The following is a 71,345-nucleotide window of genomic DNA, read 5'->3' on the forward strand; positions in this document are numbered from 1 at the left end:
CGAGGCATAATTCACACATAATATCTTATGGTTATACTTTCGCACAATGATTCATTTGTACCACACTGACATTATATCTTGATCCATGAACTATAAGATCAATAACATCACTTTTCTAGGTGAAATAAAATATATTTGAACAGTGTCAATCATTTATCTGTCTACACTATATTACAAAATTGAATTTAAGAACCTCATAACCATTTGTAGCATTGAGTGGTACTTCATATCAAAGATACCGTCAATGTTCATTTGGATCTATTCCAATACGACATAACTTATCGAGATCTCTTCATTGTTCATCGTCATATACTTGAATCTTTTTCAAGGTTTTAAAAAAGGTTATGTCATAGTGCTCTTCAAAGCACTTACCTCATTATCATGACAATTTTCATAATTTGCTCTTCTCCTTCCTCAAGGAGTTTTATGTTTGGAATCGATTGGTCTATCACGCTTTTGGCATATACCATAGACTTTGTCCTTAAAAGACTATTTAATGGAGCATTTGCATCTTAATTAAGATATTGGGTCATCAAAATACATTTGACAATTATTTGAAATATTTTGCAAATGAATTATCTCTTAAACTTCATGTTTATATTTGTTTTTTACCAGGATATAGATAATTCACTCCACACATAATTTTTAGCTGCTAAACATATCTCCCCTTAATGTTAGGAAATCTAACAGCTAGCCCAACCTAATTTGGAGATTCATATTTGTGCGTGGTGGATCAATAAAATCATACGTGCATACATCAATTTTTTAGATGAAAATAGTTTTGTTCCTGGCCCTGAACCAATTGTGATGGGAGAATCTTGTTGGCTTGATGCATACATGTAAAATAAACTCATCTCATTCCAAATTTTATTTGAAAGATTTACTCTCAAAATCAATGGTCTAGCTATAATTGGAGTCATACAATTTCTGCTAAACCATCTAGCATTATCAACATGATTTTATAGTTTGGAATTGTACTCTTAATTTAATAATTCGAGCAAATAACCTTACAAAATTCAATTTTTAAGTTGAGACAAATGTACATGTGACCATACCATAGATGCATTTATTAAATCATAATAGAAAGCAGTCCACATGGCAGGTGAGCAGACCCATATTCACCTTTTTATATGTTCCAAATAATTTCAAGGGATACAATCTCATTCTTACTTGGTACAATGATCATTTTATCATGAGAACAAACAACACAAAAGAATTCTTGAAGAACTTTTTATTTCTTCAGACATATAATAACATGAATTCTCAATTTCTTTTGCATAACATTTGAATCGAAATGGTCAACCGGTTATGTCAACTGATATTTATTCTAGTAAACTTCTAGTTTACTTTTGCATGTGATTCTATCATCATGCTCATATTTGTATACAACAAACAACGGAAAAAATGATAATCTTATACTTAAATATTCATAACCCACTTTGGTTGTAGTAATTTGAAGATATTAAATCTTCGCATAATTTATAATCTCAATATAATTTTTTTTCAATTCTTCTGAAACATAAAAAGTTATTTTTGAGACTTACTACAACCCCAATATTATGAACAATTTCGTTCACAGGATACTAAAAAATTAGCCCTTTCAAAACTATCAATTAATTTTGTGTACTACCACAAATTTCACAACGTCATTCTTATGGTGACCTTCTCCTTCAAGGAAAAAATTATTATTATTGTCATAGTTAAAATTATCACATGCAAGACTTATTACTTGACAAATTTGTTTGGTCACAGTCACAACCTTTATAGGAAAGAATATTTCTTTCTTTTGTCCTTCAATAGTTCATTATTTAACATACCATGAAATTTGTATAGTACTTAAAGTATATGACTAAATGATTATTTATGTCAAAATTATATCTTTTCAATCTCTCAAATCTCCCGTAAAGGTGAGATGTGACATTTATCCAACAATACATGAACATGTTCTTATTGATAAGAGCATATGTCACATTTTCTTTAAGAAATGGTCCATAACCATTCAAACACGCTCCATAAGTATTTATTAGGAACTCATTGTTATTCTTTCACATATATTAAATTTATGTGACCCATCTCAGCATCACTTTAAGAGGTCAAATGTACTACCACTTTGTATTCTTTCATTTGATGAAGAATTGGCAAAAATTTTCAAATATGGGTTGCACCAACAACAATGTGCCCAATAACTTCTCATTCCACTTTGATGGATAAAAAATACCTTCACATTTGAAGGAGTATCTTAAGAAACAATGTACAATAACTTTATATACCACCTTAATGGAAAAAATTACATTCACATTTGAAGGATCATCTTAAGAACCCATAATATTTTTCCTTTTTATCACCACAATGATAACCATTGACATTTTACCACACTCATATTCATACATTATTTTTCAGAAATATTATGCACTGCTGCGACATTCACATAAAAGAATGAAGAAAATTAATTAGGTAAATTTCATTACTTTCAGTCAAAAGTATAAACTTTCTGTTAGTTCTCATCATATCATCACTATAGTGAATTAGGACTTAAACGCAATATCTTACCCATATAAAGAAGTCTTTAGTCATAACTCAATGGAACTTGAACTCAACTTCTTATTATCATGGTGCACCAAGACTTTAACTCGATGTCTTACTCATTTAGTGCAGTGAAACCTGAATTCACCGTCTTACCCCCAACCATATACATTAAACAAAATATATTACCATAAAAATAAATATCAAATATCATAAATATAATCTGAATTTGACTTGGAATTGAATAAAATTGAAGAAAACTAATTAATTAGAACAACATGTTGGAATCATATAAAAGCCCCAAGTTAAAATAAATTAAAACATTTTAGTAGTCCCTCGAATATTTTTGTGAAGATTATCATAATTTACTAACCATTTTCAAATAACCACAAAACAAACTTTGTTAGTACAAATACTATATTAATAACTCAACAAAAAATATGTTTATATAAAAAAAAATAAGGAGGTACAAAAGTAACCAATAATGATAATCCAATCAATCTGTATGTGCCACATAACCCAATAACATATATTTTAATAAAACAAGATCGTGGAGAACAATCTTTTTACAAAATTAATTTTACTTTTTAGATATACAAGTGATCAAGTTGTTGGACTCGTATAATTTTGAGATGGTAAGAAAGCTAATGATGCATAATCAAAAGTAAAATATAAAATAGATTATATAGTAATTTACCTTGTCTGAGAGAAAAATAAACACAAATATTTTTACCTTCTTTATCTTTACTTTGCTTCAATCCTTCAATAGTAGAACAATCGTGTTGATAACGTGTTGTAAAACAAAGGTAAAATAAGATTAAAAAAATATAGAACATGAAATAAATAGAAATAGGGAGACAAGATGAGAGTGTCTTATTATTCCAACTCATCAGAGTATTGACTAAATCTTCAAGTGTGTACAATATGAACCCTTATGCCTCTATTTATAGTGTAACTGTTGTGCGGAATTTGAGATAATACGAGAAAATATAAACGCGAAAAACAAGACAACAGTTTACGTGATTCACCAATAAATTGGCTACGTCCACGGGAAGAGAGGGAGCAGTTTTATTATGGAGAGGCAAAAACAGAATTACAAAATAGGGTTTCCCATAGCGTCTATATATAGTGCTAAGCTACGCCCTAACAGGCTTGGGCCCAACATACAGAATCAACAGAAAATTAAGGGCCCAATACAACAACATTGTATACCGTCGGGCCGGGGGCGTCTCCGCCCCCCCCCCTCCCGGACCCCCAGGCCAGGGGGCGCGTCGCCCCCCTGGACCCCCCGACTCGCTGACCGGGCAGCGAGACCCCCGTCCTTTCTGTTTGTAGCGGGTCCAATTCAAGGCATTCAACAGTAACATAGAGGCACACAAAAGGTTAGTCATTAACATGACATTAACATTAATATAATGAAAGAGGTTATGAAAGTGAAAGGTCACAAAAATATTTAAATGCATGTATACAAGGAGAATATATTAGTGAAAATAATAGAGAAAAAGAATAGCAACAACTATAAATTTAGTTCGGATGTTAAATTAATTAGGTGTCATGCGAAATCTAGCAAATGAAATCTCTAAACACCATGCAAATTATATGTTAGACATTAAAACGTGGTTAAAAAAATGTATACTTGCACAAAGCTTGGGAATTAAGTTTAGTAAGAACGTGCACAGGTTTAGAAATGCGACGGACAAAATGGATCTTGTCTAGGGGCGAAAGCTAAAGCTTTACATGAAAACGTGGGAAGTAAAAAGGGCTTTGATCATAACTGGAATTTGTAATTAAATATATAAATACTAATTACATGCAATTCTATAATATATGTAGCATGTGCAGGAAACATGTAATTAAGTTACTAACTATAATAAGTATTAGTTAAATTAAATCCGAAATATTTTAAAAGTCATGCACTACCAATAGGAAACATTCAACTTGTATAAATAGCCGTCGTAACTAGCACATGAATTCAATCATCAATTAAACTGCGTAATTAATTAGGCCTAACCTTGGCTTATTGACATGGCTTCCAAAAATCAGGCCTCTATTACCCTTTTCTTATCACTTAATCTCCTCTTCTTTGCTCTTGTAAGTGCAGACTGTTCAACTGATATTTTGAAATTTGGGGCATGTGCTAATATACTAAATGATTTGGTGGGTGTAATTATCGGGACTACTCCAACTTCGTCATGCTGCAGTTTGATTGACGGACTGGTGGACCTAGATGTCGCGGTTTGCTTGTGCACAGCCATAAAAGCAGATGTGCTGGGAATTAATTTGGATATACTAATCTCTCTAAACATCCTTCTCAACGTCTGTGGAAAGAAATATCCTACTGGTTACACTTGTTGATTGAAAAATTATTATCTGCTCCATGGACCTCTTGGCTTTTTGGTTTGGTTTCGGATTTAGAAAAATAAAAACCAAAAAAATATCTCTCTCTCTCTCTATATATATATATAACTTTTTTGAAAATGAAATATAACTTTGTTATATTTCTAATTATTGACCTAACAGATTAACCAAACTGAAAAAAAAAGAAGAGAAAAACCAAACCAAGCCAAATTCATTTTGGTTTGGATTAGGTTATACTTCTTCAAAACAAAAAACCAAAAACCCAAACCAAATAGTATAAAATCGAACCGAAAAACCGAATGCACAACCTAACTCAACTATAGAATGGATCCATTACGAAAACAAGTAATGCCAATGGTTATAGATTTATAGTTAAGGTCTGAAGTAAAAAATAAATCGTTGATGTTGAAGAGTATCCATTTAATAATTTTGAAAAAAAAGATGATCTCATTCACTACAAAAAAAATCTCAAATTGCCAACAGATTTTACTAACAACTTAAGTTGGTTAATATTCTACTAACAAATTACCAACATATTTCTAACCGAATAATATTTTAAACCATAACAACAAAATTCTAACAGATTACCAACATAAATCTTACTAAGTATTTTAGTTGGCAAATACGGCGTGAAAAAATGGTGCCAAATTTAGCAACCTTCTATCAATGGATTACCAACAAAAACATTACTAACACACACCTTTTGTTGGTAATATTACCAACGAAGTATATATCGTTTTGTAATTATGACAAAATATTTATATAATTTATTAACATATTAACAATGAATTACTAACCAAACATTTACCAACGACTAGATTGTGTTGCTAAATTTACCAATCAAATATAAATGTGTTGGTAAATTAGTAACGAAATGTAATTTGTTGGTAAAATTGTCAACCAATATCAAATTAGTTGGAAATATTGCCGATGAAAAAAGATTGTAGTTAGTTAACATCATTAAAATAGTTGGTAATATACCAACCGATCACTAATCCATTGGTAAAATTCACCAACATATTAATTATTAGTTGGTAATATTACATATGAATGTTTAGTTGAATAGCAATTATTACCAACTCTAAGAAAATTTATTGACAAATTATTACTAACTTATATTTTAATAGTTTGTAAATTACCAATTGAGGTTAAATGTTTTGTAAATAAACGTCTAGTGTTGAGGTTTTCATATTTAGTTTGTGTCATTAGGCGTTTTAACTTTAAAATTTTAACCAAAACTTGACTTTGTTCAATATTGATAAACGTGCTAGGATTAGAACTCCGTCAGTGTCATTCACTTTGAAAAGCCATTTTTTATCTAACGGGAATGTTGATTCATGTTTTGAGGTTTTCATTTTTGTTTGTTCTGTTAGGTGTTTTAAATTTTATGTTTAGGCCAAAATTTGACTTTGGTCAATATTTTTATGAAAGTGCTGGATGAGAATTTTGTTAGCGTAATTAATTTCAAAGGTCATTTTTTATCTAGTAGCATGATTGATTTGAGTTTTTTTACTTTCATTTTTACTGTGTGTCGTTAGGTGTTTTAACATATAAGTTTTTGCAAAAATTTAACGTGGGTCATTATTTGACAACGTACCGAAATAAAAACAGTTAGATTGCAAAAGTCGTTTTTGATGTAATAAGATAGACGGTTCGGATTTTGAGGCTTCTGTTTTTAGTTTATGTTGTTAGACATTTTAGCTTTTAAGTTTTGGCCAAAATTTTACTTTAGTCAACATTTTTGATAATCGTGCTCGAATTGAAATTTAGTCACGCAGTTAGCCATATAAGTTAAGTTTTGATCTCATAGGATGGTTGGCTTTGGATTTGAGGCTTATTTTCAGTTTGTGTCATTAATCGTTTTAACTTATAACTTTTGGCTAAAATGTGAATTAGGTCAATTTTTTTGGGAAACATGCTCAAATTTGAATTTCGTCAGCGCGGTTAGCTGTGGCAGGTCATTTTTCCCTTTATAGGATGACTGATTTGATTTTGAAGTTTTCATATTCCGTTTGTACCGTTAGGCGATTTCACTTTTAAGTTTTGGCAAAATTTTGATTTTGCTTACTATTTTTGTAAATGAATTATGTCAATTCGATTAGCTCCAAAAGGTCATTTTTATATCTAACAAGATGCTTGTTTCAGGTTTTGAGATTTTCCTTTCCAGTTTGTGTTGTTAGGCGTTTTAACTTTTGGCCAAAATTTAGACTTGGTCAATATTTTTGGTAAACGTGCTCAAATTAAATTTTTTTGATATAATGATATATAAAGATTAATTTAACTTGCTATCATTGCTTTTGCATTGTTTCATTCAAATATGATTTATAAAATTGATTAATATTTTTGGATTGATATTGGTATTCTTAGAATTTTAAATGCAATAAATTAATAAATATTTTAATATTGAATAATCATTCAGTTAATAATATTTTGAACATATTGTCAATTAGTTACTAAGCTAGCATTGAACTTGAATGATATATTACCAATAAACTAACAATCAATTAGTAAATTTATTAGAAAATTAAATAATCATACTAAGGTATTTAAAATTTATTACAAACAAGGGTTGTGGTGTAGCAGTAAGTACTTCTGCATATTTGATCAAGAGGTCTCTGGTTCGATTTCCGTTGGGTACATAATAGCTTTGTAAGGGAGTGTTTTATCACCCAATGTGGGACTTTGCAGCGTAAAATCAGATTTAGTCGGGCTCCAGTGTGGGCACTGAACACCGGATGGAAAATTAAAAAAAATTAAATAAAGTATTTAAAATTTATTGGCAAATTATCAACACAATTATTTTTTTACTAAAATTACCAACCAATTACCAATGTATAAATCGAAAAATGAAAAAAAATTACTAACTCCTTTTCAATTCGTTAGTAAAGATGCTAACGATATATTAAAAATCAATTGGTTGGTAAATTATCAACGAAAATTTCAATTCCCTATTTTAAAATTTTGTAACAACATCTTTGGATGTTTATAAACTGATTTTCGGTTGGCAAGTTTAACAACAAATTAAAATCAGTTGGTAATATTTACCGAGTAGATTTTTAGCAGCGGACTAATATAAGTTGACATTTGGTTGGTAACTCAATTTGCCAACTGATTTGATCAATTTACCAACGATAATATTTTTTTTCTCTTTTTTACACACTCAACTAGAAGTGTGCACTATTTGGATTAAATTGAAAAACCAAACTGAATCAAACCAAATTCTAATTTGAATTGGTTGTTTGGATTCTTGATTTGGTTTTGGATTTATATTTAATTTTTTTCATTTTTTTATTTGGTTTTGGATTTAGAAAAATAAAAATAGAAAAAATCAATATATATATATATATATATATATATATATATTATATATATATATATACATATACATACATATACATAGATTCATAACGTGGTAATCCTAGCTATAACAATTCTTTTCTAGTGTCTTGCATGCAAAGTGGTAAGTTAGGTATCTCTAATTCCTTGGTCCGACAACTAGAGAATTTCACCCCGCACCTTGGTCCGGCTACGTGTGTCGAATTTACTAAATCTTACTTTTTACCTCATATTAAGCATCATATTCAATGTATGGCTAAGTTACTAATTCGCACTAATTGAAACTAGCCTATTAGATAGTGTCCACTAAATCTATGTAGATAAATCTTTTCCTATTAACTACCCTTTGGTCCGACAAATAGAAATAGGGCAAGTTCTAACGCGTGCACTCGTTAAAAAGACTTCTAAACGAAATAATTATCAATACATGCAAGAATATATTCTAGAATTGCTATTTAGCTAGTTTACTTTGTTATTCACCTATGGTTCCCACAACCCTAATCGTGAATTTAGTTACTCATGCTTAGAAGAACACAATTCATATTTGTTGAATAATAAATGATGAACTTACTTGAACAAGATTGAAGAAAATCTAGAAATTGCACTTGAAATAACAATATTCACTTGAGAATCGATTTCGGAAATTTGAATTAATTCCCAAAATCCAAAAATAAGTCTCCAATAACAAGAGTATGAAAAATAATAAAGAGTCTAACCCCAAAAATAAGGTATTTTACCCTATTTATAATAACAAAGTCCTAAATTAAAAGGAGTTCAAAATAAGGAAAGTTTGTCCCAAAATGCGTCTTCAGTCGACGACTCCACAGACGATCCGTCAATGGAACGAAGAACCGTCGACTGCCTCCATCGGTCCATACTTAGCATCTTCTTCAGCCTTCATTCTTGCATCTTCTCAGATCCAATCGACGGGCCAACAGCATGGTCCGTCGATGCCTTCGTCATTCCATATTTAGTTATTTCTTTAACACCGGGTGCAGGGACTAATCTTTGATCTGATCGACAGTTATCCAATACAGTCCGCCAATCAGTCGATGGACCGTCGATCCTTCCGTAGCCCCACACTTGGTCAGAATTCCCCAAGTTGCTTTCAGATGCTTGGACCTCCAGTCGACGATCACCACTACGGACCGTCGATGGGACAACGGGCCGTCGATGGCTTCATAGGTCACCTCTTCTGCACAATCTTCTGCATTTTCATTTGGACAACTTTCCTGCAAAACACAGATAAAAACACATTAAAATTACTACAAGAAGGACCTAGACACACACTAAACTTAAGGAAAAAGCATTGTAAGTACCGTGAAACCACAATACATCAATATTTCACCTCCCTTTCAAGTTATAAATATTTCCAGTTATAATATTACGTAAATAACCCAATACAATCCCTTAAATTACGATCACAATTATGTTAAGCAAGTTTGCAAATATCACAAAACTTTAACTTCCCAAAATGTGAATAAAACATATTGTAGCAATTAAGCTACGATAAATCGACATGTCACTCTTGCTTAATATTTAGGGGTGTTACATGAATGGAGTCCACATTCTTCCTTGAGGTTACATTCCTTGAGGTTGACACCAGAGCAATATAACAAATTAAATTATTGCGAGACTCAAATGGAACCAAATGGATCAACCATGGATTGAACCAATTGTAAAAATATTGTTCAATTGATATCAATTACTTTTTACTCATTCAATATAATGGAAACTCTCATTTCTGTGTGTTTATATTTGATTTAAGTACTTCTAAGATTGAATGTCTTTTTGGATCAAAGATATATAAGCGACGGACATCGTGTCTTAGTCTGTCGGTTTTCTAGGTTTTAATTTTTTTTAAAACCCAAAAAAGCGACGGACAACTTCAATTAGTCTGTCACTTTTCTGAATTTGTAAAAAATAAAATTTTCAGAAAAACGACAAAAAAAGTTCTTTTGTCCGTTGCTTTTTTGGGATTTTCAAAAATTAAATTTCACAAAAGGCAACAGACTGCGTTACATTATGAAAATTAAAAAATAAAGAAAATTAAAAATAAGCAAGGCAGTCCGTCCTTCTCCTTAATGTCGTAGTCTGTCGCTCCTTAGCAACACTGTCCATCGTTTTTAGAAAAGCGTCGAGCTAAAAAGCGACGGACGTGATTACGTCTCAGTCGCCGTTTCTTTTGGAAAAAAAGCGATGGACGGCGACACTTTTGTCCGTTTCTTTTTGGAATTTTTTAATAGTGATAAAGACCGGAAATTTCAAATTCAAAACGATAGGTCACTAAATTTCACTTAGACTCCTTAGTTGAGCTTTGTTAATTTTAGACAAGGTAGGGTCTTGTTGTTTTATTTTGACACTTTTAACTATCACCCACATATACAATTGTGTGCAATACACTCGTTGATTACGTATCAAAGTGACGAATCAAATAAAGACATGTGGTATATATAAAAAAAAATATATATCTCAAGTAATGACTTTTGAGTAGAAAAAAATGGACACAGATTTGATGAAATGTGGCATTCTAAACTTAAACAATTATTTTTTTCTAAAGAAAAACTCATGTCGCCATATTGCCCCACCCATTCGTCATCTTCACCCCACCCAACCTCGTTTTCTGTCCACCCTCACCCACCCCAACCCCAACTGCTCTCCATCCCCACCAACCACCAGATATTCCTCCACCCCTATCCACCCCAACCCCAACTGCTCTCCATCCCCACCAACCACCAGATATTCCTCCACCCCTATCCACCCCAACCCCAAACCCAAACCAAACCGCTCCTCCACCCCACCAGCCACAAGATCATCCTCTCCTCACCCACCCACTCCAAACCTCGACCCCTTTTTCACCCATATAAAATTTTCATGAAACACTTTTAAAAAAATTTAGTTACTTTGAAAAACTTATTTTACAAAAGTATGATTGTTTCTTCTTAGTTCTAAAAATTAGTTATTAAATAACAATGAACGTTTTTTTTTTTTGCAATTCTCGTTTGTGAAAATGATTCAATACACGCGCAGTAACTGTGTATCACACTCACTATCTCAATTCTCATGTAAGATAGAAGTATCAAAAGGGTATAGCGTGAACCGACATAAGGTGTCTAAAATAAACAAAGCTCAATTAAAGTGTACAAGTAAAAATTGGTAACAACTTTAAGGGGCCAGTAATGAAAATAAAACCAAATTATAAAAATAAAAACACATTAAACAAGGGATAACCCAACCTTAGATTTTGAGGACATGATTTTAGATGGAAGGATATGCAGGACACGTACTTAGATAGAGGTTAGAAGGTATAGTGTTGGTCTTGCTTTGGGTGGTTGTTGTTTGTTATTGTACTACTGATATATTGTTGTTTAGTGTGTTTCAATAATCACACTATTATATTGTTGTTTTGCATCTCTTCGGTACACTTGCACTACTTACATTTTAATTGCTATATAGTTTCTTCACTAATTCCTTCTTTGTACATGAATTTGTTGTCGAGTGTCTTATGGATATAACCTTTCTATCTGCACAAATTAGTGGACTAGTGTATGATCTGCGTATATGTATTTCACATAAGTACTTTTCATAAAATTATTTTTTCAACAACACACCTTTATCTATTTTTCTCTAAAAATCTTGGTCAAATACCTCACTCCTTAATTGTAAAATAAGGACTTTTGAAAGGGGAAATAAATATCGTTCCAATTTGTTTGGCCAACTTTCATATTTAATCCATTCAAAAAAGAATGCCTTCTTCCTCTTTTTTTTCAACAACTCATTAATCTTAATTTTTTACTGACATTTTAAATTCATAAAATTAAATGGCATTTTGATACATTTGACATATTGTTAATTTTTAACTAATAAATTCAAAAGATTTTTTTTCTTACTTTTATAAACTTCGTGTCAAGTAAAAATAAAGCTAAAAGAAATGAAATGAAAACCTCCCAAACCCTTATCAACATTGAAGTTAGATAGTTTGTTTCCATAAGACCCATGATTCAAGTAAAATATTTAAATGCATGTATACAAGGAGAATATATTAGTGAAGATAACAGAGAAAAAGAATAGCAACAACTATAAATATAGTTCGGATGGTAAATTAATTAGGTGTCGTACGGAAGCTAGCAAATCAAACCTTGAAATATCATGCAAATTATATGTTATTAAAACGTGGGTGGATGGCACCATTTTTTTTAATTTAAAAAAAATGTATACTTGCAGAAAGCTTGGGAATTAAGTTTAGTAAGAATGTGCACAGGTCTAGAAATGTGACGGACAAAAGGGATCTTGTCCATGGGCAGAAGCTAAAGCGTTAAAGGAAAACGTGAGTGGATGGCTTGAATTAAAAAAGAATGTATATGTATAACTGGAATTTGTAATTAAATATATAAACACTAATTACATGCAAGTCTTCTATAATAGATGTAGCATGTGCAGGAAATATGTAATTAAGACACCAAGTATTAATTAAATCAAATCCTAAATATTTTAAAAGCCATGCATTACAAATAGGCAATATTCAACTAGTATAAATAGCCATCGTTACTAGCACATGAATTCAATCATCAATTAAACTGCGTGATTAATTAGGCCTAACCTTATCTTGTTGACATGGCTTCCAAAAATCAGGCCTCTATTACCCTTTTCTTATCACTTAATCTCCTCTTCTTTGCTCTTGTAAGTGCAGACTGTTCAACTGATATTTTGAAATTTGGGGCATGTACTAATATACTTAATGATTTGGTGGGTGTAATTATCGGGACTACTCCAACTTCGTCATGCTGCAGTTTGATTGGGGGACTGGTGGACCTAGAGGCCGCGGTTTGCTTGTGCACAGCCATAAAAGCAGATATTCTGGGTATTCATTTGGATATACCAATCTCTCTAAACATCCTTCTCAACGTCTGTGGAAAGAATTATCCTACTGGTTACACTTGTTGATTGAAAAATTATTATCTGCTCCATGGACCTCTTGTTCAGAATAAGTAAGCTTTGCATATATATAAATGCAGCTTCATCACTTCACTTTACTTACTTACTAGTTCTGTCATGTTCATGTATCTTTACCTTTTTGGACATGTCAATTCAATAAATAGAATGTTGTTTTTATTCACTTTATTCTAACCACAAATTCATTTTATACTTTTTCCGTCTAAATTTACATAGAATGTTTTCATTTTTGTAGATTCATTTAATCGCAAACAAAAATTGATTTAAAGATATATGACACTTGGGCGTAACTCAACCCCAAAAGCTAGTTCATAACGAGAGACCATCTTTGATAGACGACTATGTACTTGATTATCACTCTAACTCCATTAACACTATTCACTGGAGAAACTTAAGCTATGAAGAGAAAAGAGAGATTGATACAATGCGTGATGATCTTGATTGTCATTATCGTTATGCATAATTTATATTCTACCGGATAAAATGAAAGTCTATCTCGATGTGTTTAGTACGGTCATGAAACACCAAATTGGTGCAACTTGTAGTGCACCATTCAATTCCTTCACTAAATCAGTCAACCGTACTACCTATGAAACTGCTTTGGCCATGCTGATGTATGTACACAACTTCTGCTAAGCTTCTTGATACTACACTTTGCTTCTTTGATTTCCAAGAAATCAATAAGCTTCCATGTTTAACTAAGAACTCTAAAACTGACTTTCTAGTATTAGGACAAGAGGACCGTCACAAGAAAGTGTTAATGAATTGGAGACTTGACAACTCAACAAAATCCTCAGAATTTGTTTTCTCTTGATATATTTCATGACCCTTACTAGGTAGTTCTAAGAACTGACAAGTGTTTGTACAACATAGGTTATATAAGACCTTGTTAATGTCAAATACAACATTTTCCTGATATTTAGTCTTATCTTCTAGCATATCATCATAATTTTTCTGCATTAATTCTTCAAGATCCTATGTAGTTACATTTGTATTAACTTGTTGATTGAAAAATTATTATCTGCTTGTGAACGATCGATAGACCTCTTGTTCGGGATGAGTAAGCTTTGCATATATATAAATGCCACTTCATCACGTTACTTTACTTACTTACTAGTTCTATCACGTTCATGTATCTTTACCTTTTTGGACATGTCAATTCAATAAATAGAATGTTGTTTTTATTCACTTTATTTGTAACCACAAATTCATTTTATACTTTTTCCGTCTAAATTTACATAGAACGTTTTCATTTTTGTAGATTCATTTAATCGTAAACAAAAATTGATTTAAAGATATATGACACTTGGACCTAACTCAACCCAAAAGCTAGTTAATAACGAGAGATTATCCTTGAAAGACGACTATGTACTTGATTTTCACTCAAACTCCATTAACAATACTCATTGGAGAAACTTAAGCTATGAAGAGAAAAGAGAGATTGATACAATGCGTGATGATTTTGATTTTCATTATCGTTATGCATAAATTATAGTAAACAGAATAATTAAGATTCCAGCACTAAAAGATAACAATTTCGTGATTGAAAAATTATTTTTTTAATATAATAGGTGGGTATTAATGATGATTTAATTTCTACTTAAAAATATAATTATTATTTTAATTATTTTTGTAACTAAATATAAACAATTCATGTTAAATAAAAATGCAGCGATATGATTACTTTTATTTTTTACCGAAAGAGAACTTTATGACCTAATATAATTCTTATAACAAATTTAATGCTATGTACTATTTAAATTTCTGCTTAAAACTGTTTGTTGCTAATTACATGTCAATTCCAATTCCTAAAAGTACACAATGTAAATAAAAAGATCATTTAAAAAATTGTTTGCTAATTACATTTATAATAATTTGGTGAAAACATTTTGATTACATGTTATACCAGTGATATAATATTATTTATTAAAAAAAAATTTTAAATCTACTAAAATGTTCAAGATAGTAAATAAAAATGGTTCGATAAAAAATAGTAACACAATTTCTTACATGTTTCCAATTGACTTCTAAAAAATTAATTTTTTAAGTCACTATCCTATTAAAGTAATACAACTTAATGATAAAAATGAAGTTATTTTAATGAATTTTATTTTTAGTATCACACTTAATTAGAAAAAGAAAATATTACTCAACAATAATACGAGGCGGATAGAAAATGAAAAATAATTATTATGCGGGGCAGATGAAAGTTCTGCGGGTTAAGCTCAACACGCCCAGCCCTATTATCATCCCTCTCTTTGTGGTTACATTGTTCTGGATTCACATGTTGTTGATGCGCAATGTTCTCATTCGAGTTTTTCCTCCTCTGAATGCCCTCATATTCAATTTTCCCATGAGAGGAGAATCCTCATATTCCTAATAAATCCACACACTTTCAGGAATTTAAATTTCTGATCTCAATAGAGAGGTGTATTCTCTCATCATCGCATTAGATGTTACTTTAAGTATGGGTCACATATCTATTTTTGAGTATCTTTTTAAAACTACAGCATTACTATATATGATCTTGGAAGAAGAGCATGAGTTCACTATTATATTGTTGTTTTGAGTATTTTCGGTATACTTTGCGCTACTTACATTTTACGTGCTATATATAATTTCTTCACTAACTTCTTATTTGTAAATGAATTTGTTGCAGAGTGACTCAAGGAAATAACCTTTCTACCTCCACAAATTAATAGACTAGTGTATGATCTGCGTATATGTATTTCACATAAGTGCTTTTCATAAAATTATTTTTTCAATAAAACACATTTTGCTGAAAATCTTGGTCAAACACCTCACTCCTTAATTTTAAAATAAGGACTTTTGAAAGGGAAAATATTATATTATTTCAATTTGTTTGACCTACTTTTCGATTTAATTCGTTTAAAAAAAATGACTTCTTTCTTCTTGTTTTTTTTCAGCAACTCATTAATCTTAATTTTTTACTGACATTTTGATACATTTGACATATTGTTAATTTTTAACTATTTAATTCAAACGATTTTTTTTCTTACTTTTATAAACTTCGTGTCAAGTAAAAATAAAGCTAAAAGAAATGAAACGTAAACCTCCCCAAAACCTTGACAAACTTGAAGTTAGATTGTTTCCATATATAAAACCCTTGACAAGTAAAACATTTAAATGCATGTATACAAGGAGAAATATATTAGTGAAGATAACAGAAAAAAAGAATAGCAGCAACTATAAATTTAGTTCCGATGTTAAATTAGTTAGGTATCATGCGAAAGCTAGCCAATCAAACCTCGAAAAACCATGCAAATTCTATGTTGACATTAAAACGTGGTAAAAAAATGTATACTTGCAGAAAGCTTGGGAATTAAGTTCAGTAAGAATGTGCACAGGTCTAGGAATATGACGGACAAAAGGGATCTTGTCCAGGGGCAGAAGCTAAAGCGTTAAATGAAAACATGAGTGGATGGCTTGAATTAAAAAAGAATGTATATGTATAACTGGAATTTGTAATTAAATATATAAACACTAATTACATGCAAGTCTTCTATAATAGATGTAGCATGTGCAGGAAATATGTAATTAAGACACTAAGTATTAATTAAATCAAATCCTAAATATTTTAAAAGCCATGCACTACCAATAGGCAATATTAAACTAGTATAAATAGCCATCGTTACTAGCACATGAATTCAATCATCAATTAAACTGCGTAATTAATTAGGCCTAACCTTAGCTTATTGACATGGCTTCCAAAAATCAGGCCTCTATTACCCTTTTCTTATCACTTAATCTCCTCTTCTTTGCTCTTGTAAGTGCAAAGTATTCAACTGATAAAAGTGCAAAGTGTTCAACTAATATTTTGAAATTTGGGGCATGTACTAATCTAGTTAATGATTTGTTGGGTGTAATTATCGGGACTACTCCAACTTCGTCATGCTGCAGTTTGATTGGGGGACTGGTGGACCTAGAGGCCGCGGTTTGCTTGTGCACAGCCATAAAAGCAGATATTGTGGGAATTCATTTGGATATACCAATCTATGTAAACATCCTTCTCAACGTCTGTGGAAAAAAATATCCTACTGGTTACACTTGTTGATTGAAAAATTATTATCTGCTCCATGGACCTCTTGTTCAGAATAAGTAAGCTTTGCATATATATAAATGCAGCTTCATCACTTCACTTTACTTACCTACTAGTTCTGTCATGTTCATGTATCTTTACCTTTATGGACATGTAAATTCAATAAATGGAATATTGTTTTTATTCACTTTGTTCGTAAGCACAAATTCATTTTATACTTTTTCCGGCTATATTTACATAGAACGTTTTCATTTCTCTAGATACATTTAATCGCAAACAAAAATTGATTTATAGATATATGACACTTGGGCCTAACTCAACCCCAAAAGCTTGTTCATAACGAGAGATTATCCTTGATAGACGACTCTGTACTTGATTATCACTCAAACTCCATTAACACTACGCACTTGAGAAACTTAAGCTTAGAAGAGAAAAGAGAGATTGATACAATGCGTGATGATCTTGATTGTCATTATCGTTATGCATAATTTATATTCTACCGGATAAAATGAAAGTCTATCTCGATGTGTTTAGTACGGTCATGAAACACCAAATTGGTGCAACTTGTAGTGCACCATTCAATTCCTTCACTAAATCAGTCAACCGTACTACCTATGAAACTGCTTTGGCCATACTGATGTATGTACACAACTTCTGCTAAGCTTCTTGATACTACACTTTGCTTCTTTGATTTCCAAGAAATCAATAAGCTTCCATGTTTAACTAAGAACTCTAAAACTGACTTTCTAGTATTAGGACAAGAGGACCGTCACAAGAAAGTGTTAATGAATTGGAGACTTGACAACTCAACAAAATCCTCAGAATTTGTTTTCTCTTGATATATTTCATGACCCTTACTAGGTAGTTCTAAGAACTGACAAGTGTTTGTACAACATTGGTTATATAAGACCTTGTTAATGTCAAATACAACATTTTCCTGATATTTAGTCTTATCTTCTAGCATATCATCATAATTTTTCTGCATTAATTCTTCAAGATCCTATGTAGTTACATTTGTATTAACTTGTTGATTGAAAAATTATTATCTGCTTGTGAACGATCGATGGACCTCTTGTTCAGGATGAGTAAGCTTTGCATATATATAAATGTCACTTCATCACGTTACTTTACTTACTTACTAGTTCTATCACGTTCATGTATCTTTACCTTTTTGGACATGTCAATTCAATAAATAGAATGTTGTTTTTATTCACTTTATTCGTAACCACAAATTCATTTTATACTTTTTCCGTCTAAATTTACATAGAACGTTTTCATTTTTGTAGATTCATTTAATCGCAAACAAAAATTGATTTAAAGATATATGACACTTGGACCTAACTCAACCCAAAAGTTAGTTCATAACGAGAGATTATCCTTGAAAGACGACTATGTACTTGATTTTCACTCAAACTCCATTAACAATACTCATCGGAGAAACTTAAGCTATGAAGAGAAAAGAGAGATTGATACAATGCGTGATGATCTTGATTGTCATTATCGTTATGCATAATTTATAGTAAACAGAATAATTAAGATTCCAGAACTAAAAGATAACAATTTCGTGATTGAAATTTTTTTTTTAAAATATAATAGCTGGGTATTAATGATTATTTAATTTCTCCTTAAAATAATAATTATTATTTTAATTATTTTTGTTACTAAATATAAACAATTCATATTATATAAAAATGCAGCGATATGATTACTTTTATTTTTACCGAAAGAGATAACTTTGTGACCTAATATAATTCTTATAACAAATTTATTGCTATGTACTATTTAAATTTGTGCTTAAAACTGTTTGTTGTTAATTACATTTCAATTCCAATTCCTAAAAGTACACAATGTAAATAAAAAAATCATTTAAAAAGAGACGACACTTTTGTCCGTCTCTTTTTGGAATTTTTTAGTAGTGATAAAGATCAGAAATTTCAAATTCAAATTGATAGGTCACTAAATTTCACTTAGACTCCTTAGTTGAGCTTTGTTAATTTTAGACAAGGTAGGGTCTCGTTGTTTTATTTTGACACTTTTAACTATCATTCACATATACAAGTGTGTGTAATACACTCGTTGATTACGTGTCAAAGTGACGAATCAAATAAAGACTTGTGGTATATATAAAAAAAATTCAAATAATGACTTTAGTAGATAAAATGGACACAAATTTTATGACACGTGGCATTCCAAACTTAAACAATTATTTTTTCTAAAGAAAAACTCATGTCGCCATATTGCCCCACACATTCGTCTTCTTCACCCCACCCAACCCCGTTTTCTGACTACCCTCACCCACCCCAACCTCAACTGCCCTCCACCCCCACCAACCACCAGATATTCCTCCACCCCTATCCATCCCAAACCCAATCGCTCTTCCACCCCACCAGCCACAAGATTGTCCTCTCCTCACCCACCCACTCCAAACCTCGACTCCTTTTTCACCCATATCAAATTTTCATGAAACACTTTTAAAAGAATTTAATTACTTTGAAAAACTTATTTTACAAAAGTACGATTGTTTCTTCTTAGTTCTAAAAATTTGTTATTAAATAACAATGAACGTTTTTCTTATCTTTTTTTTTTTGCAATTCTCGTTTGTGAAAATAATTCAATACATGAAAAGAAATATGATTATTATTTCGTAATGTTGAAATTGAAACTTTTAGAAAATCTTGTGGGTTGAAACTCACTTTGTTATTTGTGGCATCACCAAATATGTTTTACCATAGAAAAAATTTAAGTTTGGAAAATGGTAGCTAGAAAATGGAAAAAAAGAAGAGAATTTCTTTTTCAAAACAAAGTAGTGAAACAAGGCTTTCACGCGCAGTAACTGTGTATCACACTCACTATCTCCATTCTCATGTAAGATAGAAGTGTCAAAAGAGTATAGCGAGAACCGACATAAGGTGTCTATCATAAACAAAGCTCAATTAAAGTGTACAAGTAAAAATTGGTAACAACTTTAAGGGACCAATAATGGAAATAAAACCAAATTATAGAAATAAAAACACATTAAACAAGAGATAACCCAACCTTAGATTCTGAGGACATGATTTTAGATGGAAGGATATGCAGGACACATACTTAGATAGAGGTTAGAAGGTATAGTGTTGATCTTGCTTTGGATGGTTGTCGTTTGTCATTGTACTAGTAATATACTATTGTTCAGTGTGTTTCAATTATCACACTATTATATTGTTGTTTTGAGTCTTTTCGGTACACTTTGCACTACTTACATTTTAATTGCTATATAGTTTCTTCACTAACTCCTTCTTTGTACATGAATTTGTTGTCGAGTGTCTTATGGAAATAACCTTTCTACCTGCACAAATTAGTTGACTAGTGTATGGTCTGCGTATATGTATTTCACATAAGTGCTTCTCATAAAATTATTTTTTCATTAACACACCTTTTGCTATTTTTCTCTAAAAATCTTGGTCAAATACCTCACTCCTTAATTGTAAAATAAGGACTTTTGAAAGGGGAAATAAATATCGTTCCAATTTGTTTGCCAACTTTCATATTTAATCCATTTAAAAAAGAATGACACTTTCCTTTTTTTTCAGCAACTAATTAATCTTATTTTTTTACTGACATTTTAAATTCTCAAAATTAAATGACATTTTGATACATTTGACAATTTGGTTAATTTTTAACTAATAAATTCAAAAGATATTTTTTTCTTGCTTTTATAATCTTCGTGTCAAGTAAAAATAAAGCTAAGAGAAATGAAATGAAAACCACCCAAAACCTTATCAACCTTGAAGTTAGATAGTTTGTTTCCATAAAACTCATGATTCAAGTAAAATATTTAAATGCATGTATACAACGAGAATATATTAGTGAAGATAATAGAGAAAAAGAATAGCAACAACTATAAATATAGTTCGGATGGTAAATTAATTAGGTGTCATACGGCATGCAAATTATATTCTACCGGATAAAATGAAAGTCTATCTCGATGTGTTTAGTACGGTCATGAAACACCAAATTGGTGCAACTTGTAGTGCACCATTCAATTCCTTCACTAAACCAGTCAACCATACTACCTATGAAACTGCTTTGGTCATGCTGATGTATGTACGCAACTTCTGCTAACCTTCTTGATACTACACTTTGCTTCTTTGATTTCCAAGAAATCAATAAGCTTCAATGTTTAACTAAGAACTCTAAAACTGACTTTCTAGTATTAGGACAAGAGGACCGTCACAAGAAAGTGTTAATGAATTGGAGACTTGATGTTATTTGTAGTTTTGATGATTAGACAAACTTAGGGACCTTGTAAAGGTACCAGTTTCGTACTTGAGTATTGCAGGTTTCTTACTTGAGTATTGCAGGTTTCCTACTTGAGTACTGTAGATGAAACAAACACAGGGACCTAGCTGAGGTACCAGGCTCTCATGATGACGAGCCAGTTGGCTGCCAGTTGGAGACGGTACAGAAAGTAGGTGCACACTTCCCGATGGCGTTAGAAAGTGTGACTTTTCCAGCCAATGGAAAAGATTTTTAGAAAAGTGACTTGCCCATATAAAAGGCACTTTCCTAAACATTTTGTGTTGTTTTTGCAACTTGATAAAAACTTTTCAAGAACTCTTGCAAAGGCTACTACAAAGCAAAGGCAAAATTATTCCAAGAACAAAAGCAATCTCTGGAGCTTTTCTTCTAGTTGGTTAGGAATACATTCTCTTGTTCTTAAACTGTAAACCATTCCTGAATCTATAAAGGAATCGGTGTGTAGTGTCAAAAGTCTTGGTTGTCCAAGTGGGATAGCTTAGTGGTTAGATAGTTTTCTCCTTAGGCTTGTTAATCAAGAGGGACTATTGCTTAACTGTAAGATTTATAACTCTTTCTTACGTTTAGTGTAATCGTGTTTTACTTTTACTTTTGAAGATTAGTGAAAATGATTGAAAATCCTGTGAGACAGGTCGTGGTTTTACTCCCTTAAGCAAGGAGGTTTCCACGTAAAATCATTGTGTTGATTTTACTGCATTTAACTTTCTATTTTATTCATTAGTGTAGTAAGGGACCTGGTCCATTACTTGTTAAGTGAAGGCATATATTCTATCAAGTGGTATCAGAGCGGGCACTATCTATTTGGTTAACACCAAGGAAGTGATATTTGCTCTAGAATGGCAGCTCCACTTAACCTCGAAGAAGGTCAGTCGTCACACAGACCTCCTCGTTTCAATAGACATTTCTAGAGTTGGTGGAAAGTTAGAATGCACGATTACCTCATAGCTGAAGATAGCGAGCAATGGGATATTGTACTGGATGGACCATTTGTTCCGACTATGGAAGAAAAGGATTGAGAGAAAACTATTCTTGTTCCAAAGCCTAGGCAGCAATATGACGAAGCTGACAGGAAAGATTGAAAAAGGCTTCAAAGCTAAAACTCTTCTTGTTTGTGGTATAGGACCTGATGAGTACAACAGAGTGTCAACCTGTGAGTCTGCTAAGGAAATTTGGGACTGCTTGAAGACTGCACATGAAGGAACTGAACAAGTCAAAGAATCTAAGATTGACATGCTTACCTCACGGTATGTGAAATTCAAAATGAAGGAAGGAGAAACAATACATGACATGTTCACCAAGTTGTCTTCCATTACAAATGAGCTGCGAAGTTTGGGTGAACCTATAAGCATGACCAAACAAGTCAGAAAAGTGCTTCGAATTCTTCAAAAGTCTTGGGAGAGCAAAGTTGATGCCATTACAGAAGCCAAGGATTTGAAGGTGCTGACTATGGATGCTTTGATTGGTAATCTGAAAACACATGAGATGAATCGAAACTACGATTTGTCAAAGAAGGAAGCCAAGAAGGACAAGTCATTGATGCTGAAGTATAAATCAGATGAAGATTTAAGTGATGATGATGATATGGCATATCTCATCATTAGATTTCAAAAAATTGTGAGGAAAAACAAAGTTTATAAAAGAGGAACAAACGGTACTCGAAATGCTGGTCAAGGTGATACTTGCTACAAGTGTGGAAAAGCTGGGCACTTCATCAGAGAGTGTCCTTTGCTCAAGTATGAAAACAAGGAACATCACAAACTAAGAAATGACAAAGAGAATAGAAGGGACCTGGTACTCGGCAAGAGAGATCGAAAAGTTGCTGCGGATATGGTTGTCAAAAAGGCTCTTGCTGCATGGGGGGATTCCTCAAGTGATTCAGAAGACCCTGATGAGCCAAAAGATGTGTCCATGGTTGCTGTGCATGAGGAGGAAATTGTCTTCAATGAAATGTTTGCTCTCATGGCTCACACAGAAAATGAAGAAGAGGACAATCAGGTAACTCTTCTAGATATAAAAAATGACTTGGATAAATATTCTCTAAAAAAATTGAGAACTTTGGCAAAACTCATGATTGATTCTGTGATAGAGTTAACATCTGAAAGAGACACCATGAATGCTGAACTTGACAGTTTAGCTGCAAAACAAAGTTAAACTTGAAGAGAAAATGTCAAGAATGATGTCTCTAGAGTCAAATAACTCTGAACTTAAGAACCAGTTGAACTAGATTACTGAAGAAGCTGAAAAACTGAATGGAATGTCAAACTGTTTGCAAGCTGAATTCAAGAAAAATTGAAAAACTCTGAGAAAAACCTTGGTCTGTTGCTTGAAAAGAGTAACAAATTAGAACAGGATATTGTGAAACTTAAGGAAGAACTTGAAAAATCCCTTAAGTGGACCAAATCCTCAAAGTTACTGTCAAAAGCAACAAATCAGAGTAATTTCAAAAAGAAAGGACTAGGAAGTCTGAACATCAGTCCTCCTTATAATCCTCACAGTAAGTATGTGTTTGTGTCTGACAATCTGTTGTGTCTTCACTGTGGTAAGAATGGACATTTGAAAGGTGAGTGTTCTAGCTGGAGAAACTCCTGTGAAAGGCTCTCTAATTATGTTGAAAGGCAAAATTTACCAAAAGAGAGACCTGTTCCTCCAAAGCATGTTTCAACTCACAGATTTTCAAAGAAGAAATCTGTCCCTGCTCCCATGTCTTTTGTTAGAAAGCTACAAAATCTACCCTACTGGACTAAATACAATCTAATCACTCCTTTGTCTGCCTACTGGGAACTCAAGCTGAAATGGGTTCCCAAGCTAAACAAGTGATTCTTGGTGCAGGTGAGTGAGAGGAGCAGCAGTCACTTTTGGTATATGGACAGTGGATGCTTTAAGCATATGACTGGTGATGTAAAGAACTTCCTCTCACTCAAGACACTCCAAGGAGGAGGTGTCTCTTTTGGTGATGGTAAAAAGGGGTACATTTTGGGAGTTGGCAAAGTAGGAAGATCTCTTGAAGATTTGATTGACAATGTTTATCATGTGGATGGGTTGAAGTACAGCATGTTGAGTGTGTCACAAATCCGTGACAATGGAAATGAGGTCAAATTTACTTCTGAGAAATGCACTGTGGTGAGTTTAACTACAAACAAGGTTATTCTCACTACACACAGAAGTAAAAATATGTATGTGGCGAACTTAGAAACGTCTCATGGAGATGACTTAACATGTCTCAGTGCTCAGAATGAGAATGCTGATCTCTGGCATCGTAGGCTGGGGCATGTAAGCTCATCTTTATTGAACAAACTTATTTCTAAGGACCTGGTCCGAGGTCTGCCCAAACTGAAGTTTGCTGAAAATAAAATTTGTGAAGCTTGTGTTAAAGGAAAACAAATCAGATCATCCTTTAAGCCCAAAAATCAAGTAACATCATCAAGAACTCTAGAGCTGCTTCATATGGACTTGTGTGGATCCTTAAAGGTTCAAAGCAGAAATGGCAAGAAGTACATTTTGGTGATTGTTGATGATTACTCAAGATACACTTGGACGAGATTCTTGAGATCAAAGGCAGACACAGCTGAAGAGTTGGTAGTATTCTTCAAAATGATTCAAACCAAATTGAATCAAGTTATTTGCAGCATTCGATCTGATCATGGTACAGAGTTTGAGAACTCAACACCGAATAGATTCTGCATGGAGAATGGTACGAGCCATAATTTCTCTGCTCCAAGAACTCGTCAACAAAATGGAGTAGTGGAAAGAAAGAACGGAACCTTGGTGAACATTGCCAGAACTATGATTATTGAATCAAATCTTCCTCAAAATTTTTGGGCTGAAGTTGTTAACACAGCATGTCATGTTACCAACAGGTGTCTAATAAGAGCTATTTTGAACAAGACTCCATATGAGCTGCTCAACAACAGAAAGCCAATGCTGAGCTATCTTAGAGCATTTGGATACAGATATTTTGTGCCGAATAATGGGAAGGATGATCTGGGAAAATTTGTTCCCAGAAGTGATGAAGGAGTGTTTGTTGGATATTCTTCATCCAGCAAGGCTTACAGAATATTCAACAAACGAACTTAATGCATTGAAGAAAGCATTCATGTTGTATTTGATGAAGATGGAAGCTTGAAGAATGATGGATCAAATGATGATGATCAACAACTGAATAATGACTGTGATGATCAGAATCATAGTCTACCTGAAGAGGCTGTTGGGGTTGAAAAGGATGATATGGTACCTGGTACTACTCAAAATTCCAGCCAGAGTACATCCGACTCCCCAGAAAATGATGTCACTCTTGATGAAGAAGAACATGCAGATCAGCCAAGTCAGTCTGCTCCAAAGTCAGGATGGAAGCATAGTTCATCACATCCTCTTGATAATCTCATTTCTCCTTTGAATTCTTGAATTCATACTAGATCATAAACAAGAAATCTAGTTGCATTCTCAGCATTCATATCATCTATTGAGCCCAAGAATGTTAAAGAAGCATTGGGTGATGCAAACTGGATCAATTCTATGCAAGAATAACTTCATCAGTTTGAAAGAAGTAAGGTGTGGTACCTGGTTCCTCGACCTGAAGGCAGAACAGTAATTGGAACTAGGTGGGTTTTCAGAAACAAGCTTGATGAAAATGGAGTAATTACTAAAAATAAATCCAGGTTGGTGGTGCAAGGATACAATCAAGAAGAAGGAATAGACTATGATGAGACTTTTGCACCTGTTGCCAGAATGGAAGCTATTAGACTCTTAATAGTTTTTGCTGCATTCATGGGGTTCAAGCTGTACCAAATGGATGTGAAGAGTGCATTTCTGAATGGAGATCTCAAAGAGGAGATGTTTGTCAAGCAACCTCCTGGTTTTGAAGATGCAGAGCTACCAAATCATGTGTTCATATTGAATAAGTCACTATATGGTCTGAAGCAAGCTCCAAGAGCATGGTATGAAAGGCTGTCAAAGTTTCTGCTGAAGAATGGTTTCAAAAGAGGCAAGATAGACAATACTCTTTTCTTATTAAAAAGAGAACAATGATTGCTTATCATTCAAGTGTATGTGGATGACATAATTTTTGGAGCTACTTCAGAATATTTGTGTGAAGAATTCTCATCACTGATGGAAAGGAGTTTGAAATGAGCATGATGGGTGAATTAACATTCTTCCTAGGTCTGCAAATCAAGCAATCATCAAATGGGATTTCAATATGTCAGGAGAAGTACATTAAGGAGCTGTTGAAGAAATTCAATATGTTTGATTCTAAACCTATTAATACTCATATGGGAACAAATTCCAAGATGATAGTAGAAGAATCTGATCCTCTTGTGAATCAGACAATGTACAGGGGAATCATTGGATCCTTGTTATGTCTGACTGCTAGCAGGCCTGATATTGTGTATAGTGTTGGAATGTATGCCAGGTTTCAAGCATGTCCTCGTGATTCACACTTGAAGGCTGCAAAACGTATCTCAGATACTTGAAGAAAACAGGGGACCTGGTTCTCTTCTATCCTGCAGGTGATACTTTTGACCTGGTTGGTTTTGCAGATGCTGATTTTGCTGGTTATCAAGTTGATAGGAAGAGTACCTCTGGAATGACTCATTTCCTTGGATCATCACTTATTTCCTGGGGTACCAAGAAGCAGAACTCTATGGCTCTTTCAACTGCTGAAGCTGAATATGTAGTTGCTGCAGCATGTTGCTCTCAATTGCTGTGGATCAGGCAACACTTGGAAGATTTTGGAATTCACATCAAACTATTCCTCTTATGTGTGACAATACTAGTGCTGTTAGCATGGGAAAGAATCCAGTCCACCATAAGAGAACAAAGCATATTGATGTGAGACATCACTTTTTGAGAGATAATGTTGAGAAGGGAAATATTGTGCTCACATATTGTCCAACAGAGGAGCAAATTGCAGATATCTTCACCAAAACTCTCAGCAAGGATCAATTTGCGAGAAATCGATTGAAGTTGGGGATGTTGATCTCCAAGTGATGCTATTAGCTTCCAACAGTTGAACTCCATTGATGGTTAAAATTGCAGTGCAGGTATCCTTTGTGTGAATTTTAAATATCTGAACAAGATCCTTTTTGTACCTTCTGTAGGTATACTCTCAGTAAGGACCTGCATAGCAAGGGAAGCAACTAGAACAACTGAGGAGTGAAGCCTAACTATGCTATGGTACCTGGTGCCTGTCCAGGTTAGCATTTATACATTAAATTGAAACTGCAAAAATATGACCGTTGATAATGCCACGTGTCAGCCATCGGTTACTCTGACTGATCAGTCCTATCATTTTTGTCTCAAACGACGCATCCAATCATGGACCTGGCACCTTTTTACTTTCTTTAAATACCCCTACTTCTTTTTGAAACTCTCATCTGTCTCTTAACTTCTTCTTCCTGTTCACGAAGGGTTTTAGCAAAATCTCAAAAGGCAAAATTTGTCTTCTTCTTCTTCTCTTCGCTGTTCAAAGCAAATACTTTCTAGTGTGAAAATCATGTCTTCTCCTTCATCCTCTTCCAAACAGATGTTGAATGCTCTCAGTGAAATAGAGCCTCTTGCCTTCTATTCTCCGACCAATACACAAGCCAGACTTCCTCTTCCTTCCACTTCTCAACAAGACACCCCTGATAACCCCTTTTTCGCCATAGATCTAAATAGTTCTGTAGTTCCTACCAGACCTGGTCCGTTTCAAGACATGTTGCCTGACAATATGTTTGAAGGGGATCTACCCAAGCACAAGGCTTCTGAGTCCAACATATTGGCAGCGAGTGAAGAGCTCGTGATTGAAAGCTTGGCCATGATGCGAGAAGAAGCAAGGGCAGAGCATACTGAAGTCTTGGAAAGAGCAGAGGTAAGACCCACTCAACCTATCTTTGATAAGACCCCTGATTTGGGCTGGTACTATTCCTTATCTTCCTTTGACTCTGCAAACGAGGAATAACCTTTAAAATGGAAGGTGGAGAGAAGAGAAGGGGAGAAATCTAGAAAAGGAAAGGAGAAAGTTGTAGAGGAGGCTCCTAAAAGACGACCTACTGCTAGGTCTACCGCTCAGAAGTTGATGGCTGATGCCTTGAAGGAGAATGCACGTTCTACTGTTGTAGTTAGAAGTGCAAGAAATTTCAAGGTATCAAATTTTAAAATGCCTGATGTTAATGTGGTTGAGTTGTCTGGGGAAGAAGTGGAAAAGAAAAATAAGAAAAAGAGGTCAGAAAAGAAAAAGAAGGTTGACAACACAAAGTCAAAAGGGAAAAGATCTGAGAAAAAGAGAAAGCGGTCACAGGGACCTGGTTCCCAAGCCAGGAAAGTTGAGAGTGTCAACCTGCAGGAGGTGGTTGACAACCTGAGAACCCAAACAGTCTTGGCAGGAAAAGTTTTTGATATGGGCATCATAACTCTTCTTGGCATGGATTCTCTGCACGATATGGTGGAGATTCAATCTTGGTTGCACTTGTTCGACAAAAAATCCCCCATCCTCCATGAAGAAGAAGTCCGTGAATTTTACTACAATGTCCAATTCATGGAAGGTGGGAGCATCCTCACACGGGTAAATGATATTGCCACATCTTTGGATGAGGAGGTGTTGAGCAAAATTCTCAGGGTGCCTAAAGAGGGGACCCGACTGTGCTGGGAAAAACTTGATCTTCTGAGTTTGCTTCTGTGATTTCTAAGACACCCACAACTAAGGTTGTTGGGATTTATAAGAAAATCATGAAGAGTGAGTATTAGCTGGTTTTTGAGTTCGTCAACAAGGTGCTCCTTCATCGCACAGAAAAGAGGACAGTCGCAACTGCTGCTGATTTGTATGTGATGGAGATGTTGTGTAGCTTCGACGCCTTGAACCTCCCTGGTCTAATGCTTGAACATATTCGCAAAACTGTCATTGAGAGGAGAGGTGTTCACGGAATGGGTTATGGATATTTTCTCACGGAAGTATTCAAGCATTTTCAAATCCCTCTTAGTGTTGGAAAAGTGGGGACTGTTAAGCAGACCATCTCTGAAAGTACCTTGGTTGAGTGCGAATGCATTGAAGGACGAGGCTATCCAAAGAGTAAAATGGCTCAACTTATTGATGATCAGGATCAGCTTAAGCACGAGGTTGAGGAGCTTACTGTGCGTTTAAGTGGTAAAGAGACAGAGATTGCTATACTCAAAGCAGAACTACTTACTGCACAAAGTGGTGGACCAGGTTCTTCAGTGGTTCAAGCTCTGGAGAAAGAGAATGTTGAGTTGAAGGCGAAGATAACTGCCCTGCAAGAAAAGGCCATCAAGGATAATGATGCTGCCAATGCACAACTCACTCTTGTTATCCAGTCCCTGTCTCATCCTCCCCCCTCTTCCTAGACTGTTAATCAATCCTTCCCTGTGTCAATTTTTTTTGTGTGGCTTATCACTGTGTTGATGGATATTCAGTTTGTTTTTAATGTATTTATGTTATGATGGCATGCTAGTTACTTCATTCATGTGTTGTTCTAATTATCTCCTCTTGTGCATGTTTTTACCTTACTGATTAGTTGCTTTTTAGCTTTGATCTTGTTTAGTGTTTATGTTCACATAAGTGGTTTACTGCATTTCTTTTTTATGATGCCAAAAGGGGGAAGTAAAATTGTGTGTAGCTAAATGAATGTAGTTAAATGATATTTCAGTGAGGGGGAACATACAGTGAGGGGGAATGTACAGTAAGGGGTAACATACAGTGAGGGGTAATGTTCAGTGAGGGGAAATATAAAAAGGGGGAACAAAGTTGGGGAAGATCTTAGATCATTGTTTCATTGTTTGTCATCATCAAAAAAGGGGGAAATGTTATTTGTAGTGTGATCTTAGATCATTGTTTCATTGTTTGTCATCATCAAAAAGGGGGGAAATGTTATTTGTAGTTTGATGATTTGACAAACTTTGGAACCTTGTAAAGGTACAGGTTTCTTACTTGAGTATTGCAGGTTTCTTACTTGAGTATTGCAGGTTTCCTACTTGAGTATTGTAGATGAAACAAACCCAGGGACCTAGCAGAGGTACCAGGCTCTCATGATGACGAGCCAGTTGACTGCCAGCTGGAGACGGTACAGAAAGTAGGTGCACACTTCCCAATGGCGTCAGAAAGTGTGACTTTTCCAGCCAATGGCAAAGAGGTTTAGAAAAGTGACTTGCCCATATAAAAGTCACTTTCCTAAACATTTTGTGTAGTTTTTGCAACTTGATAAAAACTTTTCAAGAACTCTTGCAAAGGCTACTACAAAGCAAAGGCAGAATTATTCCAAGAACAACAGCAATCTCTGGAGCTTTTCATCTAGTTGGTTAGGAATACATTCTCTTGTTCTTAAACTGTAAACCATTCCTGAATCTATAAAGGAATCGGTCTGTAGTGTCAAAAGTCTAGGTTGTCCAAGTGGGATAGCTTAGTGGGTAGATAGTTTTCTACTTAGGCTTGTTAAGCAAGAGGGACTATTGCTTAACTGTAAGATTGATAACTCTTTCTTACGTTTGGTGTAATCGTGTTTTACTTTTGCTTTTGAAGATTAGTGAAAATGATTGAAAATCCTGTGAGACAGGTCGTGGTTTTACTCCCTTAATGTCACGACCGGAATCTAGACCCCAGACGAGACCGGCGTCGTTGACCTCTCAGAGGTCGCAGACAAGCCTGCTTACGTCATTCTTACTTTACATAGATTAATTTTAGCGGAAAATTTGAAATTTTTGATTCTTTAATCATACTTGCTGAACATTCTTAACATTTCGTAATCGTTCATCATCAACCATCTAACATTTAAGAGATAAGCAACTGAAAGAAATAATTCATTAAGTATTAATTGTATATCGGCCAAAATAGCACCAATACAAAGTTTGAACCAAAACAGGAAAGAAACGCTAGTGGAACATGCTCCGCTAGCTCAACTCTAAAACTACGCTAGAATGTAAAACAGTAGCATCCTCGAAAGCATGAGGACCTACCAAACTCCGGATGAATACTGATGTCCGGATAGCTGCAACAACGAACCTGTAGCTCTAGCGTCCACCTGTGCCTGCACCTAAAAGTAGATGTTCGTATGGAATTAGTATACACTTGTACTAAGTATGAGTATATGCAAGTACACACCAGGGACATGCATGAGGAAGAATAGCTCTTTCCTAACAACATGATTTTTGGAAGTCAAGTCAGTGGACTTGCCAAATTGAGATTGGGAAAGTTATGCCATGAGAGTGACATGCATCATTATAATTATCGTATAGCACACAAAACATAACATATTCATATAACACATAACATATAACACATACTTTCTTTCATATTATTCATTCGTATACCATGAGACCTTATTATCATAGACTTAACTTTAAGACTTTCCAAAATGAGGGCTCAACATATGGGACCTCAACTAGGGAGCCTTCTTTAGCAAACACAGAGTCTGCTTCACTCATTCATTCGTATTTCATTTCAATTCATTCATAGGCCAGTGCGAACACCAGCTATACCTAGGATGTAGTTTAAGACTTTCATCGGGTTTGCTGTGCAATGATCAGGAATGACCTAATGTCATTACCTGAATCTAGCTCACCTCTTGATTATCCTATCCTAACACCTTCGGTATCATTCATTTCTTTATATGATTCATTTGAGGCTGGCCTCATTCATTCATTGGGAACTTTAACTTTAACCGACATAGATCATGTGAGCATCATGAAATCCAGTGTCTTCCCCACACCGAAAAGAGGTGGAATCACCGGCCAAAGCGATTCAAATAACATGCTAGCGTATATGGGAATTTAACCCCGCCAGATCCCTATAGTGGCAATATAGGTTCAAAGACTAGGAGATGTGTGGAGACCCATACCCGGCAAGCCGGACAGTCTCATCTCATGAGAATTACGTGAACCTCCGCCCTTCCCGAAAGAAGGCATCACCACTCATAGCTAGTCTATCGGTGCTCGGTATAAAGTTCCATTACATGCAACTCATACATCATAGAAGTTTGCTTCTAGTATGAAGACATCATAGCTCAATAGATGATTTCTCATCTCATCATTAGTATTAAGTGTTTTAAACTCAATATTTTTATTAGAGTATTCATAGAGACTGGTCTCTTCATTATCTTACACTCTCATTGGTGAGTATGTATCGGTAACATTTACTTAAGCTCATTTAAGATTGCTCTCATCATATGCATTGACCTCACATCATGATTGTCACCACATTCTTCATTTCATTACGTATATCTTAGGTTCACTTATTCCTGAACGTATGTTAAACTTATATATCTATACATACAAGCCATGAGGCTTCATTTATAGTTCGTTAAGTGAATTCTTGTTTTTCTAAGATTATGTATTACAAGACTTATGTATCTTGTATATATGCCAAGATCTTTGATTTTTGATCTAAGTAGATGACATTATTCTTGAATATTTCACTCACGTATGACTTATGTATCAATACGGAGGTTTGGACACGAGAACCCAAATTTTGAATTATTTGGATATCATTTATATTTTTCATTGATTTTAGTTCTAATATTCATAAATTTAGAACTCTAAGTTAAGTCTCAACATTTTCGTGAAATAATAAATTTTCTATTTTAATTAGAATTCTAAATTAAATTTCATTCATTTACATGAAAGAATAATTTTCTAATTTAATTAGAATTCCAATTTAAATCTCAATATTTACATAAAAGAATTAATATTCTATTTTTAATTAAAATTCTAAATTAAATCTCAATGTTTACATAAGAGAATTAATTTTCCAACTTTAATTAGAATTTTAATTTACTATTATTATTATTTTTAATTAAATTCGCTTGAATAGGGAGGTTGTGGGTTCGAACCCCCACAGCCCCCTTATTTTTCCTCTCATTCTCGCTGAAGAGGAGGCTGTGAGGTGGTGGGTTCGAACCCCCACAGCCCCTCTATTTTTTTTATTTTATTTAATAGGGGAGTGGCAGTGAGGTCGTGGGATCGAATCCCCACAGCCTCACGCTATTATTTGCGCCCTCCCTTCAGCGCTGAGGTCGTGGGATCGATTCCCACGCCTCGCGTTCCTTTTCTCCCTTTTAATTCGTTCCGCGCATAGCTGGGGGTCGCGAGTTCGATCCCCGCCCCCAGCATTCCCTCTTTAATCCCTTTTTTTTTCTTTTTCGCGAATGGGGGTCGCGGGTTCGATCCCCGCCCCCAACATTCCCTTTTTAAATCCTTTTTTTTGTTAAGGCAGCTGCAGGGAGGTCCTGGGTTCGATCCCTGCAGGCCTCAAAACGTTTTTTTTAATTCTTTGACATCCAAAAATTTCCAGATTCTTTTTAAACCTATTTCTATGTTTTTGGAAATTTATTCCACTATTTTTCTGCACTTTTTCATCAAGTTTCACATTAGTTCTTAGGGAGATTTCATGGTTCATTCACTTCACTATGCTTCATCAAAATGAACATCACATTGCACCCCCATTTCACACATAAAACACATGATAAATAAACAACTTATATACCCCAAAACAATGCCTAAAACACTGCCCTATACACACCCATACATCAACTTTTTCCGGTCATATTTTGATGATCATTATCGCGATTTCCCGCACATAAACACATTCATATTTAATTTAAACACATCATTCATGCATAAATCTAGCAGCACAACATACCCATCCTACAAATTCATTAGGGAGCTAAGGACAAGGACATACGAAGGGGAACAACCTTAGTTTCAAGAGCTTAAGAAACGTCCGAAAGAAAGTACTCTTGGAGAAAGAATTCCATGAGAGAAACTCATACCTTAATCGATGTTCAAACTTTAATGTTGCTGCCCGGAAAACTCCTCCAAACCACTCCCAATTCACTTCAAAGTATACCTCTCTTAGCCTTGACGTTTTGATTACTTTTTCTTTTGCTTAAAAAAAATTTTTTTGTGAGTTCTTCAAGCATGAAAATTATTGATATTTTGGCAGAAATAATGTGAGGAAGATGGAGAACGTGAGAGAGGGAGTTTAGAAGCGTGAGAGAGAGAGGGCTAATTGGATTAGGAGACTAATTCAAGAATTAGTCAAATAACATTAAAATAAATAAATACAAATCTGTTTTATTTATTTATTTATTTATTCATTTAAAACGTGAAAGGACAATTATGCCCTTAAATACCTATTTATTCTTATTTACATAATTCTCTTTTTTTTTTGAATCATTACATTATCCCCCCCTTAGGAACATTCGTCCCCGAATGACACTACCATTTCACCTCATAATGCCAATGAGATCATAACTTAATTGCTATGTACAATCAGCCAATAGCAACAAATATGAAGAGATAAGGAACTATAGCCTTACGAGTAGGAAGCCTAACCTCAAGAGTTGAAAAGATGTGGATATCGGGATCTCATGTCGGCCTCAGCCTCCCACGTAGCACCCTCAACAAGATGGTTTCTCCACAATACCTTCACTGTGGCAATCTCCTTGTTCCTCAGCCGCTTGACCTGTCTGTCTAAGATCTCAACAGGTACTTTCTCATAGGACAAGTCTTCACCAACCCCCAAACCTTCTACAGGTAGGATTGATGCTGGATCACCTAGGCACTTCTTCAACATAGAGACATGAAAGACTGGATGAACAGAAGCTAGCTCCGCAGGCAATGCTAACTCATAGGCCACCTCACCCACGCGCTGTAGGATCTCATATGGCCCCACATACCTCGGACTAAGCTTCCCTTTTCTACCAAATCGCATCACCCCTTTCATAGGCGATATCTTCAAGTAAACCTGGTCACCAACGTTAAATTCTAAGGGTCGCTTTCTGTTGTCTGCATATGACTTTTGTCGGCTGTAAGCGGTACTCAACCTGTCTCTAATCATTCTAACTTTCTCCAAGGCCTCATGAATGATCTCTGGACCCAAAATAGATGACTCTCCAACCTCGAACCACCCAACTGGAGATCTACACCTCCTACCATACAATGCCTCAAATGGTGCCATCCCAATGCTGGAGTGGTAGCTATTATTATACGAGAACTCTATCAAAGGTAGATGGTCATCCCAATTACCTCTAAAGTCAATCACACACGCTCTCAACATGTCCTCCAATGTCTGAATAGTGCGCTCTGCCTGCCCATCTGTCTAAGGATGAAAGGCAGTGCTAAGTTTCACCTGCGTGCCTAAGCTTTTCTGGAAAGATCTCCAAAAATGCGAAGTAAACTGAGCTCCTCTATCTGAAATAATAGACAAAGGAATCCCATGCCATCTCACAATCTCATCAATGTAGAGTCTCGCGTAATCCTCGGCCCTGTAAGTGGACTTCACAGGGATAAAGTGGGCAGACTTAGTCAGTCTGTCCACAATAACCCATATAGAATCATGCTGCCTCCTAGTCCTCGGAAGACCAACAACGAAGTCCATATTAATGGCCTCCCATTTCCAAGTCGGAACCTCAATAATCTGAGTCAGACCACCAGGCTTAAGATGCTCTGCCTTAACCTGCTGACAATTAGGACACTTAGCCACATAGTCTGCAATATCCTTCTTCATGCCATCCCACCAATAAATCTGCTTAAGATCATGATACATTTTTGTGGAACCTGGATGTATGGAATATCTGGAACCATGGGCCTCTGTAACAATCTTGGTCCGTAAATCATCTACATTTGGTACGCACAACCGATTCTGGTATCTAAGTATGCCATCATCTCCCAAAGCAAAAGACTCATTCATTTTTAACAACACTGAGTCCTTCATCTCCATCAACACAGGATCGAGATGCTGACCCTTCTTGACTTCCACTATCAGGGATGATTCAGAACTAGGGTGAACTGATACACCTCCACTAGTAGAGTCAACCAACCGTACACCCAGCCTGGCCAGTCTGTGTACCTCTTTCACTAGCTCCTTCTTCTCATCCTCAACGTGGGCTGTACTCCCCATGCTCATCCTGCTCAAAGCATCAGCCACAACATTAGCCTTACCTGGATGATAGTGCACATTCATGTCATAATCCTTCAACAGCTCCAACCATCTGCGTTGCCGTAGATTCAGCTCCCTCTGCGTGAACACGTACTGGAGACTCTTATGATCCGTGAACACATCCACGTGTACTCCATATAGATAATGCCTCCATAACTTCAACGCAAACACAACAGCTGCCAACTCCAAGTCATGAGTGGGATAATTCTTTTCATGAACCTTGAGCTGTCTAGAAGCATAAGCTATCACCTTACCAGCCTGCATAAGAACACATCCCAAACCGACCCTAGATGCATCGCAATAGACAGTGTAATTCTCGCCACTCTTAGGCAGAGTAAGCACCGGGGCTGAAGTGAGTCTGTCCTTGAGCTCCTAGAAACTCTTCTCACAAGTGTCCGTCCATTCAAACTTGGATTTCTTCTTTGTCAAGGTTGTAAGTGGGGCATCAATGGAAGAAAATCCCTCCACGAACCTGCGGTAGTAACCAGCCAATCCCAGAAAGCTACGGATATCGGTGGGTGTAAGAGGCTTTGGCCATTTCTTAACTGCTTCAGTCTTTCTGGGGTCCACTTCTACACCTTGATCGGACACAACATGGCCCAGGAAGGTCACTGATCTCAGCCAGAATTCACACTTGCTGAATTTGGCATACAGCTGATGCTGTCTAAGTACCTGCAAGGTTAGTCTCAAATGCTGTTCATGCTCTTCCTTGGTCTTAGAGTAGATGAGAATGTCGTCAATGAATACTATGACGAAAGAGTCAAGGTATTCACGGAAAACTCTGTTCATGAGGTCCATAAATGCAGCAGGTGCATTCGTGAGGCCGAATGACATAACCAAGAACTCATAATGACCATAACGGGTACGAAAAGCTGTTTTTGGGACATCCCTATCCCTAACTCTAAGCTGATGATACCCTGAACGAAGATCAATCTTAGAGAAGAAACTAGACCCTTGGAGCTGATCGAACAAATCATCAATTCTGGGAAGTGGGTACTTATTCTTTATAGTGACTTTGTTGAGCTGCCGATAATCGATACACATTCTAAGGGTCCCATCCTTTTTCTTTACAAACAACACTGGAGCGCCCCAAGGGGATATGCTCGGCTGAATGAAACCCTTATCCGTGAGATCTTTTAACTGCAGCTTCAACTCCTTGAGTTCTGCTGGAGCCATTCTATAAGGAGGAATTGAGATTGGTTTAGTATCAGGTTCTAAGTCGATACCAAAGTCAATCTCTCGAAGGGGAGGGACTCCAGGCAAATCTTCAGGAAACACATCTAGGAATTCATTTACTACAGGCACCGAGTCTATGGAAGGAACGTCATGATCTAAATCATTAACACTCACTAGATGACATAATAACCCTTTGGCCATCATTTTATTGGCCTTAAGATTTGAAATCAAGGGGTTAGGACGAATCGGATTGTACCCCTCCCAGACTAACTCTTCCTCATTAGGGAAACGAAACCTCACCACTCTACTACGACAGTCCAAGCAAGCATAATGGCCGTGAAGCCAGTCCATGCCAAGAATAATATCAAAATCATGCATGGGTAACTCAATCAAGTTTGCACACATAGCCTTGCCACTCACAACTATTGGGCAATTCTTGTATACCCTTTCGGTTCTCACATTTTCTCCTAAAGGCGTACTAACCACTATAGGATCATGCAGAACTTCAAGTAGTATTTCAAAGGTAAGGGCAAGCAGAGGAGTTACAAAGGAAAGCGTAGACCCTGGATCAAGTAAAGCATAAACAGAAGTTGAGAATACTTGCAGCATACCTGTGACCACATCAGCGGACTTCTCCTGCTCCTCCCTACCTTTCAAGGCATAAAATCTGTTCCTCTTCGGAGGTTCGGCTGCTGCTGCATTATGTGGGGTAGGCCTAGGCTGAGCATTACCCCCAGCCTGACCTCTGTTCTGGGGACAGTCTATGACCATGTGTCCACTCTTACCACAACCGAAACAGGCATTAGTGCCCTGTCTACATTCTCCAAGGTGCATTCGGCCACACTTAGTACAAGTCTTCCTTGGACGCTGCATCTCACCTCCATTGCCCCTCTTGGGTTCGGGTCTGCCTCCTCTAGGCGTTGTATTTCTCTGAGGGTCAGAATTTCCAGCACTCTGTTGCCCCTTCTTGAATTTGGGCTACTCGCGGACGCTAAAATTGTTTCTATGGCCTCCATGGCTGGGACCTGCCTGATCTTGAGGCCTAGGCCTCCTAACATCACGTACACCTCTCCTCTTTCGGCTGTCCTCTACCTGCTGGACATGCATCATTAATCTAGAAAGGTCCATATTATCATGGAGCATCGCAGCCCGACAATCTTCCTCCAGGTCTCCATTGATTCCTGTGAGGAATCTGCTCATCTCCTCCCTGCTGGTAGAAACCAAGGGAGTAGCATACCTGGATGATTTCAACAAAGTTAAGTACTCTCATCATTCTTGTTATCAAATACTAAGGGAAGTGCATACCTTGATAACTTCACAAACTTCAGGGAATACTCCCTGACAGTCATGGATCCTTGCTTGAGGTTGATGAACTCCTCAACCTTGGCCTCTTTCATCTCTCTAGGGAAGAACCTTTCCAAAAATGCTGTCTTGAACAGCTCCCAGGTGACTGGCACCCCTCCTAGGACACGGCTATCTCGCCACATTTTGCACCAAGTCTGTGCAACATCTTTGAGCTGGTAGGAAGCCAACTCAGCCTTCTCAATATCAGTGGCCCCCATGGCCACCAGTATCTTATGCAACTCGTCTATAAATTCCTGGGGATCTTCTGAAGTCTTAGCCTCTGTGATAATTGGAGGATTCATCCTCGTGAAGTCTCGCAGTCTGTCAGCTATGCTGCGAGCCGGTGGGTTTTCCCTCAGAACATCCTGCCGGTTGACTTGGGCAGTCATAGCTTGGGCCTGCATCGTGATGGCCTGTGCCATCTGGGCTAGAGATGCCCTCACCTCCGCATCAGTCAACCCAGCTGGGTTCACTGGCATGGCCACTCCTTCAGCTGGAGCCTGGGGTGGATTCTGATTACCCCTAGCTGCTGCTGCTCCCGTCCTCAGACCCTTAGTTCCCCAGGTATTCATTCTCTGAAAACAGCAAGGTTGATGTTAGACACGTTCGTAACACCAAGAATTTAAACATTAGGAAAAGCACAATAAGATAAGAAGAAGGGAAGTCTTTCCTACGCATCGTGCAGTCTCTAATCGAGGATAGTGGTGCACTTCACTACCATGACTTAGAAACTACTCAATGTGGTTGATGTGAACTCATTATTCGAGGAATTTAACCTAGCGCTCTGATACCAACTTTGTCACGACCGGAATCTAGACCTCAGACGAGACCGGCGTCGTTGACCTCTCAGAGGTCGCAGACAAGCCTGCTTACGTCATTCTTACTTTACATAGATTAATTTTAGCGGAAAATTTGAAATTTTTGATTCTTTAATCATACTTGCTGAACATTCTTAACATTTCGTAATCGTTCATCATCAACCATCTAACATTTAAGAGATAAGCAACTGAAAGAAATAATTCATTAAGTATTAATTGTATATCGACCAAAATAGCACCAATACAAAGTTTGAACCAAAACAGGAAAGAAACGCTAGTGGAACATGCTCCGCTAGCTCAACTCTAAAACTACGCTAGAATGTAAAACAGTAGCATCCTCGAAAGCATGAGGACCTACCAAACTCCGGATGAATACTGATGTCCGGATAGCTGCAACAACGAACCTGTAGCTCTAGCGTCCACCTGTGCCTGCACCTAAAAGTAGATGTTCGTATGGAATTAGTACACACTTGTACTAAGTATGAGTATATGCAAGTACACACCAGGGACATGCATGAGGAAGAATAGCTCTTTCCTAACAACATGATTTTTGGAAGTCAAGTCAGTGGACTTGCCAAATTGAGATTGGGAAAGTTATGCCATGAGAGTGACATGCATCATTATAATTATCGTATAGCACACAAAACATAACATATTCATATAACACATAACATATAACACATAATTTCTTTCATATTATTCATTCGTATACCATGAGACCTTATTATCATAGACTTAACTTTAAGACTTTCCAAAATGAGGGCTCAACATATGGAACCTCAACTAGGGAGCCTTCTTTAGCAAACACAGAGTCTGCTTCACTCATTCATTCGTATTTCATTTCAATTCATTCATAGGCCAGTGCGAACACCAGCTATACCTAGGATGTAGTTTAAGACTTTCATCGGGTTTGCTGTGCAATGATCAGGAATGACCTAATGTCATTACCTGAATCTAGCTCACCTCTTGATTATCCTATCCTAACACCTTCGGTATCATTCATTTCTTTATATGATTCATTTGAGGCTGGCCTCATTCATTCATTGGGAACTTTAACTTTAACCGACATAGATCATGTGAGCATCATGAAATCCAGTGTCTTCCCCACACCGAAAAGAGGTGGAATCACCGGCCAAAGCGATTCAAATAACATGCTAGCGTATATGGGAATTTAACCCCGCCAGATCCCTATAGTGGCAATATAGGTTCAAAGACTAGGAGATGTGTGGAGACCCATACCCGGCAAGCCGGACAGTCTCATCTCATGAGAATTACGTGAACCTCCGCCCTTCCCGAAAGAAGGCATCACCACTCATAGCTAGTCTATCGGTGCTCGGTATAAAGTTCCATTACATGCAACTCATACATCATAGAAGTTTGCTTCTAGTATGAAGACATCATAGCTCAATAGATGATTTCTCATCTCATCATTAGTATTAAGTGTTTTAAACTCAATATTTTTATTAGAGTATTCATAGAGACTGGTCTCTTCATTATCTTACACTCTCATTGGTGAGTATGTATCGGTAACATTTACTTAAGCTCATTTAAGATTGCTCTCATCATATGCATTGACCTCACATCATGATTGTCACCACATTCTTCATTTCATTACGTATATCTTAGGTTCACTTATTCCTGAACGTATGTTAAACTTATATATCTATACATACAAGCCATGAGGCTTCATTTATAGTTCGTTAAGTGAATTCTTGTTTTTCTAAGATTATGTATTACAAGACTTATGTATCTTGTATATATGCCAAGATCTTTGATTTTTGATCTAAGTAGATGACATTATTCTTGAATATTTCACTCACGTATGACTTATGTATCAATACGGAGGTTTGGACACGAGAACCCAAATTTTGAATTATTTGGATATCATTTATATTTTTCATTGATTTTAGTTCTAATATTCATAAATTTAGAACTCTAAGTTAAGTCTCAACATTTTCGTGAAATAATAAATTTTCTATTTTAATTAGAATTCTAAATTAAATTTCATTCATTTACATGAAAGAATAATTTTCTAATTTAATTAGAATTCCAATTTAAATCTCAATATTTACATAAAAGAATTAATATTCTATTTTTAATTAAAATTCTAAATTAAATCTCAATGTTTACATAAGAGAATTAATTTTCCAACTTTAATTAGAATTTTAATTTACTATTATTATTATTTTTAATTAAATTCGCTTGAATAGGGAGGTTGTGGGTTCGAACCCCCACAGCCCCCTTATTTTTCCTCTCATTCTCGCTGAAGAGGAGGCTGTGAGGTGGTGGGTTCGAACCCCCACAGCCCCTCTATTTTATTTTATTTTTATTTAATAGGGGAGTGGCAGTGAGGTCGTGGGATCGAATCCCCACAGCCTCACGCTATTATTTGCGCCCTCCCTTCAGCGCTGAGGTCGTGGGATCGATTCCCACGCCTCGCGTTCCTTTTCTCCCTTTTAATTCGTTCCGCGCATAGCTGGGGGTCGCGAGTTCGATCCCCGCCCCCAGCATTCCCTCTTTAATCCCTTTTTTTTTCTTTTTCGCGAATGGGGGTCGCGGGTTCGATCCCCGCCCCCAACATTCCCTTTTTAAATCCTTTTTTTTGTTAAGGCAGCTGCAGGGAGGTCCTGGGTTCGATCCCTGCAGGCCTCAAAACGTTTTTTTTTAATTCTTTGACATCCAAAAATTTCCAGATTCTTTTTAAACCTATTTCTATGTTTTTGGAAATTTATTCCACTATTTTTCTGCACTTTTTCATCAAGTTTCACATTAGTTCTTAGGGAGATTTCATGGTTCATTCACTTCACTATGCTTCATCAAAATGAACATCACATTGCACCCCCATTTCACACATAAAACACATGATAAATAAACAACTTATATACCCCAAAACAATGCCTAAAACACTGCCCTATACACACCCATACATCAACTTTTTCCGGTCATATTTTGATGATCATTATCGCGATTTCCCGCACATAAACACATTCATATTTAATTTAAACACATCATTCATGCAAAAATCTAGCAGCACAACATACCCATCCTACAAATTCATTAGGGAGCTAAGAACAAGGACATACGAAGGGGAACAACCTTAGTTTCAAGAGTTTAAGAAACGTCCGAAAGAAAGTACTCTTGGAGAAAGAATTCCATGAGAGAAACTCATACCTTAATCGATGTTCAAACTTTAATGTTGCTGCCCGGAAAACTCCTCCAAACCACTCCCAATTCACTTCAAAGTATACCTCTCTTAGCCTTGACGTTTTGATTTCTTTTTCTTTTGCTTAAAAAAATTTTTTTTGTGAGTTCTTCAAGCATGAAAATTATTGATATTTTGGCAGAAATAATGTGAGGAAGATGGAGAACGTGAGAGACGGAGTTTAGAAGCGTGAGAGAGAGAGGGCTAATTGGATTAGGAGACTAATTCAAGAATTAGTCAAATAACATTAAAATAAATAAATACAAATCTGTTTTATTTATTTATTTATTTATTCATTTAAAACGTGAAAGGACAATTATGCCCTTAAATACCTATTTATTCTTATTTACATAATTCTCTTTTTTTTTTGAATCGTTACACTTAAGCAAGGAGGTTTCCACGTAAAATCATTGTGTTGATTTTACTGCATTTAACTTTCTGTTTTATTCATTAGTGTAGTAAGGGACCTGGTCCATTACTTGTTAATTGAAGGCATATATTCTATCAAGTGGTATCAGAGCGGGCACTATCTATTTGGTTAACACCAAGGAAGTGACATTTGCTCTATAATAGCAGCTCTACTTAACCTCGAAGAAGGTCAGTAGTCACACAGACCTCCTCGTTTCAATGGACATTTCTACAGTTGGTGGAAAGTTAGAATGCACGATTACCTCATGGCTAAAGATAGCGAGCTATGGGATATTGTACTGGATGGACCATTTGTTCCGACTATGGAAGAAAAAGATTGAGAGAAGACTATTCTTGTTCCAAAGCCTAGGGCAGAAATATGACGAAGCTGACAGGAAAAAGATTGAAAAAGGCTTCAAAGCTAAAACTCTTCTGGTCTGTGGTATAGGACCTGATGAGTACAACAGAGTGTCATCCTGTGAGTCTGCTAAGGAAATTTGGGACTGCTTGAAGATTGCACATGAAGGAACGGAACAAATCAAAGAATCTAAGATTGACATGCTTACCTCACGGTATGAGAACTTCAAAATGAAGGAAGGAGAAACAATACATGACATGTTCACCAAGTTGTCTTCCATTACAAATGAGCTGCGAAGTCTGGGTGAACCTATAAGCATGACCAAACAAGTCCAAAAAGTGCTTCGAATTCTTCCAAAGTCTTGGGAGAGCAAAGTTGATGCCATTACAGAAGCCAAGGATTTGAAGGTGCTGACTATGGATGCTTTGATTGGTAATCTGAAAACACATGAGATGAATCGAAACTACGATTTTTCAAAGAAGGAAGCCAAGAAGGACAAGTCATTGATGCTGAAGTATAAATCAGATGAAGATTCAAGTGATGATGATGATATGGCATATCTCATCAGTAGATTTCAAAAAATTGTGAGGAAAAACAAAGTTTATAAAAGAGGAACAAACGGTACTCGAAATGCTGCTCAAGGTGATACTTGCTACAAGTGTGGAAAAGTTGGGCACTTCATCAGAGAGTGTCCTTTGCTCAAGAATGAAAACAAGGAACATCACAAACCAAGAAGTGATAAAGAGAATAGAAGGGACCTGGTACTCGGCAAGAGAGATCGAAAAGTTGCTGCTGATATGGTTGTCAAAAAGGCTCTTTCTGCATGTGAGGATTCCTCAAGTGATTCAGAAGACCCTGATGAGCCAAAAGATGTGTCCATGGTTGCTGTGCATGAGGAGGAAACTGTCTTCAATGAAATGTTTGTTCTCATGGCTCACACAGAAAATGAAGAAGAGGACAATCAGGTAACTCTTCTAGATATGAAAAATGATTTGGATAAATATTCTCTAAAAAATTTGAGAACTTTGGCAAAATTCATGATTGATTCTGTGATAGAGTTAACATCTGAAAGAGACACCATGAATGTTGAACTTGACAGTTTAACTGAAAACAAAGTTAAACTTGAAGAGAAAATGTCAAGAATGGTGTCTCTAGAGTCAAATAACTTTGAACTTAAGAACCAGTTGAACCAGATTACTGATGAAGCTGAAAAATTGAATGGAATGTCAAATTGTTTGCAAGCTGAAATTCAAGAAAAAATTGAAAAACTCTAAGAAAAACCTTGGTCTGTCGCTTGAAAAGAGTAACAAATTAGAACAGGATATTGTGAAACTTAAGGAAGAACTTGAAAAATCTCTTAAGTAGACCAAATCCTCAAAGTTACTATCAAATGCAACAAATCAGAGTAATTTCAATAAGAAAGGACTAGGAAGTCTGAACATCAGTCCTCCTTATAATCCTCACAGTAAGTATGTGTTTGTGTCTGACAATCTGCTGTGTCTTCACTGTGGTAAGAATGGACATTTTAAAGGTGAGTGTGCTAGCTGGAGAAACTCCTGTGAAAGGCTCTCTAATTATGCTGAAAGGCAATACCAAAAGAGAGACCTGGTCCTCCAAAGCATGTTTCAACTCACAGATTTTCAAAGAAGAAATCTGTCCCTGCTCCCATGTCCTTTGTTAGAAAGCTACAAAATCTACCCTACTGGACTAAATACAATCTAATCACTCCTTTGTCTGTCTACTGGGAACTCAAGCTGAAATGGGCTCCCAAGCTAAACAAGTGATTCTTGGTGCAGGTGAGTGAGAGGAGCAGCAGTCAATGTTGCTATATGGACAGTGGATGCTCTAAGCATATGACTGGTGATGTAAAGAACTTCCTCTCACTCAAGACACTCCAAGGAGGAGGTGTCTCTTTTGGTGATGGTAAGAAGGGGTACATTTTGGATATACCACTATCTCTAACCATCCTTCTCAACGTCTGTGAAAAAAAATATCCTACTGATACACTTGCGGATTGAAAAATTATTATCTGCTCCATGGACCTCTTGTTCAGAATAAGTAAGCTTTGCTATATATAAATGCAGCTTCATCATTTCACTTTACTTACTTACTAGTGCTGTCATGTTCATGTATTATGGACATGTCAATTCAATAAATAGAATGTTGTTTTTATCCACATTGTTCGTAGCCACATATTCATTTTATACTTTTTCCGGCTAAATTTACATAGAACGTTTTTCATTTCTCTAGATACATTTAATCGCAAACAAAAATTGATTTAAAGATATATGACACTTGGGCCTAACTCAACTCCAAAAGCTAGTTCATAACGAGAGATTATCCTTGATAGACGACTATGTACTTGATTATCACTCAAACTCCATTAACACTACTCACTTGAGAAACTTAAGCTTAGAAGAGAAAAGAGAGATTGATACAATGCGTGATGATCTTGATTGTCATTATCGTTATGCATAATTTATATTCTACCTGATGAAATGACAGTCTATCTCGATGTGTTTAGTACGCTCATGAAACACCGAATTTGCTGCAACTTGTAGTGCACCACCATTCAATTCCTTCACTAAACCAGTCAACCATACTACCTATGAAACTACTTTGGCCATGCTCCTGTACTCAATTCTATTGAGCTTCTTGAAAGTACACTTTGTTTCTCTGATTTTCAAGAAATCTATGATCTTCCATGTTTAACTAGGAACCCTGAAACTGACTTTCTAGTATTAGGACGAGAGGCCTAGTCTGAATGATTCAAAAAATTGTTAATGAATTGGAGACCTACAGGCTACTCAATAACATCCTTAGTTCTGTCTTAATATATTTCTCTTAACTGCTACACCCGAATGTGATTGTTTAGGTAGTTCTAAGAACTGACAAGTGTCTATACAACATAAGCTATATCAGACCTTGTTAATGTCAAAATACACCATTTTCCTAATAAATCTTTGGTATTTAATCTTATGTTCTAGCATATCATCATCTATTTTCTACATTAATTCATCAAAATTTTGTGTAGTTGGCTTTGTATTAACCTCTAGAGGTGTACATCCAAGCAGATTTTACAAATCCAATTCTCTGCTCTGAGATGATCTTAAGAGCATATTTCCTGTGATTCACTAGGATTCCCTTGGAAGATCTATTGAACTCCACTCCAAGAAATAAGACACATGTTACTTTCATTTCTCAAGTACAACCAATTTCTTTTTTTTTTTAATAAAGCTCTCATAGAAGAACATTAGATCAAGAACATGAATGAGGAACTAGACCAGAAACTCAATGAATCTGGAGAAATAATTCGAAAAAGGTTCGATTAGTAGCACAAGGTTACTCTCAATAGCAAGGAGTCAACTATGATGAAACTTTTGTTCATTTAGTAGGTTAGAATCTATTCGCTTACATTTGGCATTTGCTGCCCGCAAAGGTTTTAAATTATTTTAAATAGATATAAAAAGTGCTTTCTTAAATGATTCTATTGAAGAAGAAGTCTTTGTGAAGCAACCTCCAGGTTTTGAAAACTCAAATTTCCCTATCACGTTTTTTAACTCTCAAATGCTCTTTATGGTCCTAACAAGCGCCACATGCATGATATGACCGTCTCAGCAATTTCTTAATCATTCATGGGTTCGTAAAGGAAATATTGATACAATTCTTTTTGTTAAGAGATCTTCACCTAAATTCTCATTATTCAAATGTGTTGACTAAATCATCTTTGAAAGTGCTAATATTTCTGTGTAAAGATTTTCTGCTCTTATGCAAAGTTCATTTGAGATGAGTGTGATGGGAGAAACAATATTTTTCCTTGTACTACAAATCTATCAACCAGAGAAAGATGTTTTCTTATGCCAAACTAATTATTGCATATAACTAATTCAAAAGTTTGGTATGTAAAATTCAAAATCTTTAGGCACTCCAATGAGCTTTGCATGCTCTTTATATAAGGATGAAGAAGGTAAGATAGTCGATGAAACAAAATTCAGAGGTATGATTAGTTCCCTACTCTATCTTACTATCAGTCAACTAGACATAATATTTAGTGTGTGTAAATGTGCAAGATTCCAGTCATTCCCTAAAGAATCTCATTAAACTGGTGTAAAACGAATAATTCGTTATTTGGTTAAGACGTCTTCTTTTGGATTATGGTACTCAAGAGAGAAAAAACATCTTGAAGAATTTCTGACGTTGATTATGCAGGTGATGAAGATGATAGGGAAAACACCAGCGTTACGTGTCAAGTACTAGGAAAATCCTTGATATCCTAGAATATCGAAAAACAGGGTTCCATATTACTTTCTACCACAGAGGCTGAGTATATTGACATTGGACAATGTTGTGTTCAAATTTTGTTGCTGGTCCATCAATTAAATTATTATGACTAAGTTTTTAAACTTGTTAAAAAACTCTTTGCATCACTCTTGTGCATGCTAAGCATCATTTTTTTTTTCGATATCGTGGAGACATTGAAATATCTTTTATTATCGCTCATATTCAACTAGCTGATACTTTCAAGGCTCCATCCTTTATTTTCATTGATTCTGATAGTTTTGATGATCATTTGGCTTCTGTCTGTGTTGCTTCCTCTCTTGGTAAGCTTCTTGATGACTACGGTTCTTATGAAAAGATATTCAAGTTTGATTTCGATAGTTAAAATAAAAGACTCCTTCACAGAAATTCCAAATTCATTACTAACCGGACGTAAGATTCATATTGGATCTCAACCACTATAAAAATGTTTGGTCTATAAGTTTACTTTAGGCACTTTCCTGTTTTTATATTGTACTACTCTGCAAACAGTAGTTGACTAAGGAATACTACAAGTCAACAACTCTGAAAGAAAAAAAAAAAGTGCAATTCGCCCTCTTGCACTTTCACCTAATCCCTGTTGCTCTCTTCCTTTAATAAGAAAATTTTCCATAATTATAGTTTGTTTTCTTGAGTTCCTATTCTTGTTTCTCCCTCTATTAGTGTAGGAGATGTTGCTAGTGCCTTCTTCCTATTAGGTAATGTTATTTTCCTCTGAGTTTTAGATGTTATCTTCTATCGACTTAGTCTTTGTGTCTTTCCTTCGCTAAAAGTAAATAACTTTAGTGACAATAAATATACAAATTAACAAAGATTGTCATTAGATTCAATGTCGTTGTCGGCTTTAGAAACTTTTACAGAAAGTATTAATTGTCGCTAAAAATATATATTCAGACTCATGAAGTATATGCGCCATTTTGTTGTTGTTGAACTCACAATCTTTATCTATTTTATTAGTGCTTGTGTGCATATTTTCCGTACTCTGATCATAATTTATTTTCACAACAGATTAACATCCTTCGTATTCTTAATCTCCACTAGAAGGTTGCTGGATATTGAGGGTCATCTATCTCGATTCCCTTTTTGCTATATATTCTTCTCATTAACAGCCATAGATCTAGCATATGTAGGAATCAGCTAATTAAGGCACTAACTACGTACTAAGTTATTAAATCAAATCCTTAACATTTCAAGTACATGTAATGACCTGATTCCATCGTTAGGGAATAATTAATGGGGAAAGAATTTGGGATCAGAAAATTTTTGGGTAGTAACTTGGAATTTTCTAACCTAGTTCAGATTTGGACGAAATCGAAGTCAGTAAGGTCTAAGGAAATCTAGTAACGAATGAGAGATCTAATTATGAATTTGATTATCTGAGTGGATAGCTATGACGTTAAGGAACCTGTATGACTTTACATAATCGAATTCGAGCGAGTAGAATTCTCGTAACTGATCTTAGCGTGAACGGATATTTTCGGAGTGTCATGGGATGGAGGTGTGTTCACAGGGGGATTGAAACTCTGAATTTAACTCTTTGGTTTCGTCCAAGCCGCTAAGCCGAAATTATTCCCGGCAGGGCGGGGTAGTTGTGGCGGGATGGGGTGCGCCATAGCGGACCAGTCGCGAAATAAGTCGGTATTAAAAGTCAAAATGTTATTTTTTTGCAAGTTTCGTTCTTGGGAGCTAAGGGACGATCCATGGTTATTTCTTGAAGGTTTTTCACGACTTTAGTGCTAAAGGTAAGGATTTTACTCTCCTAATTCGTTTTTCTGTCCGTAGAACTTAGATTCTTGGGAGATTATTATTGGAAGAAGGTTTTAACCTGTAATTACTAGTGGGAAAAGCCCTAAATTGGGTATTGGGATCTTGGGGTTGGCCTAGGGTTGATAATGTTGATTATAATTCGGGTAATTTGGTCTTGTTTATTGAATTGTGCGTTAATTGTATGTTGTTAAACCACGAACAAGCGAAAAGAATTCGAAAAGGGAAGACTCAAGTGCCTTAGGGGAGTCCAAGTTTGGTTTCAAGGTATAGGTGACGGTTGTGGTTTCATGTTTGTGTGATATATGTAGTAATTGCTTTATTGTATTGCATGTATGTATGCAAATGTTGCATTATTGATCACCTCTTGATTGTATGATTATGTGAATATACATTGTGATAGTGATTGTGGTATGTTGAACGGAGCGTGTATCACGTCCCGACACACTAACTGGGATTGGAGGTCACGTACTGACATAAACTTTGAATTGGGTGTCACGATCCAACACACTAACTTGGAATGGATGTCACGATTTGACACACTAACTTGGAACCGGTGTCACGATCCGATACACTAAATGTTTGGGTATGGGTCCATGAGAGGACCATTGAATTGGGTTTCATGAGCGGACCATTTACTTGTTATATATATGAGTATTATTGAAGAATATGAAACTGTACATTGATCCTGAAACGATGATTGATATTATATATGTTCAGTATTCGCATGTTTACTGTGGTGTATATTGATATTGCACTTGCTTGTTCTTTGTTGAGTACAGGGCATTTTTAGGTGGCTATTGATAGACCTCGGCTAGGTGACTATTGAGCGTGACCGGATTCAAGGGTGAGTCAGTTCTTTCAGGTTGTCATCGATTTCTCTGGTTTAAGTCCACTCTTTTCGATCTCAGACTATTTGCTTAAGGTGTTTGTTTAGTTTCGGGGTTGTACCTCTTGTTCTTATACTTGTTGGATAGTAGAGTTTTGGTACAATGACTTTCACGTTCTAGGGGTTGTTCTTCCGCATTAGTTTGGCTAGTTTATTTAAATCTTAGAAGTTTATGGGAACTCTATATAATTTATGCATTCAAACCTGCTTCTGTATCTTTATATGTGTAGTATCTTGGTTAAGGCTGCTTAGTTGGGTTGTAGTAATAATAATTCTTCCACCGGACAGTTGGTGTAAGTGTCAATCACAGTAATTTGGATCGTAACAGAACTCCACAAGCCACTACCAGTAAGTCTTTACGTTGATTTTCTTTAGAAACGTGTCGATTCAAATATTATTTTTATAAATTCCCTTTGTTGTAAGCAAAATTGAGAAGTCGCCTTTCAGAAAAATTGAAGTTATTATCCTTCTTCATGATTTATGTGACAACTATATATGAATTTAATTATTGAGGTAGGCTACCACAGTCCACAGAGAAGAGATAAATAGCTAAATACTGTTGAGTTATGCTGTAATTGTATACAGGAAAACAAACAAATAAATAATTGTTTGTTGTATTAATTATGAATGGGTGGTTTACGCTGTGGTGGATCGTAATCCATCTCTGTAATGTCTCCATATAAATTCTTCTTATTTCCACTCTTGGAAGCCATGTGTATTTCATGAGTTGTTGACCATCTCGCAACCTACAAAAACCATTAACAACTCAATAGTTTTCGCATTTAACAACACTATCTCGATACTTATTTTCTGATGTTTGATACGTAAGTAAATAAATAGAAAATATTGTACCAAGGGCATTTACATATAGGAAAGGGTGAAGTTGAGGTGGTTACATTATTAAAGCAATTTTAATTATCTTCTATAAACAGGTAATTAAATCACCTCTTTTTTTTTTTCAAATTAGATATCGAGACTGATTAAAATGGCTTGTCTATTCAGTAATATAATTATTGAAATATAATTTTTGATATTTACGTGCATATCAGAGATACGGAGCTTGCTTATAAAAACACATTAACGTAGTGTTGAGTAGTTGATTCTTTTGTTTACAAGTATGGTCAAAACATTTTGTGGAACTGAACAAACTTGATGAAATGTGGTGTCCACCTTGATTCATGAGATATAAAAAAATTACCTCGTAAAAATTTTATTTATCGCAGTTATTAATTTAGCTTATTTAAAAATTGGATTGATTTGCTCACAAAAAAAAATGCAAAATTAAAATTTTAAAAAGAAATTTATTTGACATGTTAATTATGTACGGTAATAAACAAACAAAAAGTTTATTAAGCATTTTATAATTAAATAATGGGAAAAGGCATGAATTCCTTCCTAAACTTGTACTGAAAAGTCAGTTATACATTTTAACTATCATAACGATCTATTACACGCCTTAACTACTTCCAAGTGAATTTAATACCACCCTAATATGTTTAACACCACTCTCAGAGTATGCAGTGTATTACACTAGCTGCCATATCAGCGCTACGTCAAAAATTATATTTTTTAAATCTTTTTTACTTTCTTTTCTTTATTACTTATGTTTTATTTTATTAATTACATTTTACACTAATTAATTCCTAATGAATTATTTAAGTTCTCTAATAATTATGTCTTCTTCATAACAAAATGATAAAGAAGAAACTTTTAGGAATGACCATCAAAAAAATTATCCGAAATTTGGAGTTTAGTCGTGGAGATGAAGAGTTCTTCCATTCCAAAATTTATTCACAAGAAGGTTGCTTCAATTTCTTCCTTCAATTTCTTCCATTGATTGGTCATGGAAAATGAGCTTCCATTGTTATTTGTTGCAGCTTGTAGTTGTAAATATCTATCAGATCTAGACATATATTTCTTTGCAGCTTGTAGTTGTAAATATCTATCAGATCTAGACATATATTTCTTTGTTCTTTTTCCATGTTTTCTCATGGAGGTTTCTTAAAAAATGAAGATAATAGAAAAATAATTTTCTTCTCATATTCAATCGATCGCCAATTCACTCAAAATGTCCGATGAAGCTCCAACAATTGAAATCTCTCAAAATTTTACTCCTATTTGAAGTAATTTGTTTCTTGGTTGTTTCTTGTTATTGATTTATTTTAAGTTTAATGGGGTGTGAAGAAAATGAGGATGGTGGGGGTGTGAAGAAGAAGAGATGTGGCGGTGGGGTGTAGTAAATATTTTGTACTTTTTTTATTTTCTTAATTACCTGACACACGTTTTTTTTATATAATTATTATTGTTATTCCATGTCAGCTTTAGCGGGTAAATAAATTCACTTTTAATTGCAAAGGTGTGTAATAAGTTGTCATGATAGTATAAGCATATAACTGACTTTTCGGTACAAGTTTAAAGAAGAATATATGTCTTTTCCTTAAATAAGTTAAAACTTAACACTAGTTGGACAAAATGGACTACGACTTTTCATTTAATCCATCTTGAATAGCTCAAACTCATTTAGACTTATGCATGATGACATAGAAGTTCGATACTACATAAATGTGTTTATTAACTTGCTTTAATTGACATCTATATCCTCTGATTTTAGATATGAACAAATAGACATTTAAGCTTATATAAAGTGAAACAATTGCATACACATGTGTCCAACATGATATCCTACATGGTGGCATACATACGTATTATGTCATGTGGAACACATATGATTACTTATTCAATTTCATAAAAAATGAAGTATCTACTTATGCACTCCTAATTAAAATTAAACATAAATATCACATGAAATCAAGTTAAAAAATAGGCGTAATACATAAATATGTCTTTAACTTGGCTTCGAATCACATTTATGCCCTTCAACTTTGGGTGTGCATAAGTAGACAATTAAACTTGTATAAAGTTGAACAAATAGACACGCATGTCCTACATGTCATCCTACATGTCATTTTTCGTCCTACGTGGTGTATTTTGTCATGTAAGACTCATGTGTTTATTTATTTAAAAGTTGGATAGTTAAAGTGTCTGTTTATGCATTATAAAAGTTAGAGGTCAAAATTAAAATTTAAAACTAAATTTAGAATCTAATATAAGTATTATGCCTAAAAAATATGTATATATATTAAGCATGTTTATGTATTATATCTTTGATATTATTAAAGACACTTTCTTGAATTTAATTACCTTTGCTTTTGCTGCCTTGAGCAAACGTACTGCGTGGGAGAAAGCTGATAGAGACAAATGAGAGCCAATCATTTCACTACCTGCATGTCTAATCCCATCAATAACATGGAAATCATATATACATACTAATAAACAAACAGTTGAAATGAAAGCAAGGCCAAACTGTTCCACATTTATATTCCACTTGAGAAACAAAATAAACAGAGGAAGAAAAATAGAAAAATTCAGAACTTCATATTTCTAGCACGAAATTATAAAGGCATGATACATATATTAGATCCTAAATTTGGTTTCAAATTTTAATTTTAACTTTCAACTTTCATAATGCATAAACAGACATTTTTACGTCCAACTTTTAAATAAATAAACACATGAGTTCCACATGACACAATACACGTAAGAAATCAAGTAGGACAAAAAAGGACATGTAGGATGACTTTATACAAGTTTAAATGTCTATTTGTGCACATCCAAAGTTGAAAGACATAAATGTGATTTGAAACAAAATTAAAAAGCACATTTATATATTATGCCAATTATAAACTATGGTTGAAAGCATTGAGTCAAAAATATGTAGGCTTAACACACAATGAATTATCGTATATCGTAAGTCAAATATATTTTTTTTATTTACCATGTGTGTTAAGCTTAATAATTTTATGTGGTGCAGTTTGATTAGACATATTGAATATCCTCCGTATAGTATCATATGAACTCAAATGAATGAAGAGTAAAAGAGCACACCTGAAAAGCTCGTCTAATACAGCCTGCTGCATGTGCATAATTTTGCAAGTAAATGATGTTTATATACACCATAAAATAAATATTAAGACATAGCTAGCTAGTTTTTAATTGTAGTAATTTAGTTAGTGACTTGCGAGCAATAGATGGATGGCTGGGAAAGTAAATGATGATGATGACCAAAAGTAAGAAGGAGAGATAAGATGAAGATGAAAACAAAAGAGGCATCATGATTGATATTAATAGTCTTTCTTCAAAGGGTTGGTTCATGAGAAGATAGGCCTAAAAAGTTGTATCGACAAATTTATAATGGAGGAGAAATATATAATAAGTAGAGAACCTTGTTAAAACACCGGTCCAACTCAATATTCAAGTCTCATAAGTCCAAGGAATTTACCATCATGAGTTGTGCTATAATGATGAAATTATTTTATTCTTAATCAGAATCTCAAATTCATGTCGCAAATATAAAGAAAATCACGGTGGAGCATCTCGAATCTTGCGTGCGGGGATTATGTGAGTTTCGAACAGAATAAAAAAGTCAAGGAATTTGATTTGATGAATTAGGATATATTAATTCTTCATTTGAAATGACTCTAAAAGGATCGATCCAATCCAATCATAAAAGTAGCAAAGGCTAACGCGGGCATAGTTTTTACTAATAGTTTTTTTTTTAAAAAAAAAAGATTTTTTAAAATGTAATCCCCTAATCATATAAGTAAGTACTCATATTTTGGAAGGAAATGTTGGTTTGAAACTTCATTAAATTGATGACATTTCAAAAATGAAAAAAAAAACTTAAACTGAAATATCTGTCAACAGTTAAATGTAAACTTTATAAACTTAAATTTGAAATATTGAATTTGATTTAAAATTATGTTGGTCCACGAAGCCAACCCAGGCCCAGCCTCAGGGGTCAACAAGCTAATCTAACTTGGGTTGGACCTATGGGCTACGAGCCTCAATTTAAATTGGACTCAGAAAAAGGTCATTCACCCAAATATTCTTATTTTGGGGTGCTCCTTCAACAGTGTATGTTTTAAAAAAAATTAGTCGAAAATATTCTTAATATTGAAATAATAATTTATTTTTACCAAATATAAATTCATAATTTTATATATATATATATATATATCAACAATTATTTGCAGTATTAGTATATATGTTTGTATCATAATATTTCACAGATTATATTATATACCGATACAAAAAAGCTTTCTCTAAAGAGGATAAAAGAATGAATGTCCCAAAAAATAGAACTTAACTTAATTCCTACTAAACTTTTGTCAAGAAGTTTCTCTAAACTTAACTATTGTGAAAGCATAGTCAAAAAAAAAAAACGTTTCATACAGGTCTTGAAATATGATGATAAATCAAAATCACATAGTAATATCCAAAATATGACTTCACATCTCCAGCTATTAGATGATTCTGATTGGTGCTACAAAGTGCAGAATCTTCAACTAATACAATTGTATAAATATATCGACCTTTCTATTGCGTATGATGCAAATTCAACTTCTTTCTCTTGTGCGAGCATAGCTTTTCATATCTAAAACACCAAGTATAAAATATATATATATATCCATTACTTAGACGAATTTGGTAGAAAACCAACATATTTATTTATCTTAGATAAAAAGAATCAATACAATAGTTTTTAAAGTAATACACTATTTTTTCATTATAAATGCTCAGTTATTCTGAACACAGTCTGCTGGAAATCCCTGTGGAAATCGCTTTGAATCAGTGCAGTAATCATAAACCATGTAATTCTTCTGCACCCATTTGAGCCTCTCTTGGCTTGTGTTATCTAACTCTTCATTCAACCATGAATTGCTAGTTGAAGCTGCAGAATTGGAACTGCAAGAAGATGAAGAAGTGGGAATGCAAGCATTAGCGCTGAAGTTTCTGTAAGAAGCACTAAAGGGTGCTTGGCTCCAATCAGTCTTAACAAGTCCTCCTCTTGTAGCCCAATCATCAGCATTCCAAAGACTCGAATATATCCTCATGGGTTGGTTCTTTGGATATGAAACTCCAATCGATTCACTATTCTTGTATTCTCTAATTGGCGTTCCGTCCACATAAAATCTGTTTCAACCATAAAAATAAGAGAACCCCAAATCAAGATTTATCCCAAAAGAATGTGTTAGATTTGAAGAAAGTTTGAATGTTTAACTACTTACATGATGCGTTGCGGATTCCAAGTGATGGAATAAGTGTGGAAATCAGCAGTAGGGTCAAACCAGAGATGAAATTGTTGTTCTCTGTTTCCTTTGCCTTGACTAAATACATTAGTATGGAGAGTATAAGGATCACCACTTAAATTTCCCAAGAATTCAAAATCTATCTCATCATGTGTTGGTCCTTGTGATGACAACTGCAATAAAAGAGTTCAATTTCAGGGGATATTCATGTATATATATATAGCTCAAGAATCATTCAGAAATTAAGGGAATTACTTACATAGTAAGCAGTGACAGTGCCAGCAGAATTTCCTGGGACAAGTTTGAGCTGCATGTCAATTTTACCAAACAGATATTCATTCTTGGATTGAAAACCAGAGCCTGAGATTTTGTCAAGTGAGAGAGTAAGGAGGTCGCCATTGTTAAGTATTTTTGCTCTGCCATCACCCCATGTAATGTCGAATTCTTGATCAAACTTGGCCCCAATTGCAATGCCAAAAGCACTAATCATAAAGCACATTACTAGTACTAATTTAGAAGAAGAAGCCATGTTTAACTGTTAATATTTCAAAGTTTGTTGGATGAATTAGAATTGGATAGTTATATGGGGTTTTATAGGGGTTTATACCACCCCAACCTCAGCAATAAAGAAGTAGGTAGAGCAGAGCGTGTGGGGTTAGGCTTGAGGAAGCAAAGAGGAAGGTTGAGTAAAACAGAAAACAAGGAAAAAAATAAAGATTTTGAGCTGGAAACAGGATTAAAGTGACGGCATCAAAGCTAAGTGACAGACAGACCATATATTATACTTTCACTCCTAATTATTTGGCTACTGTGTTAATTATTGATGTAATTAATTTACAATAAGTGAATGAATAAAACAATTAAAATTTTCAATAAATTTTATTTTTAAAAAAAAAAAATATATAGTCGAAGATATAATAAGTAAAAAAAATTTAAATTTATTTTAAAAAATGAACAAGTAGAGGGAGGGTGGATATTTCCAACCGTCAAATTATATTTAAATAGCTGATAATTTTAAGAGAGATAATTGTGTATATTTGTAATTTTGCTTTAAATTATTTTTATTTTTTAAAATAATTTAAAAATAACTAAAAGGTCAAAAATATAAAGTGACAGTTCAATTTATGTCCTAAAATATATTTCTTAATAGGGTACATCCTCTCAAAAATTTAGTTAATACGAACTATAGGGAGTATAACCTAGTAATTAGATAGTATAGTAATTATAATGATTTGCTTATTTGGCATGATTTGATGATAGTGTACTTAAAAATATATTTTTTGATTGCACAAATATAATTATATAATTAAGGGAAAATGCATAAGTATCTTCCTAACCTATGTCCCAAATTTCAGAGACATATTTTGTTGGAATTCTGACCCTCAAAATTGCCTAAGGAACAAGTTTATCTTATATGTTCCTTTGCATATTATAACAGTTACATTTTGTGAAGCAAATAAAATAATAACACAATATTTTATTGCGAAAAACCCCAACTTTTAAATGTAATAACCACGATCTACACCTCCATAGAATTAGCTCCATTTTATTAAACTTCAAGTCTCAACAAAAGATTACAAAGTTATGAAATCTAAGAAATTATAAACTCTAATTCCTAGCTAAGAAATTATAAACTCTACTTTCTAGCTACCCAAAGACATAGAACCCCCGGTTTTATATCTTCTAATGTTGTTCAAGTTCTACAACTTGTCGAACAACTCCTACTCACAAAACTCATATTGTAATCAAAACTCTTAATTACAATCTTACAGTTTTTCCTCACAAATTGTAATATTCCCAATAAATCTCAAAACTCTCTCAAATCTCTTGATCGTGTGACGATCTTTTCTCTATGTAAGTGCGCAATTTTTCTCAAACGAAACTATCGCCTATTTATAGATTTGGAATTGAATCAAAAACCTATTTCAACTAGAAATCCTACTTTACGTAGGACTCCTCTTTTGTGTGGAACCTAGTTCAACTTGAACTTGTCTTCGCCGCATCTTCAACTCCTTGTCTGAATCAACATTGTCTTTGCCTCTATAAAACCTTGTTAAGTTCAACTTGGATTCTTTATCATTGTTTCTCTTTGCCCAACCGCTTCTTTGTTCTTCTTAAACTTATGCTGTAAACTAACAATCAATTTTCCTTAATTAAATAAGAAAACCTTACACAAAATTTCCTTAATTAAATAAGAAAAACCTTTCAAAAAAATTTCCTTATATATTCCCATAAAAGTTTCCTTAATTAAATAAGAAAATATTATTGAACGCTATTTTCTTTTTCAACTTGGTTGCGAACTCCTTTATAAAAGGAAATTTTCTGTACTGTTGCTTGTCGAAAAAGCAATACTTCCACAACTTTATATCTTCTAATTTGCGAGGTTGACTTTCTCCTTATCCAAGTTGGATTCGGTCTGTAAGAAACACGTCAAACAAGCCGTTTCTTTCATTTGTTCTTGTATTTTTCAATTATCAAAATCTTTCTCATTTGTTCTGTACTCATTTCATATGTGTACATACATTACGAACACAACAAATAATACACACATCTTCCGTTTTTTGACATGTTACTGCTACAACTTCTTAATTTTGTCATACTTCAAAACAACGAGAATTTAACACACTTACACTACACTAAAGTCCTATTACCACCCTAAACTTATTTTATAAATAATTTTTACCCCTTTTCAGCCTATGTGGCACTAGCTTTAAAAAAAAATGTCAACACGCGGTGGTTCCACAAGATAGTGTCACGTAGGTCTAAAAGGAGAAAAAATTATTTATAAAATAAGTTCAGGGGGATACTTGTGCATTTTCCCTATAATTAATTATGAGCTAGTGCTTGACTCCAAATTTTCAAATATGCTTTGCAAATCATTTTTAGGTGAAGTTTCACCATGTGTTTGACCATAAATTTTGAGAGAAATATTTAACTATTTCAAAAAATATAATTTATACTCATAACAAAAAAAAACTATAATTTTGTATTATCGTTTTAAAATGAACATATTCATTAAAATATAGCCCTATAACATAATTGATAAGAAAAACAACAAACAAGTGTGCATGAGCAGAACCAAGAAAGAGAAGATCCAGAGAATAAAATCTAGAAATTGCACCAAAAGAAAATAAAATAAAACACACCAAACAAAAGAGATGATTCATAAAAGTACAATGAACAATGAACAAACAATTACATAAAAAGAAAACAAACCGACCAAAACAACAAAGGGAAAACGAAAAACCTACCAATTTTGAAGTTTCAAAAATTTGAGGTGTAGAAGTTAGCTGAGAAGGCGATGGTTCACTTTCTATTCGTTTGATTTTTGTATAAATCTAAAGATAAACATGCAAAATTAATACAAAACCCTCCACCACGTGTTGAACAATCAATAAAAGAAAAAGAAAAAGAGTCATGATACTTGTAAAAAGGTATTACGAGCAATACCTTAATTGCACATTTAAACTTATCACTGATTAAGAATTAATTATTGGAAAAATTACATAAACAAAGACCTTTTATTTTATAATTACCAATTTTAAGTACACTTTTTATTTATTACTATTTTTGTCAACTTTTAGCTATATTAACTTAAAACAATTTAAAACCCATTTATTCCTTTTTTATACAAATTTTAAACAAAGTTCATATCCTTTCTCGCTCTTTTTTTTTCTTTCTCCTTCTCCTCGTCAAAAATTAGGGTTCCTGTTTGCTTTTTTTCTCCATTTTTCTGCACGAATCTTAATGGAAGAAGGTCTTAGAAGAAGTCCGCGTCTAGTGACGGCTTCGAATCGAAAAGTTTATCGAAGAAATCGAAAGAAGCTTCAAGTTTCGTCTTCTAATTCTATGGATGAAATTCCAAGTTTTAGTTTGGGTATATCACAAATTTCGGGAGAGAAGAACAATGAGGAGAAGAACAATGAGGAGAAGAACAATGAGGAAGAAAACAAGAAGCAAAAGAAAGGTAAAAAACGAGTTAAAGAGGTTAAAACAATGAAGAAATCAAAAAAAATATGTGTTACTTTGGCATCTACATCAAAGAAAATCGTTGACAGTGATGATGATTTTGAGGATTTACCTCCTCAATTTCAGTCAAAAAGTTTGAAAAATAAAGATGGATTGGAGAAGAAAAGGCCGGTGAATGATGGAAAAACACGAAATCGTTTACCCAAAAGTGTCATTCTACCAGAGAGTAGATATCCGGTATGTGCTAGTACTTCTTAGTTATTTGTTGTTTAGCAATGGGTTGTATGTTGATTGCTGCTTGTTTTTTAGATGTAGTATGTGAAATTATCTTTAATTCAACTTTCATTCAACTTTAATTCATATTTAATTCAACTTTAGTTGAACTTTAATTCAACTTTAATTCAACTTTAATTCATTTTTTATTCATCTTTAGTATGTAATAACACATTTTTAATTCATGTTTAATGCATATGCAGGATCGTAAATTCTGGAAACATCCTGATGTTGTGTATATTTCGAGTAGGTGGTCATGTTACACTAATCATAGTGTCATTGAACAAATCAAACTATCTTTATCTGATTAATAACTTGAGATGTTTAGGAATACATGTTTTGGGTACTTTCTTGACCTTCCAAAATCAAGCACACAACTACAACTTATTCATTGTCTTATAAATAGAGAGTTAAAACACACACCGGATGATGTGTTTGCTATTGAAATAAATAACAAAAAGTTATTTTTTGGTCTTAGAGAATTTGGGATAGTTACAGGCTTAAATTGTGTTGGTGATGGCACATCTATCAATGTTCCCAATTCTAGATGTAGTTTGATGAGTAGTTATTTTCCGGAAAAAATCACAGTTCCAAAGAGTCATCTACGTGCACTGTTTTTAGCTAAAAAAATTCATAGATGATGACTCGGCTGTTTCATTGGCTGTTCTATACTTCATTAATGATTTTTTATTTTCATATGAGGACAACGAATACCAAATTAGCAATAGAGATTTTTACCTTGTGGAAAGTGGAAAATTCAATTCATATCCGTGGGGTTTAGATGTCTACAAAAAGTTGTCTGATTCTGTGAGGCATGAGCTTAAGTCAACACATAAGTACTATAGAATTGGTGGCTTGCCTCTTGCTCTTCAAATTTGGATATTTGAGTGTTGTTCAAAGGTTGATGAAGATATAGCTATTCGTGTTGCTGATTCTATTCCAAGAATCTTGAATTGGAAGACAATTGCAGAAAGTCCATGGTTAAAATATATTGAGAAATGTCTCTTCATGCCTACAAAAAACAAGGTATTTGTACAAAGTTAATACATTTTATTACATTGTTTATTTGAACTCAAGTTACTATATCTAATGTTATTTTGTGTATTTGGTTTTTCAGTTTGAGAACATAGTGGCCAGTGAAGATGAAGTATCCAAATTCAGGCTTCCTGAAACTCGTGATTACCATGCTGAAATTTTGAAATTGGAGCCTAAAGGATCAAATCATGGTCTAGACATTTTGACCAATGAAGTCATAGAATTGAGAAAAGAGCTTGTAAAAGTATACACAAACTAAACTTTAGGCTTTTTATTTTAAAACTGTTATTTTTTAATATTTTCGTTATGATTTAATATCTATTAGGTGAATGAAAATAACAAAGCGCTTGAAGAGAAGATTGATTTAGGATTCAATCAAATCAAAGAATTTGTGGTGAACTCAAACAAACAATTATTGGAGGATATTTCTTTGCTGTTTGCTAAGAGTGGTGGTAGCAGCTCTGTTATTCGAGAAGTTAAGGAACCATCTAAGAAGCATGCTGACGAGACATTTTCAGGTGGATTAGATTTTAATGGAGGTTCGTTTATATTTTCAGTAAATTTCTGTTATATTCATAATATAATTTTAATATATAGTTTAGTATTTTCTTCCAGTTAATCAATAAATGACACGAATTCGATATTTCATTTTTCAGTTAACTTTGATATGTTTTTTTTAATAATATGTTAATTACATATACAGCATTTTCTCCCCGTGTTAATGCATCTGTAAATGAATCGAGAGGGAACGATGCTCATGTTATGGGATCAAATCAAAATGAAGAATCTCAAGTGCTTAAAGCTACAGTTAGATTTGCTGATGTTGAAAATCTTGAAAGAGTATCAAGTAAAATAGGTAATGAAGGATTTTATACAAATATATTACATATTTCATATATTTTAATTCAATTCTGTTTTTTTAAATGTTCTTGTTATGTACAGATGAAGATGTTGCAGGAATTGTTATTGAAAAAGTTCTATCAGAGGTTGTTGCTGATATAAATGGTATTCATTTTCTTAACTTCAACTAAACTTCTTTCGATTTATTTTGATAACATTATTAAAATATTTATTTGGCTTACAGTCCAAGAGGCTGCTGATGTGAATACAGTTGGGGCGAAACCTGATGGTAATGTAGTAAAAAAAACCAACATAAATAAGTGTTGCATCTGTTGATTGTAAATTAATCAATATATCTATTATATGCAGATGCAACAGAGGATTGTCAAAAACCTTTGCATACTTTAGATGACTTTATTTTACTTGATAAAGATCTTTCTCAGATCAATAGGACTGAAGAATCTTATCTAAAAAAAAGAGCCCAAGTTGATCAAAACAAAAAGAAAGTGTCACCGAAGAAACGTGGCAGAAAGAAAAATCCAGGAAAGTTAATAACATCTCCCTTCACACAACATTTTGAATCTGGAGGAACTTTATGTGTTACACGTCAGGTTTTTGAGACAAAACATCCTTTTTTATATGCAAGCGGAGGAGATGATGAATCTGATTTGATCGATTCATTCACTAAGTGGCTTTATATGGGTACAAAAAAGAGGTAATTTATTTTGATGTTTTTGGGATAATTTTCCTAATTCATAATATATACAAGCTTAATTCAACTTGTGGAACGCTCTGTACCTCTTTTTTAGTTTCGTATTTGCCTCTTTTTTAGTTGTTCCTGTCTCGGTTTTGAGTATTTATTTATTTTTGTTCTGTTTTGATAGGGGAAAGAAACCTTATACAGATGCTCTTAATGTTATCAATCCAGCATTTGAATTGGGTGTCTGTACAGTAGATGAAAGACTCTGGTTTTTCAAATTGGCACATTCTGGACAACAATGGTGTGATGAGGTTTGTTATATAAATTTTAGTTGGACGTTAATATTTCTTTGATTCGTTCTGTTTCTTAATCTTGAGTTTGTCTTTGTCTCAACTAAAATTCTTTCTGTTTAGTTGTGTAGATAGATTGTATTTTTCATCTATTGAAGCTCTTTAGTTGTGTGACATTGTAATTCTATAGCTTGCAAGTCATTTTTCTTTCTGTTCTTGTTCCCTTTGTCTCTGTCTTTCAAGAGGGACAAAAGCTCAGGATATTGCGAAAAGAATGAAACTTGTAATCATGTTCTTGTTATTTTAGCTTCAATTCTTTTCTTTTGAGGTTCATTGTATCATTAAGAATCCACATATATGCATATACATGAGCTAGAATATTATATAAAATATGTCAGCTTCAGTAAGTTACTGTTGTCTCTAAGTTTTTTCTGGGTAGAAATTGAACATCTTCATAAGTTCTATCACTGTTGTGTTTCACCAATATGTGATGAATGAGCCACACTTGGGGCGAAAACAGAGTTTTACCTTAACTTTGAGTTGAAATTTCTGCACTGTTCTTTCACTATTCTGTTTCATAAGTTTTTTTTTTTTTGCAGCATATTGATGTCATTTTCTATTACCTAAGAAAGAAAGGAAAATATGATACCAACAGTAATGTTCGTTTTACGACGACTGATTGTGTTTTCAAGACAAAGATTACCAATTCTTTCTTTAAACTTTGTGATGCTCATGAGGATAAGAAAAATTTTAAAGTTTTAGATTCTGATGATATTGCCCGGTATATCAGTGGACGTCGTTTGTTGGCAAGTACCTCGTGGGATAAAGTGGATTTTGTTCTTATTCCACTAAACATTAAAGAGAATCGTCACTGGATTTTTGTGGTGTTTGATATTGGGCAAAGGTCATTGGAGGTGTATGATTCATTTCCGGCTAGGGGTGGGGTGAATTTAGAGGTAAAAAATATTGTTGAGATGCTTTCGGTTGTTTTACCATATTATCTAAGTGTGGTTAAGTTCTATGATAAGCGTCCTGAATTGAAGTCAACACCAAAATACAGTGAGATAAATGAGTTCGAGAAAATTGAGTTTCATTTCATAACTAAAGATGTTCCCAGACAAAATGAGGATTCACTGTAAGTATTATTAAATATGTGTTTTTTTTAGTTATTAAATTGATTTTTTGATAATAATTTTATATTGAATTTTGTAGGGATTGTGGAGTTTTCGTTGCTGCATTTGCGGAGTTTGTAAGTAATGGCCAACATATTCAAAATCAACAAGTAAAGGCAGACATTGTCCGAAAGAGATTTGGAGCTATATTATGGGAATATGCAAGAAGGAAGCAAGCGAGTGACCTTCAAAGTGAAGACGAAAGACCAGTTAGATAAAGGAATATAGTTATATTAGTTAGTATGACTATGAAAACTATATAATGTAAAACAATTTGTAGTTACTATGGCTATGAAAAATTGTATTGGTCTATTTTGTAAGTCTTGATATTATATACCTAACTGTGTTGTTTATATGTAAGTCTTCTATTTGAAGTTGTTCCTTCTTTGTGTCCTTATTGATCCTTTCTGTTTGTACTTCCTCTAAGGAATTTTGTCTTTGCAGTTGGAATGCTACATATGTTAGTTTGTTTGGGAGCAACAAGCTGCTGCCCATGTCTATCCAGCTTGCTGGAAGTATGCATGATTGAGTTTAAAAAAGTCAATGCTCCTCATACTTCTGTTTGAATGACACTATGAATGCTTATGTAAAACTGGCAGGAAATGGTAGTAAAAAATTGTAATTAGGTTGATTTAAAGTTATAGTTTTATTTGAATATGTAATTTGAGTAGTAAAAAATTGTAATTTTCGAGGTGAACATGAAACCTCAATAAGTTGTGAAAACTATAAAAAAAATCATGTATTTTTTTTTGGTTGCAAATATATGAACTTCTGTGTTACGAATCGATACTATTTATTTTTTTGAAATCCTATTTTTCTTTATAGAATTAGAACAAGACATTAATCTTAAAATTTCCACAAGTGAATTAAACCTGAATTAAACTTGAATTAAATCTATTGGTAACAATTGAATTAAACCTGAATTAAACTTGAATTAAATATATATTACACAAATGGTAACAATTGAATTAAACCTGAATTAAACCTAAGCTAAAGTTGTATTACACAAATACTAACAAGTGACAAAGAGCTATATTACAAAAATACTAACAAACCAAAAACATACCAAGCATCACCCAAATTCCCCAACCTGACAATTATACTCAGCAAGACATTTCCAAGCCTCAAGCTCAACTGAGTTATTCCAGTAAACTATATCATTTCATCTATATATCATATAAAATGTAACTATACACATAGAAACATTCCAGTAAACTGAATAACATGAGATTGCACAACTAAGAAAGCATTCTATTAAACTGAATAACACGAGATTGCGGAACTAAACAAATTATTTTTTTATTCTTGATCATAAGGCCTGACATTTTTGCAAGTCTTCCTGTTGTGATCATGTTGTCCACAATTACTGCATGTAATTTTCGCCTTCTTGAATCCATCTTCTCTCAGTTGAGTATGTCTTTTATTTTTTGGCCTTCCCGGAGGTCTCTTTCCATGAGGTGGAAGTACAATATCTTGAAGAACATGTGTTGGTGTGTTCCATGTACTTTCATTTGGCAGGGGATCCATTTGAAATTGATATGTCAACAATAAATTTTTTCTTGTATAGTAAGCCGAACAATATTTCTCATAACCAGTGTGTTTTATTGTTAAAACGGCCAAAGCATGTGGACATGGTAACTCATCCAATTGAAATCTCCCACATGTGCATGTACGTTGGTGAAGACATACTGTGAATTGTGTAATACCATCAAGTACGGTATACACATATTTATTTGTCTCTACAACCTATGAAAAAAAATATATTCAAGAGAGATGTTAGATATGAATCTGAAGAAAAAATACTAGCAAACAGATTAGGCATACCTTTAATTTCTCTGATGCAGTTTTATTGCGCCGCAATATATTTTCATACTTTTTTCCAAGGTGAAAACCTGAAAATGTCGCCTTTGATCTGTTATTGTTATTCCATTTCTGTACAAGTTGTCTCATGAATTCCAAGAGTTGCAAGACTGTAAGAACTTTGGCATGTCTTGTTCGTGAATTGACTGATTCTGCTATATTTGATGTCATCATCCAAGTTCTGTTTACTTCAGCATGCACACGCGACCATTTGTTGTATCCAATGTTCAACAAGTAATCTTTGATCCTCTTATCTATCTTCTCAACCATTGTCATACATTGATTAAATTCTGTCATGGTGTATGTTTTTGCCATAGAGTAGAACAACTCAGTGACCCTTTGTTGACTTCTTCTGAAATTTTTCATTATGTTTTGCAGTAAGTGCCACATACATGCAAAATGAGGTACTTCATCATAAACTGTTGAAACTGCCTTAATAATGCTTGCATGCCTATCGGAAACGATACACATCTCTGGTCTTTGACCAAATGCATCTCTGAATTGCTCAAAAAACCACCCCCAAGATGAATCATTCTCTGAATCGACAATAGCATAAGCAAGTGGCAATATACTCCCTGCACCATGTACACTTTTTTTAATACAAGTTTAATACATTTTTACTGCAATCATAATTCAATTTTAATACATAGTTCAAAAATTCAATATAAAAAACAGTATCATATTCGAAAGTCTGACCTGCTGCATCTAAGGTATTAGCGGTTAACAGTGTCCCTTTGTATGCTCCTTTTAAGAAAGTTCCATCAACAACTACAATTGGTCTACAATATTCCCATCCTTTTATCGAGGTGAACAAAGCTACAAACGCATATAAAAAACGGTCATCCTCTGATTTGTGAAATCTTATATGAGAACCAGGGTAAGTCGCCTCTAGTATGTGAAAGTAGCTTGGCAACTTTGCATATGATTGAATTGGATCACCCCGGATTAATTCAAGAGCTGCTTCTTTAGCTCTCCAAGCTTGCATATATGTGAGTCGCACACCATATTCAGCTAACATGTCATGTTGTATGTCTTTTGGTGTGTAATTAGCATCTGGTTCAGCATATTTACCCACAATAATACTCCCAACAACACTCTTAGTTGCTAGCCTTTCCGATAATGAATTATGTAGCAACAAACAAGTGTGTTCGCTTTCAAATTCTCTAATCTTGAACATTTCAGATTTGTTCAAGCTTGAAGCTCGTAAACTCCAACTGCAGCTTTCTCCTAGGCACTGTATCGAATAGCTGTAGAAAAAATATTAATACACAATTAATAATTTAAAGTGACTTGAATTTAGGTCTTACCTTATTGCGCTTGATCTTGTTGTCTTGAATTGAAAATGATTAAGAATGGAATGTCTTTTTAGTGCACTAGTGAGGACATATTTATTCTTATACACCTGATCTTTTTCAAATAAAGAGTGATTGGGATTAATAATGATGCCTGGTGCTAATTCTTCTAGCTCATCAACTTCCTCACATGATCCGAATCCAATTAACCCTATTGCTTCATCAATACCATTAAATGTATTAGAGAAGTATGAATTGTGTATAACCCTCATATCTCCTGAAGTGTCTGAACACAAAAGTGGAATGAGTGCAGCATTAGTCTCCAAGTTGACTGGTTCAGTTGTTGTGACACATAAAGGGTATCTTGTCATATCTCGATGTTCCTTTTTAGTTTCAAGATATACCTTTACCCCCATATCATTATGAATTTGAATTGGAGGAGACCTTTCATCAATTTTATATCTTATTTCAACTTTACTTGTTGATGTGTCTATTGACAATTGAGTAGCAATTACAGAAACGAGGGTGGCAAACGTTGACTCTGTGTGTATCAACACACCATCTGCCAAGTAGTTAATATATTTGTTGCTAGGATCCCATCGTCCATTGAAGTAAAGCATCACCGCTATATTAGTCATATTTTTTCTGCACATCATTAAAGAGTGTATTACTATTATTAAAAGACTAGAGAGAGACATATAGATTAATCTGCTAGAAGAGCATCACTTTGCTAACAACTAAATTAAATCTTAATAAAATCTAAATTAAAAATTTATCACACAAATCCTAACAAGTGAATCAAACATGAAAATAAGTTGTATTACACAGATGCTAACAAGTGAATTAAAACTGAATTGAAGTTGAATTACACATATGCAAAGAAGTGAATTAAACCTGAATTAAAGTTGTATTACACAGATGCTAACAAGTGAATTAAAACTGAATTGAAGTTGAATTACACATATGCTAACAAGTGAATTAAACTTGAATTAAAGTTGTATTACACAGATGTTAACAAGTGAATTAAATCAGAATTAAAGTTGTATTACACGGATGCTAACAAGTGAACCAAAACTGAATTGAAGTTGTATTGTACAAATGCTAACAAGTGAATTAAACATGAATTAAAGCTGTATTACAAATGCTAACAAGTGAATTAAACTTGAATTAAAATTGTATTAGACAGATGCTAACAAGTGAACTAAAACTGAATTGAAGTTGAATTACACATATGCTAACAAGTGAATTAAACCTGAATTAAACTTGAATTAAAATTGTATTACACAGATGCTAACAAGTGAACTAAAACTGAATTGAAGTATTACACAAATGCTAAAAAGTGAATTAAACCTGAATTAAAGTTGTATTACACAGATGCTAACAAGTAAAATAAAACTGAATTGAATTTGTATTACACAAATGCTAAAAAGTGAATTAAACATGAATATACAGATGCTAACAAGAGATCATACTTATTAGAGAAGAGAACTGAATACCAGACACTCACAGGAACTTGAATCAAACAAAATCTCAACATAAATCATCAAACAAAAAGGCACACAAGTAGCGTAAACATAAATCTCAACATAAATCCACACAAAAAGAAGAAAGGCGTAACGATCTGGGCACTGTCAAGACCACAATTACAAGCTCACATTAAAGGATCAGTTAAGTGCAAAGTAGACCAACAAAAATCGCAGAATGCAGTGCAAGTAACCTAAATTAACAGATCTTACTCAACACTAACCTTTAAATTGCAATGGCGAGAGAAAATTGAAGTCGCCGGAAAAAAATTGCAGTTGCGAGAGAGAGAGAAAAAATTGCAGTCGCGAGAGAGAAGAAAAAATTGCAGTCGCGAGAGAAGAAAAAATTGCAATTGCAGGCGTGGGAAAATTTTGAGGCGAGAGAAAAAATATGAAGTTGAATATTCAATTAAATTGACATTTATGGTTAAAAAAATAATACTGACAAATATGGTAATTATTTTTTAAAAAGTAGACACACAAGTTATTTTCCCTTAATTATTGTATAACTTACATAAATCACATAGTGTTAGAAATAAATTACATCTTATCCCTAATTTTATTCTAATTACAATAATCTCTTAAAATTTCTACTTTTCTGATACATAACTTAACATCCGGATACATTAATTCTGATACAAGAAAAATCTGTTTGTTGAGCTAAAAAAGGGAACAAAATCTTTTCTGTTGCGCTTAAAATGGAAAAGACACATAAAATTAACTATTCAATCCATAAATTACTCAATTAATTTATTTTCACTGCTAATCAGTCTCTACCAAAGCAAAACAGCTTCAAAAATTTCAAATTTCTTCTCCCAAATTGTTAAAAATCTTTTATATTTTGATTCAAAATTATTGAAAAATTGAGTTGATACATTATGAATATCTCTATTTTATTGAGAGATTCAAGAATCTAAGAAAGAGAGATGAGTTTAATCAAACATTGTAGCTTGGAGATTGATGAGTCGAGAAAAATATGAAGATTCGATTCATTACAGAGACGAGTGTTATTTTATCCCTATACAATTGTCTGACGATACTATCATAATAATTTTAGATTCAAAATTCTTCTCCGTGTTCATTGAAAATTCGTTCAGTTTTGTTATTATTCATATTCTTCCAGTAACATCAGCTGGGCAAAATTATGGTGAAGTTTTGAGTAAAATTTTTTTATTTTACGGAGCTGAGAGATCTGGGTATCTTCCTCATAACCAGAGAGTTCAATGAAAGGGTAATTCTGGACTTAATGATGAAAAATCTAGTGTGGTATGTTATAAAATTAATTAGCTATATTTTAGTTGTGAATGGTTTGTGATGAATTTGAGTTTTGATTTTTTTGCGGGATACTTTTGCAGATTGATTTGGTTGAAAGTCATTATGATGTTAGTAATAATGTGGATCTAGTTTGTCAATGGATTGTTTTCATGGAGTATTTTGGAATATGGTAGATAATTGGTGCTAGTGAAGAACTTAGTCATGCTATGGATGTTTTTAAGTGGGTTAATGTTTATTTACTC

At 34.3% G+C, this 71,345-nt stretch overlaps 9 protein-coding genes and 1 long non-coding RNA gene across 10 annotated transcripts; 6 read left to right on the plus strand and 4 right to left on the minus strand.

The window, feature by feature from the left end:
* The first annotated feature begins 4,503 nt into the window (after positions 1-4,503).
* Positions 4,504-4,973, plus strand: LOC112941089 (14 kDa proline-rich protein DC2.15-like). Its single transcript, XM_026029943.2, has one exon. The coding sequence runs from the start codon at positions 4,549-4,551 to the stop codon at positions 4,876-4,878; it is 330 nt and encodes a 109-aa protein (XP_025885728.2). The 5' UTR covers positions 4,504-4,548; the 3' UTR covers positions 4,879-4,973.
* A 7,787-nt stretch (positions 4,974-12,760) lies between these two features.
* Positions 12,761-13,333, plus strand: LOC112941088 (14 kDa proline-rich protein DC2.15-like). The gene has a single exon (XM_026029942.2). It carries the CDS (start codon positions 12,832-12,834, stop codon positions 13,159-13,161), a length of 330 nt encoding a protein of 109 aa, XP_025885727.1. The 5' UTR covers positions 12,761-12,831; the 3' UTR covers positions 13,162-13,333.
* Positions 13,334-16,891: 3,558 nt separating this feature from the next.
* On the plus strand, positions 16,892-17,245 carry LOC112941149 (14 kDa proline-rich protein DC2.15-like). Its single transcript, XM_026030308.1, has one exon. It carries the CDS (start codon positions 16,892-16,894, stop codon positions 17,243-17,245), a length of 354 nt encoding a protein of 117 aa, XP_025886093.1.
* A 21,353-nt stretch (positions 17,246-38,598) lies between these two features.
* LOC138347261 (uncharacterized) lies at positions 38,599-39,804 on the minus strand. Its single transcript, XM_069295097.1, has 2 exons — positions 38,931-39,804; positions 38,599-38,862 (listed from the first exon to the last, which is right to left on the minus strand). The coding sequence occupies exons 1-2, from the start codon at positions 39,539-39,541 to the stop codon at positions 38,604-38,606; spliced, it is 870 nt and encodes a 289-aa protein (XP_069151198.1). The 5' UTR covers positions 39,542-39,804; the 3' UTR covers positions 38,599-38,603.
* Positions 39,805-43,616: 3,812 nt separating this feature from the next.
* On the plus strand, positions 43,617-45,029 carry LOC138347642 (uncharacterized). Its single transcript, XM_069295948.1, has one exon. The coding sequence runs from the start codon at positions 43,617-43,619 to the stop codon at positions 45,027-45,029; it is 1,413 nt and encodes a 470-aa protein (XP_069152049.1).
* A 6,175-nt stretch (positions 45,030-51,204) lies between these two features.
* Positions 51,205-55,231, minus strand: LOC138347262 (uncharacterized). The gene is made up of 3 exons (XR_011220028.1): positions 54,671-55,231; positions 53,927-54,006; positions 51,205-51,471 (listed from the first exon to the last, which is right to left on the minus strand). It is a non-coding gene; the product is annotated as an uncharacterized lncRNA (long non-coding RNA).
* A 1,037-nt stretch (positions 55,232-56,268) lies between these two features.
* LOC101258345 (probable xyloglucan endotransglucosylase/hydrolase protein 23) lies at positions 56,269-57,465 on the minus strand. Its single transcript, XM_004235108.5, has 3 exons — positions 57,134-57,465; positions 56,854-57,047; positions 56,269-56,758 (listed from the first exon to the last, which is right to left on the minus strand). The coding sequence occupies exons 1-3, from the start codon at positions 57,401-57,403 to the stop codon at positions 56,362-56,364; spliced, it is 861 nt and encodes a 286-aa protein (XP_004235156.2). The 5' UTR covers positions 57,404-57,465; the 3' UTR covers positions 56,269-56,361.
* A 2,998-nt stretch (positions 57,466-60,463) lies between these two features.
* LOC101264606 (uncharacterized) lies at positions 60,464-64,241 on the plus strand. Its single transcript, XM_019212943.3, has 9 exons — positions 60,464-61,080; positions 61,320-62,142; positions 62,234-62,395; positions 62,477-62,690; positions 62,855-63,007; positions 63,094-63,156; positions 63,236-63,280; positions 63,361-63,706; positions 63,876-64,241. Exons 2-9 carry the CDS (start codon positions 62,125-62,127, stop codon positions 64,042-64,044), a joined length of 1,170 nt encoding a protein of 389 aa, XP_019068488.2. The 5' UTR covers positions 60,464-61,080; positions 61,320-62,124; the 3' UTR covers positions 64,045-64,241.
* A 131-nt stretch (positions 64,242-64,372) lies between these two features.
* On the plus strand, positions 64,373-65,396 carry LOC138347643 (uncharacterized). The gene is made up of 3 exons (XM_069295949.1): positions 64,373-64,397; positions 64,564-65,116; positions 65,194-65,396. The coding sequence occupies exons 1-3, from the start codon at positions 64,373-64,375 to the stop codon at positions 65,369-65,371; spliced, it is 756 nt and encodes a 251-aa protein (XP_069152050.1). The 3' UTR covers positions 65,372-65,396.
* Positions 65,397-65,696: 300 nt separating this feature from the next.
* Positions 65,697-69,100, minus strand: LOC101264907 (uncharacterized). The gene is made up of 4 exons (XM_069295098.1): positions 68,321-69,100; positions 67,710-68,260; positions 66,978-67,588; positions 65,697-66,899 (listed from the first exon to the last, which is right to left on the minus strand). Exons 1-4 carry the CDS (start codon positions 69,001-69,003, stop codon positions 66,453-66,455), a joined length of 2,292 nt encoding a protein of 763 aa, XP_069151199.1. The 5' UTR covers positions 69,004-69,100; the 3' UTR covers positions 65,697-66,452.
* Positions 69,101-71,345: the final 2,245 nt, after the last annotated feature.

This window comes from Solanum lycopersicum, chromosome 3, assembly GCF_036512215.1.
Source record: "Solanum lycopersicum chromosome 3, SLM_r2.1".
Lineage (NCBI taxonomy): Eukaryota > Viridiplantae > Streptophyta > Magnoliopsida > Solanales > Solanaceae > Solanum > Solanum lycopersicum.

What these genes read in the sequence shown, in the direction of transcription:
- LOC112941088 (XM_026029942.2), top strand. Translation starts at nt 12,832, where the DNA reads ATGGCTTCCAAAAATCAGGCCTCTATTACCCTTTTCTTATCACTTAAT.
- LOC112941149 (XM_026030308.1), top strand. Translation starts at nt 16,892, where the DNA reads ATGGCTTCCAAAAATCAGGCCTCTATTACCCTTTTCTTATCACTTAAT.
- LOC101264907 (XM_069295098.1), bottom strand. Translation starts at nt 69,003, where the DNA reads ATGTCTCTCTCTAGTCTTTTAATAATAGTAATACACTCTTTAATGATG. An exon ending in TAATACCTTAGATGCAGCAG is followed by an intron (nt 67,589 to 67,709) that starts GTCAGACTTTCG and finishes TACATGGTGCAG; the next exon opens with GGAGTATATTGCCACTTGCT. An exon ending in CTGCATCAGAGAAATTAAAG is followed by an intron (nt 66,900 to 66,977) that starts GTATGCCTAATC and finishes TTTTTTTCATAG; the next exon opens with GTTGTAGAGACAAATAAATA.
- LOC112941089 (XM_026029943.2), top strand. Translation starts at nt 4,549, where the DNA reads ATGGCTTCCAAAAATCAGGCCTCTATTACCCTTTTCTTATCACTTAAT.
- LOC138347643 (XM_069295949.1), top strand. Translation starts at nt 64,373, where the DNA reads ATGTCAGCTTCAGTAAGTTACTGTT. An exon ending in AGCTTCAGTAAGTTACTGTT is followed by an intron (nt 64,398 to 64,563) that starts GTCTCTAAGTTT and finishes CTGTTTCATAAG; the next exon opens with TTTTTTTTTTTTTGCAGCAT. An exon ending in AGACAAAATGAGGATTCACT is followed by an intron (nt 65,117 to 65,193) that starts GTAAGTATTATT and finishes TGAATTTTGTAG; the next exon opens with GGATTGTGGAGTTTTCGTTG.
- LOC138347642 (XM_069295948.1), top strand. Translation starts at nt 43,617, where the DNA reads ATGGACATTTCTACAGTTGGTGGAAAGTTAGAATGCACGATTACCTCA.
- LOC101258345 (XM_004235108.5), bottom strand. Translation starts at nt 57,403, where the DNA reads ATGGCTTCTTCTTCTAAATTAGTACTAGTAATGTGCTTTATGATTAGT. An exon ending in GCACTGTCACTGCTTACTAT is followed by an intron (nt 57,048 to 57,133) that starts GTAAGTAATTCC and finishes CTTTTATTGCAG; the next exon opens with TTGTCATCACAAGGACCAAC. An exon ending in TGGAATCCGCAACGCATCAT is followed by an intron (nt 56,759 to 56,853) that starts GTAAGTAGTTAA and finishes TGGTTGAAACAG; the next exon opens with ATTTTATGTGGACGGAACGC.
- LOC101264606 (XM_019212943.3), top strand. An exon ending in AAGAGTATCAAGTAAAATAG is followed by an intron (nt 63,008 to 63,093) that starts GTAATGAAGGAT and finishes TGTTATGTACAG; the next exon opens with ATGAAGATGTTGCAGGAATT. An exon ending in AGTTGGGGCGAAACCTGATG is followed by an intron (nt 63,281 to 63,360) that starts GTAATGTAGTAA and finishes TATTATATGCAG; the next exon opens with ATGCAACAGAGGATTGTCAA.
- LOC138347261 (XM_069295097.1), bottom strand. Translation starts at nt 39,541, where the DNA reads ATGAATACCTGGGGAACTAAGGGTCTGAGGACGGGAGCAGCAGCAGCT. An exon ending in AAGTTTGTGAAGTTATCAAG is followed by an intron (nt 38,863 to 38,930) that starts GTATGCACTTCC and finishes GAAATCATCCAG; the next exon opens with GTATGCTACTCCCTTGGTTT.